At 46.0% G+C, this 71,612-nt stretch overlaps 2 protein-coding genes, 2 long non-coding RNA genes and 1 pseudogene across 5 annotated transcripts; all 5 read left to right on the top strand.

Moving 5' to 3' along the window:
- Positions 1–21,585: 21,585 nt before the first annotated feature.
- On the top strand, positions 21,586–22,802 carry LOC120658879. Its single transcript, XR_005668872.1, has 2 exons — positions 21,586–21,643; positions 22,589–22,802. It is a non-coding gene; the product is annotated as an uncharacterized LOC120658879 (long non-coding RNA).
- A 1,982-nt stretch (positions 22,803–24,784) lies between these two features.
- Positions 24,785–27,131, top strand: LOC120658878 (annotated as a pseudogene).
- Positions 27,132–29,422: 2,291 nt separating this feature from the next.
- LOC120660942 lies at positions 29,423–32,247 on the top strand. The gene is made up of 4 exons (XR_005669766.1): positions 29,423–29,563; positions 30,192–30,597; positions 30,742–30,842; positions 31,122–32,247. It is a non-coding gene; the product is annotated as an uncharacterized LOC120660942 (long non-coding RNA).
- A 1,000-nt stretch (positions 32,248–33,247) lies between these two features.
- On the top strand, positions 33,248–38,480 carry LOC120660940 (phosphoribosylaminoimidazole-succinocarboxamide synthase, chloroplastic-like). 2 transcript variants are annotated; one of them, XM_039939605.1, is made up of 13 exons: positions 33,248–33,636; positions 33,721–33,822; positions 34,129–34,258; positions 34,398–34,490; positions 34,573–34,661; positions 35,172–35,252; positions 35,544–35,633; positions 35,922–36,011; positions 36,141–36,191; positions 36,280–36,326; positions 36,512–36,569; positions 36,647–37,887; positions 38,021–38,480. In XM_039939605.1, the coding sequence occupies exons 1-12, from the start codon at positions 33,322–33,324 to the stop codon at positions 36,701–36,703; spliced, it is 1,203 nt and encodes a 400-aa protein (XP_039795539.1). In that variant the 5' UTR covers positions 33,248–33,321; the 3' UTR covers positions 36,704–37,887; positions 38,021–38,480. The 2 variants fall into 2 exon arrangements, with proteins under 2 accessions (XP_039795539.1, XP_039795538.1); XM_039939604.1 differs by lacking the exon at positions 38,021–38,480 and having other exon boundaries at positions 33,252–33,636; positions 36,641–37,234.
- Positions 38,481–43,423: 4,943 nt separating this feature from the next.
- LOC120660939 (serine/threonine-protein kinase PEPKR2-like) lies at positions 43,424–47,227 on the top strand. Its single transcript, XM_039939603.1, has 3 exons — positions 43,424–44,351; positions 46,228–46,524; positions 46,607–47,227. The coding sequence occupies exons 1-3, from the start codon at positions 43,610–43,612 to the stop codon at positions 46,912–46,914; spliced, it is 1,347 nt and encodes a 448-aa protein (XP_039795537.1). The 5' UTR covers positions 43,424–43,609; the 3' UTR covers positions 46,915–47,227.
- Positions 47,228–71,612: the final 24,385 nt, after the last annotated feature.

The raw sequence follows: 71,612 nt of genomic DNA, 5'->3' as shown, positions 1-71,612 counted from the left end.
GCTCGATCACGGGCCTCGTCATTTCATGCTCCAAAATAGGCCAAAAACCTGCAAAAACGAAGTTCCTCCAAAATATATGTGCAAGTGTGAAAATGACCAATAATTAGGCCGGGGTTAGGACGGTTAGTGATTTTGATATCAAATTCATGCCATTATCAAAGATAAACAAGGGATAAAAGGGGTACTTAAGGAGCGCCAACAGTATAGGTATGCCGTACTATCAAGAGGTATGCAACATCAGTGGGTTTAGACAACACCAAAAGTGCTGAAAATAGTCCCTAGAGAGAATAGCCAAAGAGAGAGAGTTGACTGCAAAAACCAGTGAGAGACCAGTCTAACCGATCCATGGGACCGGTCTGAGCAGGCAGAGCAGGTAGAGCCTCCAACAGATAGTTTTTAAAAGTGACCGGTCTGACCGGTCTGAGGAACCGGTTTGACCAGTCTAACACTGACAGGGCAACGACTAGTTTTTGAGAGAGGGGTATTTATACCCCATGACTTCACCCATTCGTGGGTGCTGATGCTATTTATTTTAGAACACATTTGAGAGCCTTGTGAGCACTTGGAGAGTCCTCCCTAACCTCTCTTTGTGAAAGTTGCTTGATTCAAGTTTAATCCTTGAGTTGGGTTGAGTGGATCCATTCCTAGAGAGTCATTTGAGCAAGAGAGATTGAGCCATAGCTTTGAGCACTTGAGGTTGCATCGGCCAACTCGATTGAAGCATTTGTTACTCTTGGAGCATTGGCTCCTAGACAGCTAGGCGTCGCCAGCTAGCTCCAAAGGTTGTGGTGAGCAGCGGCAAGTTTGTTGCAACAGCGATTGTGTGCCACGAGGGCGCACGGTCATATAGTGTAGAGAGGAGATAGCTTGACCTTGGGGTCGCCATAAACTTCCTCAACGGAGAGTAGGATTCACATGTAGGTGCACAGGGTGAATCCGAACTTTGGTAAAACAAATTGCTGTGTCTCCTTTGCGTCATCTTCATTTCGGTTTGATTCACTTACCTTGCATTTATAGACTTTGAGTTTGAATTGTGCTTCCGCTCGATCTACTTGGTTGTGTTCTACTTGTGTGTAGGAAGCTAATTATATTGATAGAAATGCTCTGCAAAAACTACACTCCAAGTTTCATATAGGTTCAAGCTCGAGAGGGGACTTTTCCCTGCTGCTGGCCTGTCTGCCTGATCAGACCGGTCTGACCGGTCCAGGCAGCTGACAGCAGGGTTAAGTGCCGAATTTTGAAGAAATACCTATTCACCCCCCCTCTAGACTACGACATCGTGTGATCAAGATTCTTTCAATTGGTATCAGAGCTTTGGTCTCTGGATTGAAGCCTAACCGCTTGGAGAATCACAATGTCGACATTTTGCGAGGTACCGTTTGAGCCTCTTGGTTTGAATTGCTTAAACTACATTTCTTGATCCGCTCATATTCGTAATGTCTAGAGATCTCAACAATTTGTCAAATAAAGAAAAAGAATACATATTGTGTAATCGCCGTGTTATTGACCTCTTGTTTGAAAGCATGGACAAAGATTTTGCAGATTCTATACAAGAGGAGAATAAATTTGCAAAGATATGTCTTGATGCATATCGCCTTTGGCAACTCCTCGAGGCAATATGCAAAGAAGATAGTGACGACGAGGATCAAGAAGAAGATGAAGAGTCACTAGAGGAATATGCTACTTCGGAAAATTATACTCATCCTCTTGTGACCTCTTCCGATGATCAAGGAAGAAAAGAGAGAAAGTCTGCTGGTTCCCTATTGGAACCGGTCAGACCGGTCTGACCAGGGGACGACACAAGGAGAGAAAGAAGTGCACCCGACGGCGATCAAGGCAAGCACAAGCTTCATATGAGTCAACATCTTTGAGTGATGTTGATAAAAAGTGCTTGACCGCCGAAATCAAGAAAGAAGATAGCCAAGGAGTTAATCAAGCAATGAAATTCAAGGAAGAGCTTGATAAGCTCAAGATCATCTATGCCACCTTGGTAAGAAAATCAGAGAATTTATCTACTAACTCCTTATCTCGTATTGACTCTTTAGAGAAGGAGAATTAAGTGCTCAAAGCCAAGTTGGAGAAGCTCACTAGTGAGCATGTGGCTTTGCAAGGAACTCATACGGAACTTGAAAAATCCTATGAGAAGTTTGTGGACTCACATGTCTCACTTGAAGTGGCTCATGAGGTTATGGTTACAAAGGTAAAATTATATGAACCTCTAACTCACACTTGCACATGCTCACAAGTTCAAATTGATTTGACTTGCACTAAACCATGTTGTTCTCAAGCAAGCCAATCTAGCATTGAGTAAGTATTTGTAGAATCTTGTGATGACTTTATTGCACAAGAAAATAAAAAACATATGCATGAAGTAAAAATGCTCAAAGAAGAAGTGATCAAGTTGAAGGGCAAGGAGCAAGTAAGACCTTCTCAAAATAACCGCGACTCCGTGGTGAAGAAGCTTGAGAAGGGTTCAAACATCACTAGCTCAACTCATCAACAAGATCAAAAGAGCATCAAGCACAAGATTCCAAGAAAGGAGTCTCTAGGACACATCAAGTGTTATAGATATCTAGAGAAAGGGCTTTATGCAAGAAACTGTCCAATCAAGCCCGATGAGGAAGAGGGACTTTCAAGAAGTCAAAGAAAGCTCCCAGAAAATAGAGTGTACTTTGGATGCAAAAAAAAGAGGCACATGATTCACTGCTGTCCTTAGCAATTCAGGTCTGACCAGACCAGTCAGACCGGTCACTCCCGACCAGTCAAACCGGTCCAGGCCAGTGCTGCAGCTGGACTTATCAAGAAGCCCACAAAGTCCACTCTTCCACTCAAGAAGTCCATTGATGCTCAGAAGCACAAGAAGCAAAACAAGAGCACCTTCGTCAAGATTAAACACCAAATTTGCTACACTTGTCGAGCAAAAGGTTATATGAGCAAGGATTGCTCGAGCGGTAACTTGACTAACTCAAAACTTGTTCAATATGACTTTGCTAAACTTGGGAAAGACAAGATGAGTACTTATGCTACAAAGGTGATCAAATCACCCAATGTTAGCATAAGGGCTATTTGGGTCCCCAAGTCAATTGTGACTAACATTGTAGGGTCCATCAAGAATTGGGCACCAATGAAAGTTTAAATAAGTCACAGGTAAATGGAGATGCATTGGAGGGCTTGGTTTATTAAAGTTTATTGTGCATTAATGCTTTTGGCCAAGTCTATGGATTTACTTTGCATATGTTCATCCAATGTCATCTCGGTAACTCTTTTGCAATTCTACATGCATTAGTCACTTGTGGTGAATACAAGTGTCACTTGTGTTGAGCTTGTGACATCCTAAATAGTGACTAAGACATTTTCCTTTGAGTTACTCCCCATATGCCGTGAGATGTGTTTAATGGCTCTTGTGTAGAGCAATGTCTTATCTTAGTGCAGATAAGAAAATTCTTCTAACCAATCATTCAAAGGGACAAGACATGGACAAAGTGAAGCCTACTGCAGTTCTGACTGTTGTGACCGGTCTGACCGGTCAGCCAGACCGGTCTGACCGGTCTGAACCAGAAAACTGCAGTATTCAGAAGAAACAAGAAAGAACCCGTTTGCAAAAGGTTCTTTCTCAGTGCATATATTTAAGAAGCATCTCATGGGGTTATGTACTACAGGCAGTAAGAAAATCTAGCACAATTTCACTTATATATCCTTTTATGTGCTTTGTGACCAAATTGTCAAAGTAATCTCTCTTAGTCCTTTAACATGGATAAAGTGCATCTAAAAGAAATTCAAAACTCTTATGCACTTATTTAGGGGGAGATCACTTTACAATTTGTGTCTTTGGGGCTAACATTTTCTTCGAGTGAATTGGTAGCCTCTCTTGGTGTTGATTATGCTCTTTATGGATCCAATGTGAGTTAATTTGAGTTTATTCATCTCATGGATCAAATATTAATTGACAAAGCATAATCATGAGTACTTGTGCTACATTGAGCACTATATCTCATTTTTGAGAGCTAGTGTTGTTTTGAAATTGCTTATGCACAAGTTTAAGTGGCTAAATGGCAAAGGTATGTTTCCTACTCACTTATGCTTTACCTTTGAGCAACTAGGCCATATTGTCATGCTAGTGTGTGAATTTGTGTGCATCAAGTTCAAAAAATCTTGTCACCTAGATATTTAGCTAAAACCTTCCTAATTGTGACTAAGTGTCAACCATGCATAAAATTGTGTAAGGTTTGTGCTAAATCCTCTAGTGTGGTGATTGCTTGACTTGTTGCATGCTAAGAGTGTTATAGGATAGATGTTTTTGAAAACTCAACTAGCATGATAGATTGTGTGTCAAAATTGAAATTTTTGGATCTTGGTCTTCGTGACCGTAACAATCTACTTGTGGCTATAGTTCTCTTTGATTTGTTGATGGCTAGTCACAAGTGGTGAGATTTTCTCAAGTCCATAGATCTTTATTCATCTCATCTCTCATCCAAGGACTGGTTATACTGGAAATATCATATCTTCCTTGGAAGGAACAAGGAGCTCGTGTTTGGAATATTGTCCATTATCAAAATGCTCCTTAATTAATTTTATTCTTCCTATCTCTATTCTATTCCATGGTTAGCACATAAGGTCAGAGAATATAAATTTTTGGAAAGTGCTTAACCATTTGATCAAGGAATTATCGTTCTAAAAACTTCTCCATGATGAATTCCTGGATTGTCTGGATTCTAGCTCGGATAGTCTGGACTGAGTCCGGATTGTCCGGAGTTTTCCCCGGACACTCTGGACAACAGTTCTTCTCACACTCTGGGTGCGACCGGTCTGACCGGTCTGTCAGACTGGTCTGACCGGTCCAACCCGGTAACTTCCTTTTTACCCCTCTCCGGTGGTAAACTGTCAAAACACTCTCACTTTTCACGGTTCTGCCATCAACTCCAACCTCTTCCACCAGAGCGCCGCCCCTCACCTTCCTTCTCCTTCCTTGGAGAATTGAAGTTCTAGCTCTTGGATCAACTGCTCCTTCACTTGCATTGGGGTTAGAACGCATGGATTGGCCAGTGGTGTGACCAAGATTTGAAGTGTTTCACGAGTTCCTCTCTCACTCAAGGTTCCAAAGTTCAAATCCTCCGATCTCTTAGCTTCGCGCATATCTTTTCGATTCCTTTGGTCAAGTAGTTCCTGCTAGGCCTAGGAACCACCCTCTAAGAGATCAGCACGTTTCATGAAGTACATTGATCAGAATCACAATCTAGGGTTCGGGCGGCGACCCGATCGGTCTGCCCGGTCCGCCCGAGCGGTCAGACTGGTCGGTCTGGCCAGAACCTAAACCTTCAGCTTAAGCCATCATATGCTCCTTTATAGTGCTAGATGTTCTCAATTTTGTCTATCATATTTATGTAGCAAACTTTCTGCTGTTATCCATTATCAAGAACTTGCTCTTGTCTAGTTCCTGTCAGGGACTGGTCTGACCGGTCCATCTGACTGGTCTGACTGGTCTGTGGCTGACATAACCCAGTTTTTCAGTTTCAAGTGTAGCTCTAATCTATTTCTATCCAGATCTTATTGTTTGCTTCTCATGATCTAATCTCAGCATGAATACTTCCTATCTCAGGTTGGAGATCATGAATCGGTATGGGAATCTTTTTACGAGAAATCGCGAGAAGAGAAGCAAGCGCAATGAGGATCGAAATGTAAGAGTTCTTGGAGGAGCCTCGAGCAGTAGTGGTACTAAGGCAGCAGCTATGGTTTCAGCTTCACCATCTCATGCAGTAGCTCCTAGTCAGCGTGAGTTGAGGCCTAGAAGGGCCAGGACAGATGCACACCTGATGGACGTTGATGAGTCATCTGGGAATGACACAGAGGAGGATGAGCCCTACTTGAGAGATCCTCGTGATACTGCAGAGGATAGTGAGGCAGATGCAGATGCAAATGATATGGATGAGGATGTTGAGGATGATAGTGATGATGACAATGATGACGGATCTTAGGAGAGTGCAACAGGTAGCTAAGACTTGGAGGGTCCTCTAGTGACCCCTGCTATTCAGGTACCTGTCAGGCAGGCCGGTGTAGAGTTGGTCGGTTACTATAACACCGGGATGACTGTTGACGATCCTTAAGTGCTAAAATTAACCGTCAACTCCTGCAGCTTTTTAGGATAATTAATCACCAAACTTAGATATAGGGCTTGTAACTAATCAATTCCACGAGTTTTGGTGAATTTTCATCTGCATGCACCCACATCTGCAAAGCAGGGAAAACACAGGAAAACACACGATGAAATGCACGGAATACTGCTACCCAGAAATGCGACTTACAAGGATGGCCTACAAATCAGACGAAACGGGCACGACAAGCAAGATGCACCCAAGGATCAACACCAGGGCCCACCTACCAGTTATCCAGAAGAAGACAGGCCTGAGGGAGCCCCGTTTGGGCTCGACCGACCCAATGGGTTGCCCGACCCCCTATTGGGCCTAAATGGGCCCAGCTTTCTCCTGTGGTCTCCCACAGCTCCCCTATGTCTACTCCGGACGTGCATAGTACCACCTCGCGAGTCTAACCATGGATCCACCCATGGAGAGGCTACATAAGAAGGAGGTGAAACCCCTCTCAACACACACACACACACCATTTCATATGTGAAGGAGAAGAGTAGAGAGGCTCCACCTCTTTGTATCAATAGCCTAGGAAGTGTGTGAGGAAGGAGTTCGGAGAAGAGCCGGACTTGTCGGCGTCTCTTCGGCTTTGTACCTCTACAGATATGGTACATTTGGAGTACATATCCAGGTTCTTCTATTCGGTGAGTTCTAGTAAAGTTATTCTTCTATTCTCATTCGTTCGCGGGTCAGTCGTCCGTTCTCGTAGCGGATACTCTAGAAGAGGGCCCCTGATAAAGACGGGATAACTCTGCACAACTCTAGAGTAGTAGTCGAAGGCATAGGCGTGGTGTCTGGGCCTTAGATTACCTTTGTATGTCTCGTGCTCAGCTGGTATTGTGGGGTAGACGGCAGGTGGTGACAGCCCTGTCCGTCCGCTTTGGAGACAGTCTGCGTGGTTAGTGCACTCCCCCCCCCCCCCCCCCGCCTGGGTACGACATAGAGCGATACCGGATATTCCTTGGCAGACCAGGGTCAAACCGGTGCCTGAAGTGAGTGAGTGGAAACATTAGTGTATCTTCGCTTGAACCTATCCATAGATCAGAATCACACTACCCTAAGGTCTCTTTATCTCTTATCTTCTTCGGGGTAATCTAGATAGAAGACAGTTACACACCCATTCCTCATGGAAAATACGATACCCTGAATACTCTCGGGTGAAGTGCTACAACGGTATTTTCGTGCGCTTGCGAACTTCTCTGTAAGAGTTAAGAAATACCAACAAACATTTCTGGCGCCGTTGCCGGAGAACAGTTGCCGTAGTTGTCTTCAAACCTAGTTGCTCGTGTGTCTTTTCTTTTACCTTTTCTTTTCTTTTATCCTTTCTTTTATTTTATCCTTATACCATGTCATTCTCTTCTATCCACCAACTCTCTACCTTCGAGGATGAGTTCTCAGAGCCATCAACCTCTCCGAGGCATTTCACGACTTCTAGCTATGAACTCCATCCTCGCATCATTGCTATGGTTTGGGCACAAACCTTCTCTGGTTTAGAAACCGAAGATCCCGACCTTCATTTGCAAGTGTTCAAGGAACTGTGTTCGTGCTTGGTAATACCAGGCATACCACAGGAAACCTTGAGGTGGAAGTTGTTCCCTTTCTCTCTCGTGGGGAAGGCGGAGCAATGGTACACTCACAATGTGAGGGGTATGATCCAAGATTGGGAAGAGCTCCAAGATGACTTTTGTCTCTCGTTCTCTTCTTTATCCCATACAGCCTCTCTCCGAAGTAAAATCCTTGCATTTGAGCAATTAGAGAAGGAGTCCATAGGTGCAGCATGGGCGAGATTCTCACACCTTTTAGCTTCATGCCCAGACTGGTCTATACCGGATGATGTGTCCTTGCACATCTTTTACTCAGGTTTAGACATGGACTCGTCCAACAATCTCGATATCGCCGCTGGAGGATTGTTTGCACATAGAACTCCAACAGAAGGAAGAGAAATCCTAGATCGCATTTTAAGAAACTCTTCTCTTCTTTCCTATCCTTGCGAGCCCCAGCACGAGTCCCAGACGCACCATGAGAGCCCCTCATCAGCCGAATGCACCCCTTCACCGCCTACATCCCTAGATTCGTCTGTTGAGCCCTTTCCCGAACCACGAACATCGAAGGAAGAAGAAATTCAACCTTCGAAATTATCTTCCCAACTCGAGGATTATCTATATGAAATCCTTACAAACACCTCGAGATACCTTTGTGATAGGAGACCTACGGTATCCCTTTCTTCTCCCAGAAAATCCATGAACGAGGAATGGTTGGAGGGAATGAAACGTTCTTCTGAAGCATTTCGAATTAGCTCATCATCCACAACCATTTCTTGTTCAATAAGAGGAACTGTCATAGAAGCCCTTCATGACCCCACTGCCGAGGACTGCATCATGTCCGAATTTCTCGCAGAAACCTTCGTAGGAAGCATGCCTTTAGACCCGACCGATAGACTCACTCAAAGTCCTTCAGGACTATTCTTTGAATGTCGAGGGATCGCACGAGCAGTGCCGATCAAGATAGACAAAATCGAGGTTCGCTTAGACTTCCATGTCTACCTGATCATCGATTTTGATCTTTTTATAGGCCCCTCTTTAGAAAACCTTCTCCAAGAAAAATCATCACAAGGGAGCCTTAGTTATGAATCCGGAGAAACTTCTCCTATCTCTTTCCTGAAAAATCCAATGGTGGAGCATCATGATGATCACAACCCATTAGAAAAGATGATGCCTGCATCACCATTGACCTATCCAAACATTGCTTCTCCTCCTGATCCTCTCAATGAAGCACTTCTCGAGGAAAACACCAAGGAGGAATGGTCAGATAGAATAATAGACTTTTCTGAAGCAGTTTGGATTGAGTCACCCTCCACGATCATTCCATGTTCCATACGGGGAATCACCGTAGAAGCCCAGCTCAGCCCCAACATGGAGGGTAATATCATGCCATGGCACTTGGCACACTCTCTCTTGGGTAGTGTTTCGCTAAAACCATCCGGCAAACTCTTAGAAAGTTGTCCCTTTGGACACATTCTTGAGTGCCAAGGGGTCGCAAGTGCCATGCCAATTACTATAGACAAAATCGAGGTCAAACTTGACTTTCACATCTTTGATGTCCTCAATTTTGATCTTCTCATAGGCTGCCCTCCGGACAACCTTCATCATACACCTCTAGGGAGCCTATTCGGGAAACTTAGGAAAACAATTTATGCCACACCTTGCTTAGAAAATCCTTCAGTGAAGCTTTTTCCCAAGCAAAACCTGCTCAAGATGATAGTGCAAACCTCATCATCCACGATCGAGTTTGAGCCTCGTCCCACTAGGCCCCTTTGTGTTGTTCTCGATCATGAACAAGATACAACCATGATCGTCCACGATGAACCTCTTGAGGCAAAGAACCCTTGGGCAAGGGAATTCAATGGGGCGCTGCCTCTGGAGTGCGAAGAAAAATATTCTATAGACAAGCATGACATCTTCATCCTGGAATCACCTCCACCATGCTCTTTTAGCACCCCTCCAGAGTCAGCCGCTTGCTGCACCACGAATGCTTTCGCGAGCTGCAACCTCCTTAAAACTCTCTCTAGCAAAACATTTAGAAAGATGGTTGTAGACGCCTTTGTTTATCGTAAGCATTGTAAATTTTGTGGTTGCACTATCGCACTAACACTGCAGCTTAAGCACAATCGACAGATGGTGGTGAAGGTGGGGGCTGCACCACCAGTTGATAGCTGCAGGAAGAAGCCCCCATGGTCAAGCTCGTGACCTTAAACGAAGTGCTGCCGGGAGACAGCCCGGATTGTCAAAAAGAAATATATATATATATATATATATATATAATAAGTAAAAAGAAAATTTCCTTCTTTATAATAATAAGCATAAACATGTTTTCAGTTTAGTATGCACCTTCGGGTATTCTTGGCCCTAACCATTGCAGGTTAAGATTAAGAAGAACATGGGACATACGAAGGCCGAAAACATGGGGATTGCACTAACACTTTGGTACATATGTGATGGATCACACTCTGAAGGAGGCACCAATACTGCACACTTGATTTAGTGTCGTATGACACAATCCAAGTGTGGGGGAGATTGGTAATCACCCCGCAATAAGGTCCATCCATACCAAGGTTGGTATTAGCAAAAAAAAAGAGAGATGAAGAAAAGAAGAAAAAAAAGAGTGAGTGAAAAAAAAGAGAAAAAAAGAAAGAGAGAGAGAAAAAAAGAGGGTATATATAGAAAAGGGGAGCGTGAGAAAGGAAGGGAGTGAGAGTGAGCCAGCTCTACACACTATGGCATTACACTTCAGCAAAAAAACACTTCACCACCTGGCTCCACCCAACCTTGCTCTCGCGCGCTTGCAAAGCCTTGCCATAACTCCCATCTGCTGCTAGCTTTGCATAGTGTCGTTAGCAGCCCCAACGCATGTAAAGAAGAGGAATGTTCCTCTTACGATCCGGGGCTTTGCTACTCCACCGCGTTTGACACATGCTCATATGTAAAGAAAGGAGACATACTTTGCACCTCCAATCCCAAGGCATTGTGCCAACGGATCATGCCACCAAGGTCTATGGTTTCTACACACTAGCCGTGTGTACGACCTGGCCTTGATTATTCGCCTAAGTATGCATGGCGCCCTCCTCTGCTTCAGCTCGCATAAAAAGGGGGGAATTGTCAACAACCAGATGCGACCATGCCACCACTGCAGCAACTCCAAGACTTCCATCCATATACGCTGCTGGTAAGTACACTCAGGTATGTGCCAAGGTAATTCAATGTTCACCAATCCTTCACTCATATTTATCTCCTTTTGAACATAGCTTGATTTTACAAAATGCATACAACCTTTGCCTATTTTTTGGTATGCTCTGTTTAGCCTAGTGCTTGGGATCTTTGATCAAATGAGACTTCGTGTCAAATTTGATTAATGAACTGCCAGAGTTCATACTTTCATAGGCATTGGATGTATATATATTCGAACTAACCCCTGCAGGGAAGACTTCAAACGGATGGGGAAGTCCTGAAGCTAAATTCATAATGGAGCTAAATCAAGGCTCGAGATGTACTTCAAAAGAAAAATGCATAACGTACAAAGGAGGCACAAATCACCTTTCGAGGTGCACCGTGAGTATTTTGTCAAAATGCCCCGTTACGTTCATGCAGTTTTATCCTAGCCTTATTTGAGTTTTGCTAAAAAGATAAAAATTTCGTGAACAACAATAAGTACCCTTTGAAAAAAAGCATATCTCTCTCTTGAAAAAAATAATAATAAAATAATGGCAAACAATCTAGGATCCATGGCTTTTGAACCATCAAATCAGATTTTCCTTGAAGCATCGATGTGAGCAACTAATCTCAAGGCAAAGATGAAATTCCTTCAAAATTCTTTAAACATGCCTCGAGTATTTGTTGTCTACTAACCTTTTGCAAGAAATAAAAAGAAAACAACCTTCGAGCAATGTGCAACTACTCAACACTCATGCAACGCTCCTTGGTTCCATGGAGGACAGATGCACGAGGAACTAAGCATAACAAAATGCAAAACTTTGCTTCACAAAAGCTTAGCTATTGCATTATCATTCATGCTTGGTAAGTTCTATCAGGTAAGTAATCTCACAACTCGTGCATCCTCATGCAATGCTTTCACCCTGCTAAGTTACCCATCATGCCTAGTTTGCCATAAAGAAAAAACATAAAACAATAAAATAAAATAAAAAGTAACATTAAAATAAAGAAAATTAGGCTTTTCACATACTTGTTCAATAAAGTTTAGACTCCCCAGTGTTTACAACCGGCAGAGTCCTTATTTGTTTCCACCTTTTGTTCTTTTATTGAATAAAAGCAGGTACAAGAATAAGTGTGGGGAGATTTCTCAAAAGCACAAAGAGCAAAACTCACTTGAGATCTCTCCCCGAACATGCCGCATGACACTGACAGACTAGCTCCAAGCAACATGCCCAAGACAGGACCCAGCAGACCAACTAAAGGGTCGGCCGGGCCCCCGAGGCCCGCAGCCCTTCATCATCCATCACGCTAGTTTGCATCCTAAACTCACACCTTCCTGTTCAAATAAATTCTGATATGAAATTTTCAACTTCAAATCACAATGCAAAGAAGGGCCTTGCACTCCATGCGCTTTCATGAATAAACATGCATACTCTTTATTCCTTGCATTCTCCCTAGTTCTTGTGAACAATCATTATCATAGGGAACCCATGCTATCTAAGTAATTGACAAATGTGATATGATTGGATGAATGGAACCATGCTTTTCCTTGCAAAGTACTTGGGATTTCTTTTTTTAAAAAATGCCATGGCTTGTCTCCTCAAATTGAAAATTCCTACCAAAGCCAAAAGTTAGATTTTCATGCTGAAACACTCATATGCAGTTTGACTTTGCTTTGAGTTTTGTCAAACTCTTTGACCCTTGATTAGAAACTTGTCATACTCTCATAATCAAGATCACGTACACGTCCACTCACATGCTATACTTCTACCACTAGACGATAGCAATTATTTCCATCCACTCACAAAATAAAACTCCAAGTTCTATCATGTCTCTCTCTCCAAGGTTATCATCAAGGATATGGGCTATACAAAAAAAAATAAAAGATGCATACCCAAAGAAGGTATGCCACATGCCCAAAAGGGATGATAATGAAAAAAAAGAGAGAAAAGATGCATACCCAAAGAAGGTATGCCACATGTTCACAAGACATGTCAAAAAAAAGAAGAAGAATATATATATAGCCCATGTCAAAGAAAAAAATACAAAGAGAGAGATAGATCATCCAATGGAGTTCATCCACTATCCAACAAAAATATTTCACACACTTGCACCTCTTGATCAGGTTGTATGACTCATTTCTGCTTGGATCTTGTTTTTGACTTAACAACATAATCAAAGCAAACGTGCCTCTTTACCCCTACCCTGAGCTCCACATAGGCCTGATTAGACGGTAGGAGAAAAGAAGGCAACAACTTTTCCTTGGTGAGGTTCTGAAACAAAAAGAGAGATTTGAGAGAATAATTTGAGGAGCAAGACTATGCTTTTGTTTTCAAAAATAAAACCCAAGTTTCTTAGCAGGAAGAGCTAGGAACCTGAAGTCTGCTTCATTCTGTTCTTCAATTACCCAAGAAAGCATGGTAGCCACTCAAAAGTTCACAGAAACTGGAAGAAACTTGGAATAACTTGTATGCAGGTTATGTTCAAGGAGTGGCATCCACCTTAGTCCTTCAAACTTTACTCGAGGATGAGCAAAGGACTAAGTGTGGGGGTGTTGTTGACGGTCCTTAAGTGCTAAAATTAACCGTCAACTCCTGCAGCTTTTCAGGATATTTAATCACCAAACTTAGATATAGGGCTTGTAACTAATCAATTCCACGAGTTTTGGTGAATTGTCATCTGCAAGCACCCACATCTGCAAAGCAGGGAAAACACAGGAAAACACATGATGAAATGCACGGAATACTGCTACCTAGAAATGCCACTTACAAGGATGGCCTACAAATCAGACGAAATGGGCACGACAAGCAAGATGCACCCAAGGATCAACACCAGGGCCCACCTACCAGTTATCCAGAAGAAGACAGGCCTGAGGGAGCCCCGTTTGGGCTCGGCCGACCCAATGGGTCGCCCGACCCCCTATTAGGCCTAAATGGGCCCAGCTTTCTCCTGCGGTCTCCCACAGCTCCCCTATGTTTACTCAGGACGTGCATAGTACCACCTCGCGAGTCTAACCATGGATCCACCCATGGAGAGGCTACATAAGAAGGAGGAGAGATCCCTCTCAACACACACACACCCCATTTCATATGTGAAGGAGAAGAGTAGAGAGGCTCCACCTCTTTGTATCATTAGCCTAGGAAGTGTGTGAGGAAGGAGTTCGGAGAAGAGTCGGACTTGTCGGCGTCTCTTCAGCTTTATACCTCTATGGATAAGGTACATTTGGAGTACATATCCGGGTTCTTCTATTCGGTGAGTTCTAGTAAAGTTATTCTTCTATTCTCATTCGTTCGTGGGTTCATCGTCCGTTCTCGTAGCGGATACTCTAGAAGAGGGCCCCTGATAAAGATGGGATAACCCTGCGCAACTCTAGAGTAGTATTCGAAGGCATAGGCGTGGTGTCTGGGCCTTAGATTACCTTTGTATGTCTCGTGCTCAGCTGGTATTGTGGGGTAGACGACAGGTGGTGACAGCCCTGTCCGTCCGCTACGGAGACAGTCTGCGTGGTTAGTGCACTCCCCCTCCCCCCCCCCCCCCCCCCGCCTGCCGCCTGGGTACGACATAGAGCGATACCGGATATTCCTTGGCGGACCAGGGTCAAACAGGTGCCTGAAGTGAGTGAGTGGAAACATTAGTGTATCTTCGCTTGAACCTATCCACAGATCAGAATCACACTACCCTAAGGTCTCTTTATCTCTTATCTTCTTCGGGGTAATCTAGATAGAAGACAGTTACACACCCGTTCCTCGTGGAAAATACGATACCCTGAATACTCCCGGGTGAAGTGCTACAATGGTATTTCCGTGCGCTTGCGGACTTCTCTGTAAGAGTTAAGAAATACCAACAATGATAGCGGCAGCACATTTGCTGAGGCGTCAGAGTCCTTTGGATGTTCCAAAGGACATGGTGGACTACAGGTTTCCCACTCGCTTCCAGCAGGATTTCTATCAGTCTGTTATTTTAGCCAAGCCAGGCATTGCTTCAGAGGCTCAGTGGGTTGATTGGACTCATATGGCAAATTTGCAAAATGAGATTTGTAATGAGGTGGCTCAGATGTGTCAGGACAGGCACATCAAGGACATCATGGGGTTCCAGCATGATTGGAACAAGGAGGTGATAGCCCAGTTCTATGCGATAGTATATTTTGGGCATGATGCACAGAATGACAATGAGAGAACTATCTACTGGATGACAGAGGGACACCGCTACCAGTGTTTCTACACTTCCTTCTGTCAGTACTTGAGACTTGATGATCAGGATGTGAATCGTCCTAAGATTCACTATGACCTACCATTGATAGCAGATCTGGTGAAGTTCATGTATCTGAGGGATAGGGTTAGCAGTGCAGGCAAGGTGACGGGGTTGTACACATACTACTCTGTCCTGAACAGGCTGTTCAGGAAGACACTAAAACCCCGGGATGGGAATCCTAGTGATTCAGCGCACGCCAAGAATTTGATGAGCAAGATGCAGCCAGATCCCTAAGGCAGTGACTTTAGTGTCGGTGACTTCATATGGGAGGAGATCAAGCATATTTCTGAGACTCCCTTAAAGACATGTGAGTATGCACCATATATTATGAGAGTGATACAAAAGGTCACTAGGAGGAACTTCGGGATGGATGTAAAGCATGAGCCGCTTAGGATTAAGTATCCTAAGCATGTGAGAGTACCATCCGAGGGCAGATATGATGAGGCTCAGGAGGATGATCAGGATGAGCAGGGTCACCAGCCTGATCAGGATGCAGATGCACATCAGCACGATGAGGATATGCCTCACCAGGAGGCACAAGCTGGAGGCTATGTGCCTCACGAGGGTAGAGATGCATCCCCCCCCCTCGCAGATCTTCTTCTTTATTTAGACGGATGTTCCGGACCTTTGCTTGTATGATCAAGAACCAGAGGGACATTCTGGTTAACCAGGAGAGAGAGAGGAAGAACAACAAGAAGTTGAGAGATAACTAGAAGAGGATGCACACTGCCATGCAGCTTCAGCCACCGCTCTCGCCTATCTCTCCAGAGCTCGAGGCAGCTGTGATTCCTTCAGTTGAGCAGATGATTGAGAGCTTCCAGGGCATGGACTTTGGGCAGTATGACCACCTGGGAGAGAGGATGTTCTTTGAGCAGAAGAGTCAGCCAAGTGGATCTTCTTCAGCTCACCAGTTTCCTCATGGACCTCCACACTTTACACCATAGTACCGTCCAAGTCCCCAGCTTTTTGCTTCAGGCCCACAGATGTTTGCAGGACAGTTTGTGGGTTCTCAGTTTGCTGGACCTTACTCAGGGCCCCCGCCGTTCACTTCTAGCTTTGTGGGGCAGATTCCACCGTTTAGTGTAGGAGCTCAATTTGGGACTCACGTCAGTTCGTCGATAGTTCCAGGATCGTCAGCGACATTTCCTTTAGCTTCTGCACCTCCACTGCACTTTGGTCTTGGAGGGACTTTGTCTTCACCAGATACGGGATATGCAGGGACAGCACCTTCACCTTCTCCAACTCCTGACTCTGTTGAGGCGACAGTGGCTAGCTGGAGTGATTCCATCTTTGCTTGTCCGGGTAGTTCTGGTGGCTTCTCTTCTAATGGACAGTGACTTCAGATGGCAGCACACTCTTCTCCTCTTGTGTGCTTTTTGTTGATGGATGACAAAAGGGGAGAAGAAAGGATTAAAGCTTAGAGATCTAGTATTGTGTGTGTGCTATGTTGAGTGTGGATGTGAGTAGATGTGATGTGAGTGATCGATCTTGTATCATCTAGACCTTATCTTGTATGGATATTATGGTATGGATGGTTATCACATTTGGATGTGCTAAGTCGTGATTTGGGAGAGAAGAAATGAGGATGTGTATGGATATGTTTGCGTTTTCTTGTCTCATCTTGTAAAGACATAACTATCTCTATCGCATTAAAGACTTGTGGATTTGAGATTTTTGTATTGTGTGCTACTGGGTATATTTGTCATGTTTTTAATGCTTAAGAGACATTTGTGGTAGTGTGAAATTTTTGTGCGATGTGATGCTTTTGTTTTCAGCCTTGGGCTGTGTTGGCTGTCACTGGCCGGTCTAACTGGTCAGAGGGACCGGTCTGACCAGTCTAAGCCGTGTTGTGTGATGGCTGGTGTGGACCGGTCTGACCGGTCTGTGGCGGCAGCACTGAGTAGTTCCTTAATTGTTTGGATCAATTGTCATATTGCATCACGGGTTATTTTATGTTGTTCAATTAACACACACTTGTTGCACCCCACGAATGCTAAGATTTAGGGGGAGTTTCATTTGTACTCAATATGTGTAATTTGGCATGTGAGGCCAACTTGTGATGAATTCCATTCATGTGCACATATTGAGGGGGAGCTCTAACTAAATCTGAGAATTCAAAAGTTTTATTGAATATCTTTTTGTAAGCTTTAATCGAGTTGTCATCAATCACCAAAAAGAGGGAGATTGAAAGCATCTAGGCCCCTAGTGGGTTTTGGAGCATTGATTGACAATAGGATTAAAGGACTAACTTGTTTGCATGAGATTATGAGCAGGAATTTAATTGATAAATTGGTACTAAATGAGACAGCTTATGTGTTGCAAGCAAGTGTGTTTATTCCATTGGCATTGTATATACGTGACAAGCAAAAGAAACAAAAGAAAGATAGAGCGAGGTATTCATAGTTGATATAAAGGCTCTAATATTTGTGAAGACTTGTTAGACTTATGATGGCATTCAAAATGACAAGTAAAGGTTTTGTGAATGAGATGTGATATGATTATTGAGAGGACCTTGATGTCGCCTAGAGGGGGGGTGAATAGGCGCAACTACAACTTTTCACTCAAACGCAGCGGATAAAATTGACTGTGTGCCAAACCCGGAACTTCCAGATTTGGGCTAGACAGTAGGTGAACTCAGAACTTCTGGGTTTGTCAATCCGGAACTTCCGAGTTCACTCAGAACAGAGTGAACACAATAAAAGTAGTGCTAAAAAATGAATGTAAATTCAAACCCCAATTGTAGAGTCTGCTCAGAGAAGTTCCTTGGGCAGGTTCACGCAGATCCTGCACATACGAAACAACAATATCTCCAAGACACAAGTGTCTAATGGAGAGCTCCTCAAATCCACAAAACAAATGTAAATGCAACGAACACAAGGATTTCTTTTACCAAAGTTCAGATTCACCCCGAGCACCCACGTGTGAATCCTAGTCTCCATTGAGGAAGCTTATATCGACCCCAAGGTTTAGCTATTTCCTCCTTCCACTATATGACCATGCGCCCTCGTGGCACAAGATCGGTGCTGCAACAAACTTGCCGCTGCTCACCACAATCCTTGGGAGCTAACCGGCGACGCCTAGCCATCTAGGAGGCTTCACCTCCAAGAGTAACAAATGCGAATCACACAAATCACGGCTAATCTCAAGTGCTCAAGGTTTGCTGTGCTCCCTAGTGCTCTCAAGCATTCACTCTCTCAACCCAACTCAAGGATATACACTAATCACACAATCTCACAAAGAGAGGTTGGGGAGAGCTCAACAATGGCTACCAAGCTTCTTGGGACGACCAGCAATGAACAGAATAAAGCCTGAAACAGCAGCCCACCAAGGAGGGGGGCTAAGGGGTATAAATAGTCGGTCCCAACAAAACTAGATGTTATGTGACAGTTAGAACCCGGAACTTCAGGATTCTACAACCCGGAACCTCCGGGTTTTCAAACCAACTAGCTGTTAGTGCCATGTGTGCCAAATCCGTAACTTCCAGATTCCAAATCCAGAACTTCCGGATTTGCCCTGGCAGCAATGTTAAAATGTGTACGTGAGGCTTTTGTGTCTCTCTCAACTCACATGGGTTACTTGAGCACTGAGACTAAGCCAAAGACCATTGTGATGCATCCCTCTTGATAGTACGGCATACCTAAACTCAAGATCAAAGATAAATTACATTTCAACTTCTTGAGTTTCTCTTTTTCATCCTATGCCGTGTGTTGATCAATCACAATCTGAGGTGTGCATCTAACTTGGCTTCTTTACTTTGAGCACATCTTCCTTGAGCTAGTGACCTTGAACCTTTATCCTTGAATGAAATCCACTTCTAGTTCAAGTCACCGCCTTCACAATAAGATTCTAGAAAGATTGATACTTGCCAACATGAACATCACACATGACCAAGATTCTTCAAGTTGAACCCAAAGAACGTTTCGTCACCCTAGCATTAGTTCCTCGGCACAACCACAATTGTCCTTCTCCAAGCTTAGTACATAGAAACACATTCCCGAATTCCAACTTTTCATCCTTGCATCACATATAGCTTCATGTAGGCTTGTATCACATTTAACTTACAATGAAATCCATTTTGATTCACAAGCAATTTTTCTTCTCTAATGAATGACACTTGTCAATATGAAATTCTCCATGTCTCTTAGAATTCTTGGACTTGATCATTATCGGTTTCTTTGCTCATGTCAAGCCTTTGCTTATATAGCCTCTAGAAACACGCCTTTCGATCCCATCCATTTATCCTCAAGAGCCCTCTTGAACTCACATTGATTTTGCCATTACAATGAACATCATTTCTTTCATGCTTGCTTGATCATCAACTATCTCATACATTCCTTATGACAAGTTTCTCTAATTATGAGACTATGCCTAAGCATACACCTTTGTCTCATTCATAATACCTTGGCTTGTCATTTTGAATTCCACTTACATCAACAAGCTTCATTTGGATATACGAATAAATTCTTTATCGTTGATACATATCCCAATTTCCATGGTAGCTGTTGCTTGTTAATATTCTCATACTAGAACATGTCGTTCATCTTGTCATATGAGCATATGTCTTGAATCTTGATTCATTTCATCACATAGATTACAATTATGATAATCAATTCCTGCTCATATACTCAACAAGATAGTTAGTCTTTAATCGTTGTGTCAATCAATCCCCCAAAACACACTAGGGGCCGAGATGCACTTTCACTTATGCATAGTCTCAAATATGAAAGAACTTGTCATTTGTGATAAATGGTTGTTAACAAAAGAAGCAAGCAAGGCAAAAGTGAATGAGACATGAGTTTATGCAAAGATAACATCTCAAAATGGAAAGCTTGCATATGTGATTGTATTGAGAATTCGAATTGATAAAGAAGATTTCATGCATGACACAAATCAACATGAGTTCAAGATGGACGGCTAGGATAAAAGTAGAGGACCGAGAGGCGTGTTTCAAGAGGCTACGCAAGCGACGACTTGGGGGGAGTAAAGAAACCGATATGGGTCAAAGGCCGGAGATCCTAGAGTCATGGAGAGCTCTATGTTGAAGAGTGTCATTATTCAAGTGAAGAAGGTGACTTGTGAATCAAGATGAATTTCATTCCTATGCAAATTGAAGATTCAAAGTCACTAGCTCAAAGCGGGTATGCTCAAAGAATGAAGATGTTGATGCCCTCACGGTATTGATCGAAGAAAGGTCGGCATGATCATAATGCGAAGCTCAAGTGAGAACTGTGGTAATTGTAAATTTCATTTATGCACTTGAGTATAGATATGCCATACTATCAAGAGGGATGCAACATCAATGGGTTTAGACAACACCAAAAGTGCTCAAAATAGTCCCTAGAGAGAATAGCCAAAGAGAGAGAGAGTTGACAGCAAAAACCAGTGAGGGACCGGTCTAACCGGTCCATGGGACTGGTCTGACCGGTCTGAGCAGGCAGAGCCTCCAACGGTTAGTTTTCAAAAGTGACCGGTCTGACCGGTCTGAGGGACCGGTCTGACCGGTCTAACACTGACAGGGGCAACGACTAGTTTTTAAGAGAGGAGTATTTATACCCCATGACTTCACCCATTCGTGGGTGCTGATGCTATTCATTTCAAAACACATTTTAGAGCCTTGTGAGCACTTGGAGAGTCCTCCCCAACCTCTCTTTGTGAGAGTTGCTTGATTCAAGTTGAATTCTTGAGTTGGGTTGAGTGGATCCATTCCTAGAGAGTCATTTGAGTAAGAGAGATTGAGCTCTAGCTTTGAGCACTTGAGGTTGCGTCGGCCAACTCGATTGAAGCATTTGTTACTCTTGGAGCATTGGCTCCTAGATGGCTAGGCGTCGCCGGCTAGCTCCAAAGGTTGTGGTGAGCAGCGGCAAGTTTGTTGTAGCAGCGATTGTGTGCCACGAGGGTGCATGGTCATATAGTGGAGAGAGGAGGTAGCTTGACCTTGGGGTCGCCATAAGCTTCCTCAACGGAGAGTAGGATTCACACGTGGGTGCACGGGGTGAATCCGAACTTCGGTAAAACAAATCACCGTGTATCCTTTGCATCATCTTCATTTCGGTTTGATTCACTTACCTTGCATTTAAAGTCTTTGAGTTCGAATTGTGATTCCGCTCGATCTACTTGGTTGTGTTCTACTTGTGTGTAGGAAGCTAATTTATTGATAGAAATACTCTGCAAAAACTACACTCCAAGTTTCATATAGGTTCAAGCTCGAGAGGGGATTTTTCCCTGCTGCTGGCCTGTCTGCCTGATCAGACCGGTCCAGGCAGCTGACAGCAGGGTTAAGTGCCGAATTTTGAAGAAATGCCTATTCACCCCCCCCCCCCGCCGCCTCTAGGCTACGACATCGTGTGATCAAGATCCTTTCACTGCTGCGGGAGGCAAAGCAATGGGCGGCTAGGGCGGCTAATCAGCGTCTAGCGCGAACTGCCTCAGGTGACGAGCAGTGGCCAGTACTACTGGCCACGAGGGCGATGGAGCGGCCGACATGCGCAGCCAGCACGCACAACTTCTCCATTATGTTATGAGATTATTTCCTTCTTCCTTCGACTGGTACATTAATTAAGCCTATGCTCCTTGTTTCTAGTTCATGCAGTGAGAATTTTCTATTTGACTTTTTGCACGTGAGTTATGCTCTGAATGGATTGATGGGGAGGGGACCGTTTAAGACTTTAGAAAATTAATACATGCTTGACAATCTAGTTGTATATAATTTGCTATGCATTATAGCTAATTATATGATAATTTGATTTGCATACAATTACCAGTCCATGTTTGTACCAAAATTCAGACCATGTCTCTGAACTTCTTGTAGCAATAAACACCCTGAAATTTTTGTAGGATATCTTGCTAGTGATGGGCTTTTTGCTACTTTCCTGGTTCACTTCACACTGATGATAACTAAAATTTTGTTTGTGGTTGCTAGTCCGGGGTGGTTTTTATTGGAACATGAGAATGGTGTTTGGCAGGTTTGTTTGCATCATTGCAGCATAATATATGTTCATGTTCGTATAGCTATAGTTGATGTTGAGATTGTGGCTAGTTTCAGTAGTGCTTGCTGCTCACTTCCCCCCTGCATGTGTCTATTTTGGTGTTAATTCTTGGTGTAACACATGCTAACTAAAGAAACTATAAATCTGATATATGTTTTTTAAATATTGACTTTTAAAATTACAAGAGATATCTGATAGCTCTGAACTTGTGTGAAGTATTCATGATGTGTATAAGAACAGCTAAGGACTAATCATGCCATGTTTTTTATTATCAAATCATGAATTATAGCTACCTGAATTGAAACGCTTAGTGCCTAGTAGTTAGCTGTTTTGAGTATATTCCATATTCGTCTCAACATATAAGTGAATAGTTGATTGTTAGTTCTGACTTATGAAGTAGTAATCCAAATGCTTTTCTATTCAAGTTAAGAATGAGTAAAGTCAATCTTGGTTGAGAAAAGTAATGCACCAGTTGTACTCACCATGTTTGCTATATCATATGCAGGCCTGCAATTAAAAGCTGAGAAGGATGCAAAACTTGAGCTCGTGCTTGAAACATGGGTTTGCTTGAAGCTTCTTTTTTTGCAGTACTGTGAGATTTTGTTCCAGATTAACTGGAATTAGACTGAATTCATGCTGAATTGAGAAACTTTGATGTTGTATGTATGTGATGAGATATTGGAACATAATTTATTTATATATTGGTTGGTTTATATCTTGATTTGGATTGAAATGGTAATTAATTGATCAGAAAAATGGGCCCTGCTTTTTTTCATGAACTTTGGTATTAATCTTGGGCTGAAATCATGTTAGCCAGAATTAATCTAGGCCTGAAATCAGGCCCAACTTGGTGGCCCACTTTAAATTCGGCCCATCAACTCATGGACTGTGCTGCTGATGTCACTCGCCACGTCACCTGCCATGTCGATTGCCACGTCACCTACCATGTCAATGCCATGTCAGTAGCCATGTCATTGACCACGTCATCATTGCTATCACGTCATCCTCCATGTCATCAATGTGTGACATGGCAATTGAATCTGTAACAAAAAATTATACTGTTCGTGATGTTTATTTTCATCATAGAAAACAGACTTGGGTTGGGCTTCAGGGGACCCGGAGACATTCTATGACGGTTTTAAAACGTCATGGATCAAGCAATCCATGACGAAAATTTAAGAAACGTCACGAGGTGTGATCTGTGATGCTCCATACATGACGCTATTTGAGATCGTCATAGATATTGTTTTATGACGGTTTTTTAGTGATCTGTGACGAAATTCAATCGTCATGGATCAACAGATTTTTTATAGTGGAAGGGGTCTGCATGCCCCCCCCCGGCACACACATACACACAAAGCCATCGCCGCCGCTCTACACCAAACCGAAGGGTCAATGAATTGCAGGCGAGCCACCAGGACTCCAAGAGCTGCCACACCATGATTACAACTGTGGTTCACTCTAAAACCAAACACAAGGCAACAACACCTTACTCTCTAACTCTCTCTAGGCCTACTTTGCACTAACACTATCAAAGCTTGTACTAAAACATATGGATATGATCAATTAGCTCTTTGGATGGCCTGGAGAGCTTCTTCAGTGTGTAGGTGTTTCTACTGAGAGCTTCTTCAGTGTGTAGGTGTTTCTACTGAACTTCAGCAACCTCAAATGATCCGAGGGAGATGCTTATATATGCTAGGGATCCACTCATTATCGTTGGCAATAACTCTGTCAAAAAGCTTAAAGCATCATTTAACCGGTCACACTGAGGTTGCATACCCTTCTGTTGACGTCAATGCATCGATAGGTGTCGGTTCAACAGGTGCTAAAGACTTTGCTTCCTGAACCACGTGACATGTTCTCTGAGTGATCAGAGCACTAATGCACCAACGCCTCCCGGTGCTATAGAGTTTCTCAGCTTTGATCGATATTTGGATTCTCCAATACAGCGTTCTGTTCATTTTTCAGGCCGTTGGTTGAACTAGTGCCCTATTTCATATTGAACTTATCCAATTCGGCACTTCTTTAATTTCTTTATTCAGTTATTGCTTTACTAGGACTTTATACTCTATCAAGAGGATCTAATATCATTCACTTGATAACCTTGTTAGTTCCCATGATTATATTGCCCCACAATCAATCACCAAAAATCACAATGGGCTAATTGGAACCATATTTCTCACAATAACGTTGGGAGCTTGTACATACGGTGGGAGTGGGAGTCTCTGTTCTTCTGTGGCGGGCAGAGCCGTTGGCACCGTAGAAGGAAGATGATGTGCTAGCATTAATTGGGCCGCGTTTCGGCGAACGACAGGGGCACGCTGGGTTCGAAGTCCAAATGGCCCAAAACCGCGGCGCAGACGCTGCCGAATTCCGAAAACCACCCGTCCCGTGGAGCTCACACCCCACATGACATGTCGCCAAACGCCAACCCCTCAAGGAAAAAAAAAACATGACATGTCCCCCGCTGAGCTGAACTCTGAAGCTTTTTTGTTTGCGAAAATCTGAAATCAGAAACTAGAGGAGCACCAAACACCAAGGAAACTTTTCTACGAAATCTGGTCAGTTGATTGCACTGGGTGTGCAAGACCAAGGCGCCAAAATGTCCAAGGCTGAAAAGACCAAGGCAGCCTTTCGCGCGTGTCCCCGGTATATGAGCACGCCCGGCGCCCCGTTCCGGTGCTGGCTGGCTGCTGCTGAGCACCTCACGGAGCGACCCGAGGCGACCCCGTGCATACGCCGGCGCGTCTCATGGAGGTGGAAACGCCGGCGCCGCCGCAGCCATGCAAGAACGATGGCGCCACGCGGCCCGGCGGGAGCTGCGGCAGCGCTAGGCTACTGCGCAACCCGGTCCTCGTCGCCAACTTCGTCCTCATGGTCGTCGGCTCGGCGGGCGGTCCGCTCTTCCTCCGCGCCTACTTCCTCCACGGCGGCGCCCGCAAGTGGCTCTCGGCCTTCCTCCAGACGGCCGGCTTCCCGATCCTGCTCGTGCCGCTCTGCGCGTCCTTCTCCCGGCGCCGCCGGCGCCGGCGCAGCGGCGGCGAGGAGGCGTCCACGAAGGCGGCCGGCGGCACGCCGTTCTTCCTCATGACGCCCCGCCTCCTGGCGGCGTCCGCGGGCATCGGCCTCATGACCGGCCTCGACGACCTCCTCTACGCCTACGGCCTCGCCTACCTGCCGGTCTCCACGTCCTCCATCCTCATCTCCACGCAGCTGGCCTTCACGGCCGCCTTCGCGCTGCTGCTCGTGCGCCAGCGGTTCACGTCGTTCTCGGTGAACGCCGTGGCGCTGCTCAGCGTCGGCGCCGCGATGCTCGGGATGAACGCGGGCGGGGACCGGCTCGCGGGGGTGTCGCGGGCGCAGTACGGCGCCGGGTTTGCCATGACGCTCGGCGCCGCCGCGCTGTTCGGCCTCGTGCTCCCCATCATGGAGCTCAGCCAGGCGCGCCACGCGGCGCGGCGGCCGTCACATACACGCTCGTCATCGAGATGCAGCTCGTCATCGGGCTCACCGCCACCATCTTCACCGCCGTCGGCATGCTTGTGAACAATGATTTCCACGTAAGTTTGATTTGCACCTGCCAACTTTCTGTTGCTACGTCTCCGGGCCGGCGCACCCCGTGTCGTCGTAGTACTTCTCGTACCACGAACACTGCAGTGCCAGTCTTTAGCAGATCGCACAGTTGCTAATGTGTCCAAATTTGCATATTCTGACAGTGTCAATTTGATCTTGATGTTGCTATTGCAGCATTTTCCCTACTGACAATATAAGATGTTAGCAAAATAAATAACGGACCTTTTTTTTTGCGCTACCGACATTTGGTTTCGACATGTAGATTCAAACTAGCTAGTGTAAATTCAAACTAGAATCTGCAGTAATTTCAGGAAGTGCGTTATTACCTGGTGGTTGTAACTTTAGAGACAACCAGTAATTTAAGGAACAAAGACTAAATTTCATACTACAGTTCATCACACAGGAATTTCTATATATTAATGCAGGATGGTGAGAAAGTTATATGTACTAACAATAGGGCTTTGGCAGAAGCAACGGTCATCAGCATGCGTTCCTTGTTTTCGATGAAGTAGACGAGTGGGTTACCCTTGTCACCCTTAGTGATCTCATCAGTAAAAGGGACTCCACAAGACTAAACAGATATTGTAAACTACTCAGTCCACTTAGGACTTTAACCTTTATTTATCCATAAAAACCTTATACTTGTTGAGCTCATGTGCAAAGACTGATGAGCGCCTTTTTGAAAAGAAACCTGTGTAGATCAGAACAAGTTTTTGAAAAGATAGCCACTCAAACAGTTGACATAAATCATAATCAATTCCTAACACAATAGACAACCAAAAATACCTCATTGCATATCTACAGATTTTTCCGGGATTGAACAAGCTGTATGCATAGGTAGGCTAGGCTTACACGAACAGTCAATCATATCATACCTGTAAAAGTTTCTTGCCAACAATTTAAAACACAAGTCGACTTGTGGATGTTGAATATGAATGTTGGATCACTACGAGTAGGCTTCTACTTCACACTGATGACTAAGACGCAGAGCAATGGGAAACGCAGGCGATCCCGGAAGAGGCGCGGGAGTTCGGTTTCGGCCGGACAGGCTACTACATGCTGCTCGCCGGGTCGGCCGCCACGTACCAGTGCTTCTTCCTCGGCACCATCGGCGCCATCTTCTTCGGCTCGGCGCTGCTGGCCGGCGTGGTCATGACCGTGCTCATCCCGGTCACTGAGGTGCTCGCCGTCCTGCTGTTCAGCGAGCCCTTCAACGGCACCAAGGGCGTCGCCCTCGCGCTCTCGCTCTGGGGCTTCGTCTCCTACCTCTACGGCGAGGTCCAGACGGCCGAGGCGAACCGCCAGCCCGGCAACAATCCACCAAATGCTGAGAATTTGGACCCATAGTTGACCGCGTTCATAATTGCATACCCAGTACTTTAGAGTATGTTTTTACACAATATTTGATGGAATAAGTAGGTCATACCATGTGATACAACATTATGCTATATGAGCGAGGACTTTACATCATTACATGACAACATTTCGTGTCAAGAAAAAAAATGCATCAACGCAGCAAAGGACGGTGAATGCTGCCTTATTCAAAGAGCTATACAGTACTTTGTATGTAGAGCGACTTAAAGTCGATGTGACCGATGTGAATTCACCTTCAGGGACAACATGAACGCACAACCCTTAAGCTTCTTCCGTGGGATCTAGCTGATCTTGAGCCGGTTCTCGTCGGTCATTTTTTTATGTGCCACTAAAAATTAGTAATTCTTTTTTATACTATTCTTTATAACTTTTTATCCCCTATGTGATATCACCGTCAAATTCTAAAGTTAACGATGTCAAATTATTGTGCTGGGACATTTTTACCCTTATATCTATCGCATGGGTCAAGCAGCACTAGCAAGCCGGAGATCCTGCAGGCAAACAGTCTTAATACCCTCCACAACGTGTATCGGAGATGAGAGAGAGGACTGAAGCATCGCTCCCTACACTGTAGCCGGCGATGCCTATGCCAAAAATTTTGGGAGCAATACATCTACTGGCGCCGGTGCCTGTGGAGTAAAGAAATGGAAAAGGCATGAGCCAGGCCTCTGATTGGTTCTAATGTCAGAGAAGCTAGCATGCAGATCACAGTTGGGGTTTGTTTATTTCATCTGTAGGGCCCGTGAGTGGTGCTTGCACACTATAAGATACTATGCTAATTTCCAACCCAGTCAGCCTGGAAATAATAGTAGGGGGCTTGAAATGATTGCACGTGGGCCGGAAGCCATCATTGTGAAGCCTAACATGTTACTAGGCAGTGTTGTGGGCCAGTTTCATGCATCCCGAAGACCTAGCTGCTCGATTTGCTGTCTTCTTCAACCTCCAGACAGAGCATCTCGCTGCATCTCTCTTCCATGACGCAAAGAAATTAGAGGGGGCTCCCCTTGTCTGGCACCACCCGTGTTCCAACCAATCGATGTGGATCTGAAAAGATTCCAAGCACTGTTATTATATTGGGTGTGTTCGTTTGGCTGTGGCTGATGACTGGTGTTGATTTGTTATGAAAGAACAGTACTACTGACTGGCTAGTAGTTGGTGTTAATTTAGTATGAGAGAACAGTACTGCTGGCTGGTTGGCTGACAAGTCAAGCGAACACAACGATTGTGGAGGGCATAAGGACGAAGATGATCATCTTATTCGGACATGCCAGACCTGCACTTTGCATTTTCTTTCTTGGGTACGCAGTAATTTATAGGCGATTCGTATGATACAACAGCATAGTACGATACATGGGTAAAATGGTCTGCCAACCTCTGTTGCACAACGTGCCCGTGCAACCTTATTCTGCTATAGATGGCGTTGATGATGCGTGTCTGCGCTAGAATCACTAGCAAGCCGTCTACGCGGCGGAGAGGAGCTGCTCGCGGCGGGCCTTGTTGGCCGCGAGGAGCCTGTCCCTGTCGGGCAAGGCCGCCCTGACCGCGTCCACGGCGAGGAACCGGCCGAACCAGGCCTTCATCAGCGGGAGCTCCTCGTCGGTGACGACGCTGGCGCCGGACACCTCCTCGATGACCGGCAGGGGCGGACCTGCGACTAGGGCCACCCGGGCCGTGGCCCTAGTCGTGGCCTCGTGACCCAATAGCATTTCAGTTTCAGGCCCAAAACGATGTGCTAGTAGGGCACAAGTCAAGCAGGCAAGCAGCTGGGCACGGCACCGCAGAGCAGACAGGCAGCCAAGCAGTGCACGACAACTCGGCAAGCACGCGCGGTGGTGCCGGCGCGGCTCCTGCCTGGCTGCCTGTGAGTGCGACTGCGCAAGGCGGCAAAGGGTGCAGTCGTGCAGGCGTCCAGCAGCGCACGGCCGCACTTTGCCGTCTAGGGCTGTGTTTAGTTACGTGAAAAGTTCCCAAAATATTTTACTGACGCACATCACATCGAATCTTATGATATATACATTGAGTATTAAATGTAGTTAAAAAATATAACTAATTGCACAGTTTGATTGTAAATGACAAGACAAATCTTTTGAGACTAATTACTTTATGGTTGGACAATAATTACCAAATAAAATTGAAACGTGCTACAACTTTTTCGCAAACTTTTCGCGAACTAAACACACCTAGGCCGGCTGCCGCCACTGCCCGCCGCCACCTGCGCCGTATCTGGCACTGCCGGCCGTGGACTGTCGCCAGCTCGCTGCTCGCCCGTTGTCGCCTTGTCTGCAGGTGCCATCAGTGATTCCTAATTAATTAAGTTCTCTTTTTCTTAATTGTTTATCTTCACCCGTTCTAATTTCTATTTATTTTTGTTAATTGGAATATTAGATTGAAAGACGAAAAGGACTGGAACTTTGTCATCTTATTTCCATCGTATTTATGTCACACAACTGAATGAAGTCAACGAGCCCCCTGTACTTTTCAGTGCCTGAACAAGCAACATATCCATCTTAGTCTCATCCACTATCGTCTCAAGGTACAGAACAAGAACAATTGGGATGAAAATTAGTGCTACACAAACACAATTGGACTAATTTGATCCCCTTCATGAGAAGAAACAATGAGAACCAGGCCTAGTGTAGCTGTTGTAGAGCTAACCCACACTCCACCAGAACAAGCAACTGTAAGAGTAGGAATTGAAGCTAACAACGAGAATGCTAGTTTTGGGAACGAATTTTGGCAGTAGACTTGTTATTACTTTATAGTTAGTTATCATGTCATACATACTGTATTTTTGGCCGCCGAATTTTAGCCGCTAAATTTTAGCCATAGTCTTGACCAAAAGCTGGGTCCGCCACTGAAAAAACGCAGCCGGAGGGGTGAACGGACCCCATCGTTTTTCACTAAGAGGAAGCAACACGGTTTTTTCCGGCCGCGGAAAAATCCCCGAACCCTGGCCCATGCCCGTGAGGGCCAAGCCTTACGGCGAGCACAGCGAGGGGATTTTTTTTACCCACGGGCAGAAATTCGTCCCAATTAGAATTCGAACTCGCGACCTCGTGGGGACGACCATACCTCGGCTCCTCTAACCAACTAGACTAGACTAGAGGAGCTTTGGTGGGTCCGCCACTGAATACAGTGATCACTACTTTGAGCTCGCGCAGCTCAGTCAGGCGGGCGGCAACATGCTGGTGGCCTCGCCCATGATGGGCTCCTTCGGCTGCTGCGCGCTGGAGTACCACAGGAGCGGGCATGCCACCGTGAAGTCTGACGTGTACAGCTTCTGGGTGGTGCTCGTGTAGTGCAGCTCATCTCCGGGAGGAGGGCCGTCGACACAAGCAAGCCTGTGACCAAGCAGAACGTGGTCACCTAGGTAAGTGAACTACGCACTTCGATCTGACCAAGCAGAACGTGGTCACCTAGGTAAGTGAACTACGCACTTCGATCTTTTGGCATGATATGATGCGGTAGCAGTTACTGAAACTCTGACGATTTTCAGTTTTCTGATATTTTCCAACTTTCTTTTCCGCCGACGAAGAACACTATGATGCCAGGACGCCACCAACCAAGGTACTAAAGTTATCCTCTATCTTTTCTCTTTGTGCTCTCCATCCGGTTCCACGGGAGCTTCTTTGGATTGACCCTGTTTATATGGTGTTAAATTTATAGGTCTTACTTTTATGATAAATACCATTATGATACATTTTGAAACAGGCTGCAGATATCAATTCACCGGGATCTCTCAACTGTGGAGACGTGAAAAAAGTATGTGAAGAAAATATCCCCAGCGGATATCATTCCCAGAATATGAACAGGTGAAATGCTCTTGACTTGATGCTCTTTTGATGTAGCTAATCATGACATGTAAAATGCAATTGTTATATCGGGTACAGTACTATTGTTTACATTTTACCGATTCCTGTCCCAATCAGTACTGCAACGTTATTTGAATTTTAATTGTTGCAATTGATGGATAAAGCTAGAAAATGAAACATCCACTACTCCATTGCTTGCAGTTGCTTCTCCTAGAGCTAAGCTCCCTCGATTTGTTGCTTCCTTGCTTACCTTGACATACATTTTGATTTTGTTTTTAGGTCAAATGGCTCAGCAAACAATTGAGCAAGCTTTGGCCCTTTGTTGAAAGAGGATACTTCCATGTTAAGATACAGGCAGATCTGACCAATTTTCCATTTTAATTGGCCATTTTCCTATCAAGAACTGTCATGATTTGCATCTGATTACAGGCAACAACCATGGTCATCAGGGATTCTGTGGAACCACTACTCGATGAATATCGACCGCCAGGGATATCCTCACTGAAGTTCAGCAGACTCTCCCTTGGGACTGTTCCATCAAAAATAGAAGGTTGCTGAGACAAAAATGGTGTCCAATTCACAGTTATGTGCTCTCGCATCTTCTACAAAAACAAGTGCTGATTTTTTTTCTTAATGAAAGTAACTATACATAAAATATTTTACTATATGGATGATATTTATAATTCTAGCTTAATCAGACAAAGTAAAAACATGGATCATCCAAATATTTTTTGCTAGACTCCAGTACAATTATGTCATAATTCTAGCTTAAGCTGCCCCTGGGCGACCTAGGGATGGAGACCGCGCAGGAGGTAAACCTGCAGCTGCTGTCATCGCTAGACATGACCATTTGTTTATTGTGTTGGTTCAAGTGGGAAACAAAGTCGCTTCAGTGAAAAAAATGGTGAAAGCTGCTTTTAGTGGAAAAATGTTAATAGCCAGTTGATGAATTTATATCCAGTTGGCACCTTTACCTTTTTATTATGTGTTACCCCTTCAATTTGTTACCTGCCTCAGTTGATTATAGTCTGCGTCAAAGTTATGTGTTATATTACTTGGCATGTTGGATTCGGATTATTCATATATCTCTTATTTAGTGAATCCCTTAGATCACTCTACACTCTACTCTTGAGAAGCTACAGGTCATAGCAACAGTCGGCTGCTGCTCCTCTATTCAGGAGCTAGACAGTAAGTCGCTGCAGCCTGCAGGTAATTTACCTTTCAGGGAAACAGCCATTTGCACTGAAAAATTATATATTGGTAACCAAACAGAGATAATTACTTGCAGTTACGTTTGTAGTCACATGTAAGTGAGTATGTAACTAAATTTAGCTCTATTCATGTCTGAATATACCAGTTGGTAACAATGTATAGTCAAATTATTGTGCTAATATATTGTCAACTAGCTCTGTTCATGTCTGAATATACCATGTTGGTAACGATGCATAGTCAAATTATTTTGCTAATGTATTGTCAATTGTTGGAAAGAAACCTTTTTGCCTGAATGCTTTCTTCCTGCTGCACATAAGTTTCCTGATATTCATATATTATTTTTTCTTTTTTATTCTGACTGACAATTATAGCCCATCTTGAAAACAATTATTAACTAGCAGCTGCTGAAAGTAATCTCAGCTGTGTGTTTTTTTAACTTAGGATGTTTATGCTTCCTCCTCACTATTGTTAGTGGTAATGCTACCATCTAGCAATGAAAAATACTTACTAGAAGCTTTGTACATCGATTTGTATACTCAGAACGAGGGATATAAAAAACATTTGATTAAGTAGTTGGAGGTGCTTGTAGGGATGTATATCATGAGGTGAGCTGCTGGTGTTCTTGATCGGTCACTGGTTACTAGATTTGATTTAATTTGGAAATTATATTTTCGAATCATGCATTCTAGATTCTTAGTATTGAGATTTGATTCATCCAATATTTTTTCTAATGTACTATGAATATTTTGCTGCCCGTAGCAACGCACGGGCACGAACCTAGTATATTATAAACGAGTGGATTGGAATAGAGCCTGACCAACAGGCAGCATCCTACAACCATCCATGCCATCTCCAAGAGAATCAATCACGTGGTCGGGACACCGTCGCACATTCTTCTTCTTCGGCAGCGTTTAGTTTTCAAACTTTTTTGCACAGTATTCGTCACATAGAGTTTTCGAACACATGCATGGAGCATTAAATACAGTTAAAAAATAATTAATTACACAGTCTAATTGATTCGTACGAGATGAATCTAATAACATTAATTAATCTATAATTAGACATTAATTATCAATTAACAACGAAATGTGCTACGGTACCTAAATCCAAACTTTTTCACCAACTAAACACTTTTTTTTTTGCCTTTTCAGTCTCGTTTACTCTACATTACAACCCAACAGAAACCCCGCGCCGCTGCAAGTCAGCAACCAGAGCCCACAAAAACAGGTAAAACCCCTCTCGGCCGCTCCTCTCCGCGCCTTTTCCGATGTCCCCCTCCGCGCCGCCCGCCGCCGCCGCCGCCCACGTCGCGAGCCCGGCTAAAGCGCTCCTCGGGGTTCCTTCATCCTCGCGCCCTTCTCGCTTCCCCTACGTCTCCATGTCCGCCTCGTCTTCTCCCCGCGCCCCACCCCTCGTCGCGGCCGCCGGCGGGAGCGGCGCGGCGGCGCCCTCCCTCCTCGCCGCCGACCCAGGCCACCGCGAGGCCGTCCTGCTCGCCGCGCGAGCGGCCATGGGGAACTGCCTCGGGGAGATCCGCCTCGACCTCGCCGTCCCGGGGCTCCGCCTCGCCGCCAAGGGCAAGGTGAGCGAACAGCTGGCCTGCCATCATGGGGTGACCCTCTTCTCGACTGGTTCTAGCGAGTGACCGTTGGTGCTTGGTTCCAAGGTGAGGGACGTGTACGAGAGCGGGGAGCACCTGGTACTGGTGACCACTGACCGGCAGAGCGCGTTCGACCGTGTCCTTGCTTCCATCCCGTTTAAAGGCCAGGTACCCTCCTGGCCTCCTCATCTCTGCGTTATTCAGAGCTACTTGTGTTAATAAGCATCTGTCCTATTTGCATGAAATTTTCATACTGTTGAGGGGTTGCCAACTCACTACTCTGATGTCACAAGTGATTTGGCCTGAAAATAATACTATTGTGTTCATAGTCATAGCCTTGTCTAGCACTTCATTTCTATGCTGTATGTAGTGTGTCCATACATAATGAACCTTGAAACAGAGTACACTTAGGATAAGAAATAATTGTTTCCATGAGTTTCTGGTTTTAATGGGCTGTCATATGGATGATTTCAGGTCCTTAATGAGACAAGTCTTTGGTGGTTCAATCAAACCTGTCACATTACTCCAAACGCAGTAGTTTCTTCTCCTGATAAGAATGTTACAATTGCCAAAAGGTGCACAGTTTTTCCAGTTGAATTTGTTGGTGAGACCTAAGGCTTCTTGCATGTCTTTTTTTTTCTTCCTAATAACAGTTTGCAGCCGCATAAGCAGAATTTTGTTGTCTATGCTAATCTGTTAGTTTATCATTCTTACTGATCCTATCTTCTCATGTTAATTTTCAGTGAGAGGATTTGTTACAGGAAGCACTGATACATCTTTATGGACAGTTTATAATAATGGTGTCAGGAACTATTGTGGAAATGCTCTTCCTGATGGTATGCCATATGCTGATCAACAGTCATCCAATTTGAAGTTGTTTTGTTCTATGTAGACTGATTTTTGGCCTCTCTGATCCAGGCATGGTAAAGAACCAGAAGCTATCTGCGAATATACTGACACCAACCACTAAAGCCGCAGATCACGATGTCCCTGTCACTCCAGATGAGGTATGCGCTGAATAACTTCTATCTTGCTTTTAGTATATTTCATCTTGTAATCTAATAGTTATAACCCCTTGTAAGTTATTACTAACACTAATCACATAGTAAAATGATAAAGAAACGTTCTTAGATTAGTCAAAAGTTGGAATTCCATAATCAATAGATGGCTCCGTGATCTGGGATTTGATGAAGTTACTATCTGGGGCACTTATTCTGGAGAATTGAGACGTCCCACTAATTTGTTTGCCTCTTGCTTGTCAGTAGTGATATGTCATTTTGTTTGGTATTCTTATTATGATATTTTGGTGGCACTGAGGAATCTGGTAATCTTTGATTGATTTATGATGTTATTATCATCTGTTTAGGTTATATTTAATTCGAATATGAATATTTGAGATTTGGTAGCATTTCTCTCTTTTTTTTGCATCTGAATGCTGTTGCATGCGTGCACCACCCCCTTGTTATGATTCTATTTGTTATTCACAGAGGTCCTTACACTGCCATTATATTCTGCAGATAATCAAACCAGGGCTGATGTCAAAGGAAGATTTTGATGAGGCAGGAAGCAAAGCCTTAAGCTTGTTTGCATATGGACAGGTAGTGTATTATCATGTTTTCTGTTTCTACTAAGGCATTTTCAGGTCTGTATCTATGGGCATTTCAATTTAATTTTACTGGAGAACACTACAAACAATGGACTCGTAATATTACGAACTTACTTTGATGTGTTTCTAGTTTTAATCTCTGCAGTTACCACTAAGGTATTTACGATTGGAACTAGAGTTATTTTGAGATAATAAATCCACTTGGCAATCTTCTGTGTTAAAGCTACATTACAATTGTGTAACTTATTGATATCCTTTTGTTCTTTCTGTTTTCCATTTGCAGCAAGTGGCCTTAGAGAATGGATTAATTTTAGTTGACACAAAGTATGAGTTTGGAAAGACAGCTGATGGGACAATCGTGCTGATTGATGAGGTTGCATTTCTGACATGATTTTATAATTGTTTCTTGTCTTATGCTCATCATACCAAGAAACTAGCAAATTATGTATGATTTTACCTTTTTGCAACAGTGACTAGCACATCTCGTGGATTTGGATAGAACCAACTCTGTTGAATTTTTATTTTTATTTTTAACTTTTGCTTAGAAATATCTAAAAGTTTCATAATTATGTTGAGTAAAACTGTATCATAACTTCTGAGATATTGAAATGCTGAATGGTTATGATTATAAAACTCATGGTCTCCACTTTTTGACAAGCAGGTTCATACTCCTGACTCCAGCAGATATTGGATTGCTAATTCATATGAAGATAGATTTAAATCTGGTCTTGAACCTGAAAATGTTGACAAGGTAAACTACCCGAGTCATACACATTGTATGGGCAGATTATCTTCAATCCTTGATGCTGTTTATGCCTTACAAAAAGTTTGATTCACTTATAGTGATGGGATTTCTGAATATATTAATTAATTATTGCAGGAGTTTTTGAGACTTTGGTTCAAGAACAACTGCAATCCATATGAAGACGCGGTATGTTTTCTTTAAAACCACTTATGGAATTTCTTTCATAACGAGCCAACTTAATTCTGTTGACTGCAATGGTGCTCTAAACATTTAGGTTTTGCCAGAAGCTCCGGAAGAGCTGGTCTGTGAGCTTGCCTGGCGGTATGCCTATTTCCATAAACCCCTGTTCTTATGTCCCACTTCAATTTTCACCTTTCTTTAAAAAATAAATATTCTTATAGCCTGTCCAACCAACAACCTGATGTACATTCTGTGTCAACATGAAACTGATGCAAGGATGATTTCTGATCTGGTTGAATAATAGTTTGCTTGAATATGCCCTGTAGGTACATTTTCCTGTTTGAAACAATCACAAATGCAAAATTTGAGATCCCAGATACACAGGTATGCAGAAGATTTTGTTTATGCTTCTAATTTAGCAGATAAACAAATCCTTAGAAGCAATGTTGTGTAAGATGCAGGAACCCATTCATGAGAGGATATCGAGGAATGTCGCTTGGGCCTTACGGGACCTGTAATTGCTGATGGGTGATCCCGGAGCAGAGATTGCTGATGGTAATAAACTAATAAGAGGTGCATTTCTGGTACTGATATTCCCGCGGTAATAGTAGCATGGGCACCAAACGCTATGGTATTTCCATTTGTTGAAATGGAAATGGGGTGAAGCCTCATCTCGGGAAAAAAATAGTACCATGTGCACATGCCATGCATCCTTAGTGAAGTGAAGGTTGACATGACGGCCTGATGAAGCGAAACTTTCCACATCTCCACACCTTCCGTGATGTAATATGGTAATAAATTCTGTCAGGATCCAGTTGTGTTGCCATGCTCTGCTGTTTGCTCTGCTTGGAGCATGAGAGAAATGCAACAAGCATACTTGTATGAGACGGAGATGCAGTATGCATACCGTTCTTCCTCCAATTTCCTTGTGGAAGTCGGTGTATCGTTGTCAAATGGCTGAATTGACCAAGTCTTATTCATGCTTTAGAACATACGAGTACTTTTTTTTAACAAAAAAATGGGCAAATAACCATCCAAACAGTTCAGTATGTTTTAGCGTAACTGGACCTCCCCAATGAGGATTCTTTTTCTGAAAAGCATCTCTGTGGATTACTGTACCTATTATTTGTATACTACACGACGCTCTGAGTGGTAAGCTTCTCTGACCATATCTTCGCACTCTCGTCTTGTCCATGCCTGTTGATTTCTACTTTACTTATATATAAATAAATATTTCCATAGACTCCTTTGGAAAGCAAACCATGACCCGGAATCGAGCCGTTGACTTCTGAAGGCTTCCTGATCTATAAGGGGAACAGGCATATCTCTTCATCTCTTGCAGTTGAAGCAGCAGCAGCAGCAGTGGAACAGTGGAGCTCCAGCCATGGCAGAGAAGGGCGTGAAGGTGCTGGGCATGTGGGCGAGCCCGGTGGTGATCCGGGTGGAGTGGGCGCTCCGGCTGAAGGGCGTGGAGTACGAGTACGTCGACGAGGACCTCGCCAACAAGAGCGCCGACCTGCTCCGCTACAACCCGGTGACCAAGAAGGTGCCCGTGCTCGTCCACGACGGCAAGCCTATCGCCGAGTCCACCATCATCGTCGAGTACATCGACGAGGCCTGGAAGGGCGGCCACCCCATCATGCCGGCCGACCCCTACGAGCGTGCCCAGGCGAGGTTCTGGGCCAGGTACGCTGAAGACAAGGTACGCACGCGATCGACCTGCAGCCACAATGCCACATGATCTATCTACCTGCTCTGTTAGATGGAGGAGCAGCTGGGTCTAATACTCTAATGGGAGCTGGGGACTGGATGTTGCATGTGTATACTCCATCCAGTGCAACCCCGCGCTGTACCTGATCTTCACCACGACCGGCGAGGCGCAGCGCGAGGCGGTGCGCGTGGCCCAGCAGTGCCTCAAGCCCCTGGAGGCGGCGCTGGAGGGGAGGAGGTTCTTTGGCGGCGACGCCGTGGGCTACCTCGACATCGTCATCGGGTGGCTCGCGCACTGGCTGCCGGTCATCAGTGGCGGACCCAGCTTTTGTCAAGACTAGGGCCAAAATTTAGCGGCTAAAATTTGACGGCCAAAAATACAGTATGTATGACATGATAACGAACTATAAAGTAATAACAAGTCTACCACTAAAATTCGTTCCCAAAACTAGCATTCTCGTTGCTAGCTTCAATTCCTACTCTTACAGTTGCTTGTTCTGGTGGAGTGTGGGTTAGCTCTACAACAGCTACACTAGGCCTGGTTCTCATTGTTTCTTCTCATGCAAGGGGATCAAATTAGTCCAATTGTGTTTGTGTAGCACTAATTTTCATCCCAATTGTTCTTGTTCTGTACCTTGAGACGATAGTGGATGAGACAAAGATGGATCTGTTGCTTGTTCAGGCACTGAAAGTACAGGGGGCTTGTTGACTTCATTCAGTTGTGTGACATAAATACGAGGGAAATAAGATGACAAAGTTCCAGTCCTCTTCGTCTTTCAATCTAATATTCCAATTAATGAAAATAAATAGAAATTAGAACGGGTGAAGATAAACAATTAAGAAAAAGAGAACTTAATTAGGAATCACTGATGGCACCTGCGGACGAGGCGACAACGGGCTAGCAGCGAGCCGGCGACAGTCCACGGCTGGCAGTGCCAGATACGGTGCAGGTGGCGGCGGGCGGTGGCGGCAGCCGGCCTAGGTGTGTTTAGTTCGCGAAAAGTGTGCGAAAAAGTTGTTGTAGCACGTTTTGGTTTTATTTGGCAACTATTGTCCAACCATATAATAATTAGTCTAAAAATATTCGTTTCGTCATTTACAACCAAACTGTGCAATTAATTATATTTTTAAATTATATTTAATACTCCATGTATGTATTATAAAATTTGATGTGATGTGCGTCAGTAAAAAATTTTGGAAACTTTTCGCGGAACTAAACACAGCCCTAGGCGGCAACGTGCGGCCGTGCGCTGCTGGACGCCTGCACGACTGCACCCTTTGCCGCCTTGCGCAGTCGCACTCACAGGCAGGAGCCGCGCCGGCACCACCGCGCGTGCTTGCCGAGTTGTCGTGCACTTGGCTGCCTGTCTGCTCTGCGGTGCCGTGCCCAGCTGCTTGCCTGCTTGACTTGTGCCCTACTAGCACATCGTTTTGGGCCTGAAACTGAAATGCTATTGGGTTTCTTACTGGGCCACGACTAGGGCCACGGCCCGGGTGGCCCTAGTCGCAGGTCCGCCCGACTGTATTCTTGTTGAGAAATAATGGAAAAATCTATGGGACGACCGTCGTTCTGGGTGTGGAGCGCGCGACCCCACGCGGCCTGCCAAGAGAAATTGGGCTGTCGCAGCCCACTTATTTTTTTATTATTTGAACTCAAAAAAATGTGATAACTTTTGTTAGGTTTGTCCGATTTCAAATTCGCTTGCACCACTGTATTCTTCTCAATAAGATCTACAAAACTAGATCCATGATGCATATATTTTAAAATATCTTTTACAAACTGGCAACTTATATTAAATGTGTAGTAGTTACTTATGTGTTAGGTGTGTAGCAACTTATGTGTGAACCAGATAATAAATTATGTAGATAAATTGCTATAAAATTTAATTTTATCATCCACGTTGTTTAGCTCTATGAAGTATCTATATAAGTTATCATATAATCTCTATACAAGTTGTTAATAGATATACTATATGATATTGTTTATAGATAATTTATTACCCAATCGTTACAAGTTGATACATAATTTGTCTAAATAAAGTTGTCACTAAAAAAATATAACATAAGTTGCTATATAGTATTAGTTTGAAACGTGGCATCTATGTATGTTGTTAAGTTGAATCAATAAAAATCATCTATGAATTTGTACACTGAGTTTTTTAGATAAGTTGTTGCATAGTTGCATATAAGTTACTACTTTCAATCAATATAACTTGACTGACACATAAAACAACTTCAAAACATATCAAACATGGATCTTGTTTTGTAGATTTAATTCTATGAAATGCAATGGTGCAAACGGATTTTAAAACGGACACTCAATGAGAGAGTAATTATCATTTAAAAAAATATAATCTTTCTAGTGCTCATATCACCATGAAAGAGACATCCTCTCATTACATGCCTCCAAACTAACAACTGGCAGTGCAAGACTGATAGTAGCATAGAGTCGCGCAGTACTCGTTTAGCGCGACCAGTCGGGCGTTAACTTGGTCCAGAAATAATGTCTCTATTGCCAGATCCTCCCCAATCGAATTCCAATGCTGTGGAGAAACTAACAGCCTACAGAATTAGCCTTTCCCCACCAAACAAACCGCAATCAAGTTGGGGCGCGCGCCGGTGCATACGTACCTTCGTGATGGCAATGGTGTTGGAGGGGAGGGTGGATTGAACCCAAACCCCAGATCGATGTACCTGCAGAGCTTGTCGATGTCATCGCCCACTGCCCCGACCAACCCCGCGGCCGAGGACGCCGCAAGGTGCTGTAGCCCCACGGACTGCAGCCACCGCGCCATGACCGCGTCCCTGGAGTCCCCCGCGGCGGCGGACGTCGCGATGGGACTGCTTCTGGGGCGCCAAGTTGGCATCCGGCGTCGGAACCGCTAGGTGTGGGGGCGGCGGGATTTTGCGCCCGAGGCGGCCGGCACGCAGTGCTCATCAGGCCAGCGCCTGCCTGGGGCGGGGATCGAGGGGGATCCATGGAGGGTGGAGGCGAACGCGTCCTCGGCAGCGGCTTATGGGGTGGAGACGATGCCGGAGAGGGGGGGGGGGGCGTGGAGGCTGGAGGCGGCCGCGTCGTCGGGAGCGGCGAGCGCGACGGGGAGGCCAGAGCGGCGGCGGAGATTCGGGGCAGGCGTGAGGCGCTAGGGCGCGGCCGGGATTTGGGGCGGGGGGTGGGGGGGGGGGGGGGGGGGGGAGCTACGCGAGGGAAGCGCGTGTCGGGCGACGTACCAAGGGGAGCGGGCGATGTACGAAGGGAAGGGAGGGATGACGAAGGAAAAAAAAAGTGACTCTTAGCCTCTCTTTTTTAGTAGTAGAGATAGATAGAGATTAGTTAGTGAGTAGTAAGAATTTGCTAATTAAATAAATGTTACTCAGCTACTTCTTCCGTCCAAAATTGTAGATCATTTTGATAAATCTTAACACGTAGTTTTTACTATATATCTAGATTTGTTAAAATAATCTATAATTTCAAATGGATGAAGTAGTTAAAAATTATATGTGTTAGTTAATCCCGTTTGGATCCATTCGAACTAAATTAGCACTTACCAATTAGCTGGTGGATTCATCCTTAATATTGTTGTGTCAATGATATTTTCAATAATATTTGATGGTATTGGCAAAGAGATGACTCTAGATGATTTATAATATTTTGTATCGTATTTCTTATGGTTGGTAATTACAATAAACCCTAGATCATGTGAGCCAACCTGTCACGTTAAGTTAACATTATCATTATCATTGAAACCTCGTTATGATATGTCTCATTCTTCAAGAGATTGAGGTACTGTCAGAGATAGATCCACAAATGTCTGCCAGCAAGGAAGAAATCGGGCTTCTAGTAGAATTTCTCTCTTATTCTACCAGAACTCTATTTTGTAATCCTTCTATAACTTCTACCTTGTAACCGACTAGAATCTCACCCCTCTGGAGTATATAAAGGAGGACAGGGTACCTAGATCGATATAGAACCAACCCAAAGTTCAACAGAGCACAGCATCCAGCGCAGAGCGCAATATACCAAACTACCATACATGACGTAGCATTACGCTATTCTGGCGGTCCAAACCTGTCTAAATTTGTGTCTTGTGTCCTCGCATTTACCTTCAAGTTTCAAATCCGGCGACTTGTCCCCAAATAATCTCCTACCTTAATGTATCCTTAGATAGACTTGTGGTAAAAACACTGACAGATACCTAGTCTGGCTAAGGTGTGATAAGTTAGCATTAAGGATCTTATCGTCAAAACAACTCAAGTGACAACTCTGTCCAACACCGTAACTAAACCGGCTATTCATGCCACACTACAAAACCACCAGACCATCATCTAATGCAGCCACTGCAAAATTCCACAACTCAACAACAACACCATCTTGCACTATGTCAATAACACACCGCATTTAGCAATCGCCACCTCGACACTAAGTCATCGTCGACCTCAGGTCACACGCTCGTAGCCATAAAAACTCCGGGAGTAGATTTGCGTTATCATAAATCGAGAGAAGATGACGCGTCTTGATGTTAATTCTATATTAGCATCAACATCATTATAGCAGAAAACGGAATGGAAAATCTTAATTTTGCTCATGTAGTTTCTCACCAAAGCAGTCAAATCAATCTAAGAACGATGATAATAATGTTTGCTCTCATAAAGCTCATTATTGAAAGACATGATTAGCTTGAGGCGCTCTCGGTGAGTCTTTTGGGCATTGTTTCAAGTTCGCATAAGAATCTCAAAGCCAGACGACTCAATTTTCATTAGTTAATGGAAAAGATAGAAAACGACTGAACTTCAGTTGATGAAATTTCTGTGTTCTATTTCTATAAACGAGCTCAAACTTCAGATCCCGCGGGCTCGAGCTTGATGGAACGACAGACAGCAGCGCACCGTGTACACGCCGCGGCCCCTCTGCTGTCCTCAGTCCTCACCTGCTGCTGGGCTGCTGCAGACGTCTCTGACAAGCGGAAATAAATACGAGGCCAGACCAACGCCGTGCCAGGACGCCCACGTCCCGCCCGTGAAACGTATAGGAGTACGTCGGTGCGTGAGCTCCACGCCTCCGGTTCAGTCCGAGAAATTTACTCGGACTCCACGGAGCACGAGTCCGCGAGCAGCCCAGCACGCACAATTCCATGGCGGCCTGGCGAGTGGCGGCTCGGAGTCTCGGACCCAGCGTCCCGTCGCCGTTGCCCCCAACCGCACCACAACCGCAGCCGGCAGCCGCCCGGCGCCAGAGCCCACCGGCCAAGGGGCAGGAACTGTCGGCATCGCGTTGGGTCCGCGGCGCCCCGCAGCGCCGCGCAGCGCAGAGGCAGATCGCGCGCCCGACACCACCATCACGCTGCCTGGGTCCGCCCGTACGCTGCCAGCGCAGTAGAGTAGCGCACGCGGCGCTCCAGCCCGGAAACCCGTGCCTTCTCCCGTGCTCCCCACCCCACCCGAGCCGGCCTGGCGACGCCACACGAGTACACGGCGCGAGTCCATCCAAGAGGACCAGCCAACCCCCACCACCGTCCTCCTCATCTCCCCCATTCTTTCCCTCCCTTTTCCTTCCTCCCCTCCTCGAGTCCCTCGCTCCCCATCCCCCGGTCTCGCACCACCCACCTTCCCCCCGATCCAGCACCGCACGCCTCCGCACTCCCCCATGACACGCAAGAGGCGCAAGCACGCCGCCGCCGCCGCCGCCTAGGGTTTTCCGATCCCCCTCCATCGGCATGGATTCGCTGCCGCGGAAGCGCAAGGGCGCGCGCGCCGCGTGCTCGCTGGCCGGATCCCCCCACGACGCGCCCGCCGCCGCCCGCAAGCGCACCTGCCGCGAGCCCAAGCCGCGCCCCGAGAAGAAGAAGCCCCCGCCCTCCGGGGACGCCTCCGCCTCGGCCCGGGGCGGCGTGGTCATGACGGCGCCGCCCGCCAGCGGCCGGGCGCCGCCCGACAGCCCCGGCCGCGGGCTCAAGCGGAAGCTCGGCTGCATCGAGTCTGCCACGCGGATGGGCCGGAAGAAGCGCCTCGACAGCGAGTACGAGCTCGGCGCCGAGATCGGGCACGGCAAGTTCGGCTCCGTCCGGATCTGCCGCGCCAAGGCCGGCGGCGAGGAGTTCGCCTGCAAGGCCCTGCCCAAGAGCGGCGAGGAGACGGTACACCGCGAGGTCGAGATCATGCAGCACCTCTCGGGCCACCCGGGCGTCGTCACGCTCAGGGCCGTCTTCGAGGACGCCGATAAGTTCTACCTCGTCATGGAGCTCTGCGGCGGGGGCAGGCTGCTCGACGAGATCGCCAGGGAGGGCAAGTTCTCCGAGCAGCGTGCTGCCGTCCTGATCAAAGATCTCATGGCCGTGCTCAAGTACTGCCACGACATGGGTGTCGTGCACAGGGACATTAAGCCGGAGAATATTTTGCTCACCAAGGCAGGGAAGATGAAGCTCGCCGATTTCGGACTTGCTGCACGGGTCACCAATGGTAATTTTTTATGCAATGTTGCTAGCTTTCAGTTTGAAGCTCGGGAAGATGGTATTGGGTACATTGTTTTTTACAGTGAATTCCAACAATGTAGTGTCAAGCAAGAATTTAAAAGTAGTAGAACATCGGCCAGAAGTCTAAATTGGATCATAGTAGGTTCAGTCATATTTAAGTGCCAGTGGTAAACTAAAATGATGTCTGCCATATCTATACTATGTCTACATTTCAGCAATGTTTCCATGTATTACTTGGGGTATAGTTGGGTGCCAAGGTCTTAGGTTTCTAGAATTCCACTTGATATACAGACTCATCACTCATCTATGTTTTACCATGGCTGCTAGCATTTTTGCAGGTTTCCCATATATGTGGCCCTGAGTACCAGCTAGTGTGATGTAAACCGAGTTGGGAGTCAACTAATTTATACGTTTATGACCTAGGAACCTAAGTGAGCCATGTAGCTCTGATCTTCCTGACTTGGTCATGTAACAAGCAAATGAGGCCAACTCAACCTTACTCATCTCTGGAGTCTTCCTTATGTTGGCGACTGTCGATGTCTGGTCTCAGTGGTCTGTTTTGTTTCCCACCTGAGTTCTAATTGACAATTTATATGATGTTTTGTGTGGTGTCCATTACTCCATAAGAAGAAATGCTCTCAATACTAGCGCAAGCTGTGTTTTTGGAGTCATGCTTTCATAACCAAGTGTTCATTCACGTGTCATCTCCTCTTTGCTAGGTATGATAAGATAATCGAGACTGGTGCTAGGAAATTCTTGATATTCGGTTCCTGCTTGCTTGCATGGAATAGCAAAGTTCAAAAAAATTGAGTTGATGCTTAAGACAATGATTTATAACACCCTAATGTGCAAGAGCTGAATGGACTTTGATATCTTGGGTCTCATTGTCTAGTTATATAACTAGCTAATTAGAGTAACTGAAGTATTTTAGCTCCACCATTGGTCCAGTACATTGTAGTTTGGCAGGTATGGCTGCTGGCTATCTGTGCAGTCTACATACTGATGTGTTGTGCTGTGTTTTTGGAGTCATGAAATGGTAGCAGGCGGACATCTTCTTGTCATTTGTCTTGTTACGCATGCCAAGAGAATTGAAGCCTGGTGCTGGTTGATACTGATTAATGAATTTCCATTTGGGGCTGCTAGTCCTTCTGAGCACAGAAATTTTGATCTGATGTCCTGAACTTGCACTGATCATTGTGTAATGTTTATGACTTATGCCACTCCAGTCAAAGTGTGGTCTGCCAGAGACTAGCATGGTTTTCCTAGCATACCATATTCTGTCATTTTCCATCTTCCTAATGCGATTTCGTCACTTTTATGTATTAGAACTTAGAAAGCTGTGCAACTTTTGAATGGAATTATAGAATCTATGATTTAGAGTTGTATGGCAAGAGGGGCACTGGCTCCTGAAGGTAGCTGCATATATGAGCTTGTATAAGGTACCGATGAGTTTTAGCTAACCTACATTTTTTTTACCTGTGGATCAAAATGTTTTGTGTGTACACTTGTTGTGAGAATGGATTTACCATGTTGTATTGTTGTTTCGTATACCTAGATTGAAAATACTCCTAGCCTACATCTAATGCGATGTAAAAAAAACTCTAATTAGATTTCCTGGATAACCTTAGGTTTGTTCTGTTTTGTCTATGAGGGGCTATTCATTATTTCCAACACTCCGCCAGCAGTAACCTATCCTGAGACGTTTGAGGCTTTGAGCATTTAACATTTTTCTATTTTTCTTCCTGTTGTACTGTTGTATTTCCATTTTCATGCTTCATCTCCTGATTGGCATGATTCCATCTATTTTTCTTTGTGGTTGTAGCTGTGGAAACTAACTAACATTGTTTGGATGCATCGAGCAGGTCAGAAATTGTCTGGCATAGCTGGGAGCCCAGCATATGTGGCACCTGAAGTTCTTTCTGGAAGTTATTCTGAGAAAGTTGATATATGGGGTGCTGGTGTGCTACTACATGTACTACTACTTGGTTCACTTCCATTTCAAGGAGACTCTCTGGATGCCGTCTTTGAGTCTATAAAGACGGTTGAACTTGATTTCAGCAGTGGTCCATGGGAATCGATATCAGGTCTTGGGAAGGATCTTATTAGGCAAATGTTGAATAGAGATGTCTCTTCTAGAATGACTGCTGATGAAATTCTTAGTAAGTTCAAGATCCAAAGAGTTTAACGCCTAGCATTGCTTTCTGTTTTGCTAACGTATTTACTTACCAATGCCTATTTCAGGTCACCCATGGGTATTGTTTTACACGGAATGCCCCTTGAAGGTGGTAACTGCTAATTTATGCGTCACTGACAAGATTTTAACACCCAGGATTCCGTGGGACAGACTTAGGTCAGAATGTGAGTCATTGTCAGACTCAAGTGAAAGGTCAGATGATCAGGATGAATGTGGCATAGTTGACGCACTGACAGCAGCAATAACCCATGTTAGAATATCAGAGCCGAAGAGAAGTCGGCTCTGTAGCCCTGCCATTACCATTCAGCAAGAATGCTCTTCAAACTTGAAGAGTAATCTGTGCACGGCTTTCTGACCTGACCCAGTATATAGCTCCAGATCGGAATGGTGTCCATTTTTCTGGCTGAGAAGGTTGGTCTGATTTACAATGGCTCCACTGGCTGGTGTAGAGCTGAGGATAATAAACTGGGTTTTTTTCAGCAAGGCAACGAGCGGTTGTTATGTAGGTTTTCTCCAGAAATTGCTGATGAACCCGACGGTAGTAATTGCTGTAAATTTTGTAAATAGCATGATCCCTCCCCCTATCTGTGCCTGGGTTGCTAATTTATGTTGTCGTTACTGTACCATCTTTCAAGCAATGTTCATAATTCATAAGCTGTTGTTTTCCATGATTTTTGGCATGTGCCATCAGGAACAACTCAGTGACCTGACCCTGATGCGACTCGGTTGGGTGATATGCAAAATTTCTGATAACATGATTTTCACATCCGCCATCGTGGGCTCCGTGTCATCGAGCTTGTTTCGTTGCAAAATGATACCAAGCCCAGCGGAGTTGAGATAACCAGCTGCGCTCGCTGGTTATAATTCATAAGCTGTTGTCTTCCCCCAGTGACGGCGTCGATTGGAAATCCGCCATCCGTTCCACACGAGTCCATCCTTCATCATCTGGTGATCGAGTAGTACACTGAAGCGACTGAAGATTCGTTCCATCCAGGCCTGTTTCGTTTCGGATATCTAGAGATTGTCCGGAACTTGGGATCCAAAGATTCTGTTGGAGTCGAGTTAGGATTTACAAATTTATTACATTACACTTCTTACGCTATTTGGTTTCTCCCTCCAGCGTTGGCCGGCCAGCCCTGCTGCTAGCCTACTACAGATACTATGCAACTACAGGGTCCGTGGTTCGGCGAACCATTCTTTTTTTTTTGAACGAACGGCACTCGACGAGGGTGTTTTTATTGATATAGCAGAAAAATACAAGACTACGGCCCTGAGAGGCCATAGGCAGAAAAAAAAGAAAAGAAAATAACAAACTCGTTCGGTTGGATTGGGACGTCAACACGGGTTACCGCTCAACTATACTCACTGGCCGGTTGGATTGAGACATCAACACGGCCAAACTTTAATCACAACGATGACAGAGGAGAAAAGGCACAACCGCAGCTTACACCTACCATCGCACTTTTGCGGCTATCGAAACAACTGAAGTGTTCCAGCATTGATAGAGGAGCAGAAGGGGCAGACACCATCACACCATGAGGCCACAGCCGTGTAGGACCCAACGCTGCAGTGCTGCTGCACCCAAACCGACCGCCCGACGGCATGAAAAACACCAAGTCCGGAGCAACCCAACGCGCGGGGGCCTCGCCACTTCTGCCATTGGACGCCACTCTCATGTACGCGGGGACCTCCAATCCGCCACTCAGCACTCCTCTCTCGTGTGCGGGGACCTCTAACCCGCCACACGGCACCACGCTCCGTACTCGTTTCAGGGATTGCCGTCGAGGCAGCAAGAAGAGGTGCCCCCCGGAACTGAACCAAGCCGCCAGACCACCTCCGTGGTTCGAAATCATCACGTTGCTTTCCCCCTCGCACGAAGACGCCGCCCTCGAGCCAAAAGACCGAAGATGTCGCCTGCGCCGTCTTCCGACGTTGTACCGCACCGGAAGGGTTCAGCCGTGCTGAACACCCCACCGCAATCCGCTGCAGGCCAAGTCGTCACTGATTGTCGTTGCCGCTAGCGCCGTCCTTCAAACACTGTCCCGCACCGCACTGGAGACTGCCACGCAGCTCCAGGCGCCGCGGAACGCTACAAGCAGGCGAACAACAGCTGAGTGATGACCCCCGGCCACCAACAGAAGAGCAGGTGTCTTGGCGTGAGGTAGGCAACCCTCTTCTCCGCACGCCCTCTGACAAATTTGTCACCATCGGCCGAAGAAAATCGCGAGCAGCAGGCCGGCCAAGTCGCCGAACGGTGTCTCTAGAAACGACGCCTCCAAGGAGGTCACGATGCCCACAGGCGCAGCCGTCGCTTGTCCAGGAGCTGGACTGGGTTTTCACCCAGAGATCTCGTGCAGGAGGGTTGCAACTCCAAAATGACGCCCTCAACAGAGAGAGCGACGCCCGGAGGCACCGCCGCCATTTCACTAGAATGAATCTAGCGAGGGCTTTCGCCCGGAGTGCCGACACCCACTGCACGTGTTCGTCGCCTCAAGCCGGCACCATCACTGCGGCCGCCCCAACCGAGGGACGCCACTGTCACAGCTCCACAAAGCCCGCTGCCGAAGCTCCAACTCCCTCCGCCGTCCTTGCGACCCAGCAACGCACCGGCGCCACACCGCACCACCGCACCTCCTCCCGGCACGCCGCACCACCGCACCTCCTCCCGGCCGGGCAGAAACCGCCAGCACGGGCGCCACGGCCTCGGCCCGCGCTGCATCTGCCTCACGCCGCCATTCCGCCTCGCGCCGCCGTCGGCCGCACATGTGGCCTCCGGCGCCCACCGGCGCCACCTCGCGCCACGGTGGCCACCCGCAGCAGCCGCTTCACGTCCACCTCGACGCCCACACGCAGCGGTGAGGTGAGCTCGAACCGCCTCCGCGACCACCTCCCCCGCCTCCGCACCGAGAGCGTGTGGGTGTGGCTCAGCACCCGCTCCAACTCCGGCACCCGCTCCAACTCCAGCGCCCCCTCCCCGCTAACCTCCTTCTCCCCCGAGGCCCCGACCACAGCCACGCCGAGCAGGAGCGCCGGAAGGCGCGCTCGCACTCCGCATCGTCATACCACCTCCTCAGCTCCTCCTTGGGCCGGACCCCAACGAAGCCACGGATCCGGACCCACAGTCACCAGATCCGGCCACCGAGGCCCCGGATCCAGCCACACCGGCGCCGTCACCGGCCTCCCGGCGGCGGCCCCCTCCGACTTGCAGCGGCCGCGCCCGCCCAGCGAAGGAAGAGGAGAAGAAGAAGCTGCCCCGCCGCCGCCGTCCTCGCGGGCCGCGCAGGCTTCCGGCGGCCAGCTCCGGCGGCGGTGCGGCGATGGGAAGAGGGGAAGGGGCGGCGGCGGCGGCTGGTGGTGGGGGGCGGCCACCCGAGTCGCTCTATGCGGGGACGACGCGGGGGCTGGTTGTTTCTCTGCTCGGCGAACCATTCTTGTGGAGCCGGAAGTCACGAGGGTGGTACTGGGCTTGGGCTGTTCCGATGCCTCAATTGGGTACGGTGTCTTCCACTTTCTGCAGTCACACTCTTTCTGGATGGCTTGGTGTCGTCCAAGCGAACAGGTGGCTGACTAGACATGGTGTGTAGTGGGTAGTTTTTTCTTTTAGTAAATTGCACCCATCGTACAACAACTTGTCATGTCAGTGTAAATTAGTCCAACAATTTATAAAATACTCAATTTAGTGCAATAACATGATAGGTTGGTGCAGATCGGTCCAACAACTTGTAAAATGCCCAACTTAATACAATAACTTGGCAAATAGGTACATTCACAGTTCAAACATTACACGGCAATATAACTAATGCAAAGTCTCAATAAGTAGTATATTCATGTTAGGACAGGATTATGAAGTATTATTTGACCATTGATTTTTGTGCTTCGCCTGCGTGGCAATGTATTTGGCCAGGATAAAAACCCTCACTGTTTAGAAATTAATATTATGTCTTTACATTAATTATTTTGTATAGTGATTTACTTTTAATTAAAATTATTTAATTTGATATTTAATATTGAAAAATTCACCCTCGGTGTTTCTGATATGTTTGATTATATGCACTGTTAAATTTAAAAAAAGCCAATACGTTGATACAAACTATTGATACCTTTTAGGAGCTTGGTACATATATTTGTAAAGCCTCATATATTCATTAGAAAGGAAAAATGAGCTAAATAAATAGAAACAAACATGAGCAATGTTGAATACATGTGCAAAAGCGCAGAAGAAACCTAAGATTTCAGGGTCTCTCTTATCGACTTCAGTGTTTGAGTGATGCTAATGGCGTAATTCTAAGATTTGTTTTGTTTGAGTGATGCTAATGGCGTAATTCTAAGATTTGTTTTGTTTGAGTGATGCTAATGGTGTAATTCTAAGATGTGTTTGCATTTGAAGTAATAAAAAATTGTACATAGTTGAAAAGCAACAACTGAATCACCATCAATAATTTCTATTTATAAAATTTAAGAATTATTGACGTTCATCTACTTTGCTTAATATGTTGCTATTGTGATGGTGGTTAAACAATATATTATTTTTAATAAAATTATAATTAATTTATTCTGAGAATAAAATTATTGGTGTCCATTGCGACACAAAAATCTATGGTTAAATAATACGTTCCGACGTAAATATACTCTTTATTGTGACTTGACGTTAGCAAATATATTATCGTGTAATGTTTGGACTGTGAATGCACCAATTTACCAAGTTATTGCACTAAATTAAGTATTTTGTAAGTTGTTGGATTAATCTGCACGCAGCTATCAAGTTATTATACTAAACTGAGCACTTTACAAGTTGTTGGACAAATTTGCACCCACCTGCCAAGTTGTTGTATGATAAGTGCAATTTACTCTTTTTTTTGTCAATGACTTTTCGTTTGCTAAACGCTCACAATCACAACAAGCTCAAACATTCACAAGGTGAATATGCGCATGCAGATTTATCTTACAAGCACACCTAAACAGTGACGGATCTTGAGGGCGCTCAAGCTACCCTACCTCCCCAGGATCAATTGATATCTCCTAAGCTATCATTTTCATTTTTGGAAAAGATCGAAATGGAGAAGAAGAGAATGCGAGGAAGAAGAAGAGAAGGGAGATGAACCCCTCTTCTTATGTTAGCTGGATTCGTCCCTGCACTCGAAAGACTAATTTGACAGACTAAACTGACAAATCATAAGATTGGCGGGTACCAAGATCCGCCACAAAGCACTCAAATTGCTTCTGAAGTGATCTTCCCGGCATTAGTGTCGCTGTAGATTTTGTGCATAGCATGGTCAGGGATTATTTCGAGATTTGGAATGCAAAAAGGTAAAAAAAAAAGTTTGCCGAGTGCTAGAAACCTGGCACTCGGCAAAGACTAACGGCCGTCAACCCGCTTGCAGTGTGCGGACCTTTAGGCACTCGCCAAAGAGTGTGTATGCCGTGTGCCTCGCCTTTAACGAGAGCCGGCACTCGGCAAAGAAATTTCATGCCGTGTGGCATGACTTTGCCGAGTGCCTAAGAGCCGGCACCGAGTGTTCGATATTTGACACTCGGCAAACCCCTAGGCACACGGCTTATACACGGTTTTCGGCAGTGCCTGTTACATGCCAGTACATAGTTTGACGCATGGTCGCATGGATGGATTGTGAGAAAGTTGCAGCTAACAAACCACGAAACGGAATGGAGAATTCCGTAGACATTTGGAGAACTGTTTTTTAGATTCTGTTCATCATCGAATTTTCAGATTTTCCAAAATCTCAATGGACATCCTGTTGGTTTTTCTGACGTTGTGGAAACTTCTTCGATTCCGATTGCATCTTAGCCGTCTGTTTCCCTTGAAAAAATCTTAGCCGTCTGTTAGAATTCCGCCGTAACCAGCCGCCGTTATATGTGCCTCGTGCTCGTGCCAGAGATCCTGGACTCAGAAGTCAGAACCCACCAGCGTTGCCACCTGGCGCCCAAACAAACGGCCCGTAACGAACTCTGTCCTCTCCCCTCTCCTCTACGCACCGCCACCGAGCCAAGAAATCAAGAACCCACAATGCCACTGCTCACCTCTGCAGTAGCGATGGCGGTTTCTCTCGATGGCCACCGGGTGCGGGAGCGGACCCGTGCGCACGGCACGTACCTCCACGCCGACGAGCAGCGTGCCTCCCTGCATCTGCACCTCCCGTCGGCGAATGCGGCGCGTGAGTTGGCCACCATGCTCGTACACGACGGCGCCGACGGCTGAAACCGCGAGGTTTCGGCCTCGCCACCGCCGCTGCTTTACCTTCGCGCTTTCCATCCCGGCCCCGACAAGGCGGAGGCTGGGGCCGTCACGCGGAAGATTGTGAGGGCGGGGGATGGGATGTTTTAGAATACTTGTGGAATATTTTAGAATATTTTAGAAATCATAAAAGAGAAGATATTTGCTATGGAAGAATCTGGAATTGTTTCTTCATGCCAACATAAAGAAGAGTCTAGAACCTAGATATTTATGTATGGTAAGAAATATCTAGATATTAGGATAAGTATGAGAATGTTCTAGAGTTGAATATTTTGGTTAGAATAATGTGGAATGTTGCCACGTGGCAACATCCTAGAGGTCGTGTACTTGTATAAATAGAGGTGTCACCACTCCCCCAAGCGCTATGACTTGGAGTGTCATTTGAGTCCTGGGTAGCATAGCAAGATTGCCATGGTGTGAGTGTGTAAGTGTATCATGGTGAGTCATAGGATAGCCACATAAAGAGTGTAAGTGTTATCTTGTGTTGTATAATTTTGAGTTATGAATAAAGGTTTGAGTTCCCTTGTAAGTGTTAGTCTCCCAGTTTCTAAGTACTTAGTTTGTAAGTTGTGATCTATCGTAGATTGGCTCTGCCACCCGGGATCACAAAGGGTCTGGGCTTCATCGTAGGAAGGCTCTGCCTCCTGGAAGCCAGCTTCATCTGTTGGTAGGCTCTGCCACCCAGAAGCGAGAAGACGGTTCTGCCGTCGAACGGATCTTATACACTAAGTAGCTAGAAATTGAAAAGGCTAATCGACTCTAGAGTGAGTTGGTGTGTCTTAGGTGTAGGTTCTCTGTATAGTGGGTATTAGGGCCACCTCGTTTTCCAACAGGGAACACAGCGGTCTTGGCCCCATCTCTGATCAACGCGACAGCGGAAGGCGCACCAGCGCCGCCATCGACGAGCGCGATGGTTTGGCGTCGGCGCTGGTGGAGGCCTTCACCCCTGGGAACATGCGGTGCCATCCCACCTAGGTCCGCCGCAGGTGAGCTACGAATTGAATGCTGAATTTCCGAGTTCTTGGCGTACGTTCTTGGTTCTTGGAGCGCCACTAGTGCGTGTTCTTTTTGCGTTCAAGCCGTTGATTCGTGGAATTGACTGGATTTCGTTGGTTGTTTCTCGAGAGATTCTCTTGGCTTCTACCCGTTCTTTAAGGGTGGGTTTGCCCTTGTTTTCTAGTTCCATTTTATTTTCTCTGGCGCGGCAGTGGGTTCGCCGGCCGGCCGGCGACGAGGGTGATCGCGGCATGCGGAGAAAGAGTTGTCGGCGGGCGGGCGTCGTGTTGTGTGGGATATGGGGGAAGATTTTAGTGGCGGAGGGCGAGGCTGGGTGCTGGTGGCCTGAGGGATCTGAGGAAAAGGTAGAAGACGATCTCTGTGTCGTTGGTCGATGATTCGCCGAAAGTCATACATGATAATCCTCTAACCGCGGAATGCTTATGCGCCATTCTAGTTGCTATTTGCTAACTAGCTAGCTCATCCTCCGATCCATGTGCTTTTTTTCTTTAATTTGTCTATGTATGGCTACTCACTGTAGGTGGAACCACGGGCCAATTGCAGCGGCAGCATCTTGCCCATGAACATACTGGGGAGGGCCTGGCGCCGCCACAAAAGACGGCGTCACCCTATAGAAGCTACGGACTGTCCAAGAGGCAGGGTAGCCAGAGTGCTGTTGCGTTACAACGTGATGGATCCCGGGTACGTCCATGTCCGTTGATTATGCGCCTTGAACAAGATGGATGGTTGTAGCTGATGATGTATGTATGTAATGTAATTAGTTCGGTTAAGTGGTGAGTGTTTGTCTATACGTGCAGGTGATTCGCTTTGTATGTTCCATCATTCGTCAGCGGTACTGGCTGCTACCGAGGGAGTACAGCTAGGAGGGAGTTCTGGGCTACCCCATATTGTAAACTGTGCCCTGTGAGTTGTTCCTGCCCCAATTTTTAGTGTACCGTATAGTTAGAGATTGTATGAATTGAATGTGTTAATGATGAGAAGGTGCATGCTGTGTATGTTTAATTTGCCTTCGCCATGCATGCGTTCTGCAGGTACCTGCGCGCTAGTGGCAGCCACGGTATGCATATCGTCTATAATTTGAGTGCATACATGGGCCGGGTACCTTCTCCTGCAAAGCCGCGGCTCCTCGGAAGCTCCTCAACGCATGCCGCCGGGAAGGCATCTGCATCCACGCGAAAGGAGCCAGGGTGACGGAGGTGCTGTGCAGAATCGAGCAACTTGGGGGAGTCCCGATGACGACCGCTCCACCACCGAGCATCTCTGTCCTGCCGCTCAAGAATTGGGAAATGCATTGGTGGGACAAAGGCCTTATGCCGGACAGGGCAGCGCGCATTGGTGGGAAAAAGGCCTCACGCCGGAAAGGGCAGCGCGCCTCCTCTACGAACACGGCCCCTGCATCGGCATACTCTGGGTGACCGCGGAGTACCACCGCTTCAACGCCGATGTCGGCGACGCGGCCGTCTGCATGAGTTGGGTTGGGCTGGGGATAACTTGATTTGGAAAGGGGTGGGGTGGAGTAATGCTGACGTCGGCGACGCGGCCGTCTGCATGGGTTGGGTTGGGCTGGGGATAACTTGGTTTGGAATGGAGTGGGGTGGAGTAAGAAAAAAACTTATTTTCTTTGGATCGGGGTGGGAATGGGTTGGATTCTTACCCATTAGCAGGGCTACGCGGGACAAGGGCGTGCTTCATGACGTGGTATGCTTCAAATACAAGTTCGTTGGAGGAGAGCTGCAGATCAAGGTGCTAGACAACCATTACACCGGCGGGCCAAGAGGTGGGTGGCGTTTCATGACACCTTCGACGCCCTCATTACGGTGGCTGTGGACCCTGTAAGCCCAGCACGCCTCCTTCTTCGAGGCCGTGATATCTTTTATCCCTATAGCATTACTTAGTAGTACTACTAGTGCTCCATATCACCTACATATTTAGGAGGTGTTTGGGAGAGCTTCACTCCATCAAATTTGACTCCACTCCACTTTTTTTTTTGGTCCAAACACATTACTTAGCTCCACTCCACTCCACCAAATATCAGCTCCACTTCACCAAAAACTTGAAGCTCCTCAAGAGGTGCTCCACCAAAATGTGGAGCTAGTGGAGTTGCAAAATATTACCCACCTGCCACTGATTACACACTTCCATACCCTTTCAAATAGAAAAAGTCAACATCCCAACCCAGAGCAGTCTGCTCCCCATCGCCTGTCTGGATCTTGCCGCCGCAGCCGCCCATGGGGCTCGCCGCCATAGCTGCCTGGACCTCGCCGCCGCTGGCCTCGCCCGGGCTCGCCGCTGTCGCCGCCCCGGAGTCCAGCCGCGCCCTGGACGTCCGACCGGGAGCTCGCCGCCGCCACGGAGTGCGGCCTCGGAGGTCCGGCCGCGCCCTAGACATCCGGCCGCGCCCCGGAGTTCGGCTGCGGAGGTCCTGCCGCACCCTCCCTTGAGCCTCCCACCGCCGCCCTCGGATCTCGCCACCGCTGAGCGTTCCCCGCCCCCGCCCTCGGACCTCGCCGCCGCCAAGCAATCCCCGCCGTCCAGAGCTCGCCACCGTGCAGGTGCTCGCCGTCACCTCCTCAGCATGTAGGTGCTCGCGCCGCCCAGACCCCTCTCGCCGCCGCCCTAGGGGCCCTTCCCACCGCCGCCGCCGCAAGGGCTCGAGCTCGAGGTCGAGGTCGCGCCGCCCTAGGGTCTCCTCCCGACCACCATGGCCGCGCCGCTCGCTAAGGCCCCGCCGCGCAGCGCCGCCCGCCATGGCCCCGCCGCCGGGGGTGGCCTCTGCGGGCGAGGAGGCCCGCCGGCGGTGGCCTTCGCCGCGCCCGGCTATCTTCATGCCCTGCCGGCCCTGGGGGCACACACGGGAGGTGGGACGGGGAACAGGAAAGGTGGAGGGGGAGAGGTAGAAGACAACTTGCAAATGGGCCCGCATGGAAGTGAGAGAAGTTTAGATGGGTTGAATTGGACCGCTGCTCGCTTGTTGGGCCGGTGGGGTAGAGGGAGCTAGACCTCTATAATTTATGGAGTGGAGTTCTCCCAAACAGAATGGACTACAAATGATAGAGTGGAGTAGAGTTGGTGGAGTGGAATGACTGTTTTGGGAGTGGAGTGCTCCCAAACAGGCCCTTACTCTCGTTCCCTGACCTTGCTTACTTGTAGTCTCTGACTCTGGATACGTCGTGTGAACAAAGCACCATCAAAGTATAGTTTTGGTGATTGTTTTTTCGGAGGGGACAAATGGCGTAACAGTACGGTCTAGTACCATCGGCAGTGAGCGCAATGCGGGATGGCATATGAGGAAGGCAATTTTTTTCTCTCTCTAAGCATTACTTCGAAACAAAATTTGGCGCCATTGGCTCAAAAGGATCTTTTCGACGGATACTGACTAAGGTCTTGTTTGGAGAAGCTAAAGTTAATTCAGTATTAAACTTTAGCATATATTATCACTCATACACATGCTAAAGTTTTAAAATCTTGAATAAAGTGTAGCTGACTACATTAGCACTCTCATTAAAGTTTAGTACTTTTATCCATTAGCACTTAGATCCAAACGGAATCTAATTATTTTTGGAGACGCCGCGTCGTAGAGAGAAAGTGAGCCCATCCATTTCGAGAACACCGCGGCATGCTGCGTCCAATGTATAGCTACTTCACGAGCGTTCCTTTGTCGATCTGGGGAGAGAACGAAAACGTATGGCCAGCGGAGGACTGGTATGTGTTTTGTTTTGGGCTCTTCCGGTCTTCCCCCCAGATTCTTGATTGTTTGCCATGAGATCAATTGCTGGTGCTGCTAACTACTACTAGTCCATAGTTCCATACGATTTATAGGAGTATACTTTCTCTACTTCACCGGTGAGCACAAATCTGCATGTTGCATATTGCTGAAGCTAGAAAAAATATGATAGCGTATAGGAGTAAAATTTTACGCAAATGCGACAGCTTAATTGATTAATAAACTTATCTGTTCTTTGGAAGGCAAGAGAAATCCATTGCTCTTGTATATTATCTTTTTTTTTGAGAAAGGGTTGGATTTCATTCATAGTCCTGTTACATCCATCCCCTTAAACAGGGCACCCGCAATAAAAGAGAAAAATACATAGAAGTCCACAACAGGAGCACCCACCGATCTTCGCCGCTGCTGACCAGTCTTCCCGCAAGCCGAGCCATCTCCACCTCGCGCAATGAAGACAAACTCTGGATGAAACTCAAGGCCGGAACCTGAATCGACGAAAAGGTTTTTGAAGCCCATCATTAGCACACCAAAAGCATGCCGTGAATCCGCTGAACGCCCCGGGCAATCCTCGCATTCACCAGGCTCGGTCGCCAATCGCCTCACCGGGCAAGCCAAGTCGCCAAGCAGCAATCCCGCTAGGGGAATGGAGGAACACCGACCCATGCAAATAGGAAGGTGGAGTAGAAACCTCACAAGGCAGTTCCAAACAGAAGCGCCTTGGAGGGTCAGAACCATCCTCCAGACTCCAGGAACCATGTCAAGGGCTATGATGCCGGCGCCGCTGATGACGATAAGGACACAGACGGCGCAGAGAAGCTCCCAGAGGATTCGAACACCAATGCAGAAGAGAACTTCGAAGAAAACATCGCCGGTGCTGAACCCTCTGCATATGACACCGTCACCGTGCACCACACGAACATCGACAGCAGACCGACCCCAACCACCTCCGACATAGGAGTCCAAGAGGAACCAAAAGAGTCCCGACGAGCTCCGCGCCAGGAAAACATCCAACCCTAGCATCACAGGGTATACATAGCTCACAAGCCGAACGACGACGATGAACTCGCCGGCGTCGCCCCGGAGGACCAACAACTTCACCGCCGTGCAACCAACCGAACGGACTCCGTCGGCAGCGATGAAGACAACCAAATCCCCATACGGATGCACCATCGAGGATCAATTATTTAGCACCTAGAAGCTAATCCTAAGCCTAAACTATACAATCCCCGGCCGATTCGGCTTCCCCTCCCTCTCCAGCGCCAACGAGGCCACCGGAGAGGAGGGGGAAGCGGTAGAATCGAGCCCGGACCGATGAAATCGCCCTCCGCCTCCGCTGTGTACTGTAGCAAGGGGAAGAGGAAGAGAAGGGTCGAGACTCTTGTATATTATCACTATCATTAAAGAACTTAGCAGTATGTTTCTCTTTTAGCGCTAGGTATCGCTCTCACCCTACATTAACCCTACCTTAAGGGCGTGTTTGGTTCTCGTGTCGTGTGGACGGGAGCCAGGCTCGTATCTCAGAGCTAGGCGATCTAGGGCCAGGTCCAGCACATGCTGAAAGATGCTGTTTGGTTTACCGATTCATTTTAGCTTGGCCACATGGAGCTTCTGTGTAGTGTAGTTCACCGCGTCCACGTATCTCTATCTCACGCGCCATGCCCTGTTCCACGCTCACTCGCACCATGGCCAATTTCTATGTTCCTCTGGAGCCTATGCAAGCGCAGAGTCTGGACGGACAGGTACACGAACCAAACAAAGCTCTGTTCTCGCATGCAGAGAGCCTGGCCGAGGATCCAAACAAAACTCTGTTCTCGCATGCAGAGAGCCCGGCCGAGGACACGTGCAGGCAACATAACGCCTCCTAAATTTTGTCGGAGGAGCTCGGAGCTCGAATCGGAACTTGACAAATGACCAGGTCACCCAGACCCGGGTCAGCGACAATGGTGGTGGTAGCAAGCAGCGACTAGCGAGGTCGCCACACCACATCCTCCTCCTGTGACGCGCCCGCTCTTCGGCTCATTCGATATAGGCCAAATTTGTCCAGGGAAATTTGTCCAGAAACACCGTTAGAATGTAGACTTTGCTACAAATCACTAAAAAATCGCATCTGTACTGAGAGACATCATTCAACCGGATGCATTGGCCGGGAGGCACCACTATCAATATCTTAATTGATTTAATTGCATAGCAACATGAAATGACTGTTGTGCCCCCGCTGCCTTATGCTCTCCCACACATCTCTTCCTCCTCCGGCAGAACATATATTCTAGCTGCTACTCTGATTCCCGTGGCTGGTGTGCCTCGACCGCGAGGTCCCCGTGGCCGCCCTCCTCACGCGCCTTGACCAATCGTGATGGGGGCCCGGCTGCGCCTTGAGCTACGCACATCGGCCATGGTCGCGCGCTCTACGGGAGCCCGGCGGAGGCAGTGCACACCTTGCCCACGGACGGCGCCACGCCGCTCCACCTCGCCACGGGGTGTCCGCAGACACGCTCGCCTTCTCGGGACTCCACGCCGGCGACCTCCTCCTGCACGCCAACGCCACCGCCGAGAGGGACGGGGAGCTCTGTGTGCTGCTCAAGTCTCCCACGGTGACGCGGTGTTGCCGTCGTCCTCGCCCAAGAAGTCCGCCTCGCCGCTGCCGGCCCCGGAGCCGAGGAAGTAGTACTCACGCTCCCGAACCTCAAGACTGATGACAGCTTCAAGGTGAACCCCTGTTGTTCGCGAGCAGCGCTTGGTATGGCTCTGGGGTGGGGTTAGAATTGACATTTATTGCTGCTCGGCAATTAAATGTCATGTGTTTCAGCAAATGCGTTCAGTTGAACGATCTCTTTCAGTGTTGATGCGATTTTTTAGTGGCCTTTCACAAAGTGCACATTCTAACAGTGTCCCAGGGCAAATTTTGCCTTCATAGGATCGAGATATAGCGCGACCGGTCGCGCGGACGTAGAGCGTGCGACCCCACCATCTTTCCATTTTGCTTCCTGTTCTGCATACAGTTGGCCTGTGCAGGTCATTTTTTTGCGTGAACCTTGTTTATAAATTTTTTTATCTCTTTCGTACTATCTCCATTTCGAAAACCGTTTGTACCATTGTATTCTACTCAACGAGACGAACAAAACTAGATCCCACTTGCATATATTTTGAAGATATTTTACGTTGAAAGCAAGTTGCTATTTGTTATACACATAAGTTGCCAGAAAAGGGGAAAGTTTCATATACATGAGTTGCTACACATACATAAGATAAAAGTTACTAAAAAATATTTTAGTTGTTATAAGAATAAAGTTGCTACAAAAAGTATGATCTGTTTTAAACATAAATTGTCACAAACAAAATCTATTATATACATAATTGCACAAAAAAACAAGATGTCATATACATAAGTAGTAAAAATGAGTAAGTTTTCATAGGCATAAGTTTATATACAAGTTGTCACATATGTAAAAAAACTTATCTATTATACACATACGTTACTCCACATATAAGATATAAGTTACTACGAACAAAATTTATTATACACTCATACACATAGGTTGACACAAAATAAAAGTTGTTATACACGGAAGTGGTCACCACAGTGAACCGATATACACGTAAGTTGCTACAGAAAGAGAGTAAGTCATCATATAAATTGCTACTAATTCAAAACATCATTAAAACATATGCTAGTGGGGTCTAATTTTGTTCGTCTTGTCGCGTAGAATGCAATGGTGTAATCGGTTCTTGAAATGGAGATAATACGAAAGAGATAAAACATTTTTTTGACAAGAAATATTAAAAAGAAAAGGCATGCAAGGGAAGGAAGGAGGCACGTGAGGGAGGTGGGAGGTATGAGCGTGGGCCGCGTGCACAGTAGCCCATGACCAGATTAGTTTGCTGGGCCAGCCCGACGTTGCGCGATAGGTCACCAGCGCAACTGGTCGTCTCTTAGACTTTACCTTCAATATAGGAAGTACGCTTGCTATGAGCTTTCCCAAGTGTAATTGGGCCTGTTGGGCTGTTGGGCCTCCAATGGCTCGAGCGAGGTGGAAACAAAATCGATTTAGATGAATTTATTTCATCGGTTACAAAATCGTAGAGTGTACGCACGACATGCACATGTTTTTAAAAAATCAAATGAAAAAATTATGTTAAATATGTATTCGTAGCCACATCTATTATGGATACAATATTCAATACATTGTTCAATATAAATTTACCCGAAAATAAAAATTTTGAGATATATAGATCATATGTACGTGACCATAATCTCATGCAACCATTAACCGCACCACCACGAGGATAAAGGTAAGAATAAAATATTCCAAATATGCATGCGCACATCTTTTTAATAAATCTGGTAAATAAGGATCTTAATGCTAAACTACGTGTGCCGAAAAGCACATAAGCTAGACAGCAACTGAATTCTTCGTCCGCTATAGGAAATTGCAAATTTTGACCATAGATATCCAGCTTCACCAAATCACAAGAGCCTCACTTAGTGCTAAACTACCTTATTTTCATAGCATGCCATGTTCAGTTTTCTTGCAAGGCCTGCCCTTGGCACCTATTATATTGTGCTAAGCAATTATTTTCAAGCTGATTGACTATTATTAATCAAGTCTGTCTTAAAGCTCCAGCAAAAATACAAATTCGTAACTTAATCCACATGGTTGGTTCCTCATATTTTATTACACCACTGTGAATTGAGAGACCTTCCGCGTGAGTAACCTATCTTTGAAAGTAGCAACCAGCATTTTAATTCCAAACAAAACAAGAATATTTTAGCAAATATGCAATATGATTTAACAAATTAGGTACACCAAATATGTAACCCTTTTTACTCCAATTAGGTATCTAGACATTTTCTTTTTCTAAATTGAATCAAGTTTCACGCAAAACAAGGGACAAATCGGGGTCAGATAAGAATGCAAAATGATTTGTTAGGGCGGGTCATGAGTGGCTCATCCGAATGCATTTGTAGGGGTGAGCAAATTACCCTCTCCTAAAACTATGTTTTTACCAACCCTTAAAATTACTTTTTTAGTAGCGCGAACATATGGTGGGCGGTGGGCGGTGGCGGGGCCAGAACAAAGATTTAGTAGGCAACATCTGGATGGGTGCAATGGTGCCTCTCCCTTCTCTAGTGGTGGGTTCGGTATTGCCTGGTAGGCCTGTTCAATTCTTTTAGTCACAAAAAATCGGAACAAAGATTTGGTGCGATTCCTCTCTCTCCTCGAAGGTGCGCTTACTTCAGTTGTTGCCTTGATTCCTCCCGTTGCCATCTAGGACGAGGGTGCGGCCACTAGAGAAGGTCTTTGGTGACGCTGATGATCCTCAAAGGCACCACTCCTCTCTGGCTTGTGCCATATAGGAGTCCCAACTGCATCTATATATCTCCTCCGGCGTCGGTTGGAGATCCGACATCCGTTCCACGCAACTTCATCTTTTCTTCTCGATTTTTTGAGTGGTTTTTCTTCTTGATTTTTATTTATGGTACGCCGTTCTATCCAGGCCTGTCGGAGTCGAGTTAGGATTCGTTTGGTGCCTGGGTCGGTTTCGCCCTCCATCTTTTGCCGGGGCCTGCTTGCCAATATAAATAGGCAGCTACAGAGGGTTCGGGGAACCAATCGTGTCTAACCTGAAAATTACCATCGAGTGTGGGCGAGACCCAGGGTTGCGGCATTAGATTAGATCGCGGGCCATGGCGATGGCATCCCGGAAGCGGGTGGCGACGGCGGTGGAGCCGGATGATGATATCGGATGCGCGTTTCTGCACGAACTGTCCGGCGAGGAGCAGCTGCGATTGCGCAACCGCCACCTCGAGCGCAAGCGCAAGGAGAAGAAGCTGCGGGATAAAGGCATTCGTGCAGCGCCTTCCATACGCACCATGTTTCCTACTCGTAAGCAAGCCAATCGAGTTTCGTTAAACAATCGAACCAGTCAATCGGATTCAGATATAAAAAAGGGAAATTGGTGCAGGGATCGCGACACCTTTGTCATGAAAAACGTCCACCACGCACTACCCGACTTCCTCTCTTTTCCGAGTACCTGTTACACTCGGCAAAGACCGGATTACACTTGGCTAAGGCTTTGTCGAGTGTAAACCTCTGACGGTAAAGGGGGTTTTGCTCAGTGCCACTTCCCGGACACTCGGCAAAGATATTGCCGAGAGCCATACGAACTCGGCAAATTGGCCATGTAGGGCGGCGGGTGATGGCGTGTTTGCCGAGTGCCTAACGGCCGGCACTCGGCCAAGTTCAAAACTTCGCCGAGTGTCAGGATCTAGGCACTCGGCAAAGTCTTGAACTTTACCGAGTGCTGGCCGTCTGACACTCGGTAAAGTTTTGAACTTTGCCGAGTGATAGGGGTTTAGCACTCGACAAAGTTGCTTTTCTGGTACACTTCGTATGGCCACTTTGCCGAGTGTTTTTTCTTATGCACTCGGCAAAGTGACCAAAATTTTTTTTTGTTCCTTTTTTCTCTGTTTTTCAATACAAGTATAACAAAAATATATCTGAATACAAAGACATTACAGGCAATTATTATAACAAATATATAATTGATAAATACGACAATAACACCGATACAAATTGTTGGAACTATGGGCTTGGCCCATTTATTCTAATCAATGCAATAAAAAAATTTAAAATCCACCATTAAATGCTAGGGAATCAATTACTTAATTCCGTACCGGGATTTGAGGAGGATCTCAACCGACTTAAAGGGTGGACCTCGTGTACACCACTTGTGAAGCCGGTAAGATAAGGTCGGTGAACCACACGCGGCGCGCTCGCTCGCCTCGCCGAGTTGGGCCGTGGGCGTGGACGTGGCGAGGCGCGGCCGGACGGGCGGTGCGTATGCGTGTGCGTGGCGCGGCCGGACGTGACGTGCAGGTGCGGTGCGACGTGATGTGCTGAGATGAGAGAACGTTTTGCTGTTGAAAGCCTTAAAATAGAGACAATAAAATATTGGCATTAACAGGTGAATGATGACACAGAATAAAACCTTTGCGGTTAATGAGATTCCTGTGACGACTCAATTGCATCAGTAATTGCTGCTCATCAAAGCCCATTATGACATCCAGGTTCGTTGAATCTGAGGCACGTTGAATCTGAGGCACCTCCACGCCTATATAAACCAGGCCCTCCTCCACTCATCCTCACACCACAAGCACTCTTGCTTCAGGTACTCCTGCTTAGGAGACCTCTCACTTCTCCCTCTGCTGCTTTCTGCCATTCCCATCGCTAGTGTTGCGCGCACAGCTCTAGCGAGAGCAGGCCTCCGGAACCTCTGCTCGCTGAAGGTCCTGCACGGGGCGCGGGCAATCAGGTTTTTGGGGAGCGTCTTGACGCGACTGCTCGTTCCCTGAACGACTACTTCGTCTACATCTCGGCGTGAACGACTACTTCGTCTACTTTCTGGTGACCGTTCGTGGGACTGCACTGCGAACCTCTTCCTGCATCGACATCGTTCGGCTACATCAGGCAAGGCCAGTCGAATAAATGTCTATTCCAGCTGGTAACGGCGCAACCGGTGCCTCCGGCACTGGTCCCGCCTTGGGGTACATTCTAAACCTATTTTGGTTTAATATTTTATTTATGCTTATTAGTGAGAATAACATAAACACAAGTATATATTTTGTTCACACATTATCACTCTTTTATGCCATGAAATTGCTAGTAATATTTGGAATTAAAATATACCGAAAATTGCCTAGTTTTCTAACAATTCAAAAACCTAAACTTGTTAATAGGCTTTCGATATCTAGCTTTGCTGCAACAATCAAATCACGACCTTTTGATGGTTCCAATTACAAACATTGGCAAGAGCGGCTTATACTATGGTTGACAGTGCTGAGAGTGATGCATGTAAAAGAGGGTAAGTCTAAACAGTTCACTCCAGAGGAAGAGAGTGCGTTCGATGAGGTTGATACCCTCTTTCGAGGCTGTGTCATTAGTATTCTCGCTGAAAACCTGGTGGATTCTTATGTCCTAGTGCCAACTGGCAAATAATTGTGGGATGCTCTTGAGGCTCAATATGGAGTGTCTGATGCCAGCAGTGAGTTGTATGTGATGGAGCAGTTTCTTGACTACAAGATGGTCGAAGACCGTTCTGTAGTGGAACAGGCTCATGAAATACATACTCTGGCAAAAGATCTTAAAAATTGCAGCAAAGAGTCCCCATGTGTGTTACCCGATAAATTTATGGCCGAAGGTATTATCTCTAAGCTGCCACCTTCTTGGAGGGACTTTGCTACTTCTCTAAAACACAAGAGACAGGAGTTCACCATAGATGGACTCATTGGGACTCTTGATGTTGAGGAGAAGGCGAGAGCAGAGAACATACATGGGAAAGGAGTTGTTGGTGCTTCTAGCACCAATCTTGTTCAGAAGAACAACTCCCACAAGAATGAGAAAAAGCCACAGCAGAGCCAACCAAAGACTAAGCAGACAACCACCTTTAAGAAGAAGAAGAAGAAGGGAGCTTGCTATGTGTGCGCTGATACGGAACACTTTGCTGCAAAGTGTCCGAACCGCAAAGGCAACGACTCCGCCAACATGGTCATTAGCGAGCCTGGAGGAACATCGGGGTACGGTAATTTATTACCTACAGTTCTTTCAGTTTTTTGTTCACCCAAGTGGTGGGTTGACACTGGTTCTAATATTCATGTTTGTGCTGATGCTTCTTTGTTTTCTTCTTACCAAGACGGCGGGACTTCCTCCTTGCTGATGGGGAACGGATCGCATGCGCGTGTTCTTTGTGTTGGTATGGTAAATCTGAAGTTTACTTCGGGGAAGACCGTGCAGCTGAAGAACGTGCAGCATGTCCCCACCATCAAGAAGAATCTAGTCAGCGGCTCTCTACTGTGTAGAGGTGATTTTAAATTAGTTTTTGAGTCCAATAAATGTATCTTGTCTAAGTTTAGTATTTTTGTTGGAAAAGATTATGAAAGCGGAGGCTTGTTCCGTCTTTCTTTGACATATGTTTGTAATAAAGTTGCTTACAATATTATTAACATCGATGAAACAAATATTTGGCATTCGAGACTTTGTCACGTTAATTTTGGTTGTACGATGCGCTTAGCTAATTTGAGTTTAATTCCAAAGTTTACTTTTGTTAAAAATTCTAAGTGCCATGTATGTGTTGAATCAAAACAAACTCGCAAGCCTCATAAGGCCGCTGAGGCGAGGAGCTTGGCACCCTTAGAATTAATTTATTCCGATTTGTGCGAAATGAATGGAGTGTTGACAAAAGGTGGTAAAAGATATTTCATGACTTTGATCGATGACTGCACTAGATTTTGTTACATCTATTTGTTGAAGTCAAAAGATGAAGCTTTACACTACTTTAAAATCTATAAAGCTGAAGTAGAAAACCAACTTGAGAGAAAGATCAAAAGAGTTAGGTCAGATCGTGGTGGCGAGTACTTCTCAAATTTATTCACTTTATTCTGCGAGGAACATGGTATTATTCATGAGAGGACGCCTCCCTATTCACCTCAGTCAAATGGGGTTGCCGAAAGAAAGAACCACACTCTAACGGATTTGGTTAACGCCATGTTAGATACAGCGGGACTTTCCAAGGAATGGTGGGATGAGGCTATATTGACTGCATGTCATGTTCTAAACCGTGTCCCTACAAAGAATAAAGAGATAACACCATTCGAGGAATGGGAGAAGAAAAGGTCAACACTTTCATACTTACGTACATGGGGTTGTTTGGAAAAAAATGAGTGTGCCAATAACCAAGAAATGTAAGTTTGGACCTAAAACTGTGGATTGTGTCTTTCTAGGTTATGCTATTCACAGCGTTGGGTATAGATTTTTAATAGTGAAATCTGGAGTACCTGACATGCATGTTGGTATTATAATGGAGTCCAGAGATGCTATATTTTTTGAAAACATTTTTCCCATGAGAGATGGAACAAGTTCATCCAGGCAAGAGTTCATCGAGGATGACAGCTCTGCTGAGCCGATAGAACACAATGAGCCTACACTTGTGGAAAGTCCTGAGGAGGATAACAATGATGCTCCTAGAAAGAGCAAGAGACAAAGGACTGTAAAGTCTTTTGGTGATGATTTTGTTGTATACCTCATGGATGATACACCCAGAACCATTGAAGAGGCATATTCATCTCCTAATGCTGACTATTGGAAGGAAGCAGTGAGGAGTGAGATGGATTCTATTATGTCTAATGGAACCTGGGAGGTCGTTGAACGTCCTTATGGATGTAAACCTGTTGGATGCAAGTGAGTGTTTAAGAAAAAACTTAGACCAGATGGTACTATTGAAAAATACAAGGCCAGACTTGTGGCCAAGGGTTATACCCAAAAAGAAGGAGAAGATTTCTTTGACACTTATTCACCAGTTGCCCGATTGACCACAATTCGAGTGTTACTTTCCCTGGCAGCCTCTTATGGTCTTCTCGTTCATCAGATGAACGTTAAGACAGCTTTCCTCAATGGAGAGTTAGAAGAGGAGATCTATATGGATTAGCCGGATGGGTTTGTATCAAAGGGTTAAGAAGGAATGATTTGTGAATTGTTGAGATCTTTATATGGTCTCAAGCAAGTGCCTAAGCAGTGGCATGAAAAGTTCGAAAGAACTTTGACGTCTGCTGGCTTTGTTGTGAACGAAGCTGACAAATGTGTGTACTATCGCTATGGTGGGGCTGAAGGAGTGATTTTGTGCTTGTATGTGGATGACATACTGATTTTTGGCACTAGCCTTAATGTGATTAAGGAAGTCAAAGAGTTTTTATCTCAAAGTTTTGAGATGAACGATATGGGAGAAGCTGATGTTATCTTTAATATAAAGCTGGTAAAAGAGAGCAATGGTGGGGTGATTCTTATACAGTCTCATTATGTGGAGAATGTGTTAAGTCGCTTTGGTTATAGCGACTATAAACTTGTCTCAACACCATATGGTGCCAGTTTAATTCTTAGGAAGAACAAAAGGATAATGCGAGATCAGCTGAGATATTCTCAGATCATTGGTTCATTGATGTATTTAGCTAGTGCTACAAGACCTGACATCTCGTTTGTTGTAAGCAAACTGAGCCGGTTTGTTTCAAACCCGAGAGATGATCATTGGAAGGCTCTTGAAATATTAATGCGCTATCTAAAGGGGACAATGAACTATGAAATTCACTACACCGAGTACCCAAGGGTACTAGAAGGGTATAGTGATTCAAACTGGATTTCTGATGCTGATGAGATGAAGGCCACAAGTGGATATGTGTTTACACTTGGTGGTGGAGCTGTTTCTTGGAAGTCTTGCAAGCAGACCATCTTAACGAGGTCAACTATGGAAGCAGAACTCACAGCATTAGATACCGCCACTGTTGAGGCTGAGTGGCTTTGTGAGCTTCTTATGGACTTGCCGATAGTTGGAAAATCGATACGACAATTCTAATGAACTGTGACAATCAAACGGTGATTGTAAAGGTGAACAGTTTAAAGGATAACACGAAGTCATCTAGACATGTGAAAAGGCGGTTTAAATCTGTCAGAAAATTGAGAAACTCTGGAGTTACAGCCTTGGACTACGTTCAGACGGCTAAAAATCTGGCAGTTCAGTTTACAAAGGGTCTTTCACGGAATGTGATAGACAATGCATCTATGGAATTGGGCTTGAGACCCACGTGAGTCATTCTATAGTGGAAACCTGTCCTATGTGATCGGAGATCCCGTGAAGTAGGATGGTGAAACAAACTAAAGTCTGACTGAGAAAAGAGAATCTTTGTGAAAAAGGCTCATTCCGTGTATAAGGTGCATTTCTCTTCTAATCTTTATGGCATGTTGGTCTATACCTTAATGTGTTCCAGGTGGTTTCTTTAAAACAAATGAGTTGTTTTCTTGAAATAAAGATATTGTCCTACAAAACATCTGAAAGGAACACACCTATATGAGTTTGACCACTGGTCATGGTCTATGAGAATTGGGTATTCTCTAGAAACTCATGAAGGGCCTGAAGTATGACTTATAAGCTCCAAACTGCGAGGATGCTTATGTAGCCTAGTACCAGTGTAGGGCTCTGGTCAAACTTGTTTGCACAAGACTGGCAATTCAAGGCATAGTCCATTGTACAGTTGTGAATAAGTGTAGCCTTTGTCCTAGATGGAAGTTCAACTTAACAGTCTCTGTCAAATACTGGTATATCAATGAGGGAATGAGAGCATTTCTAGTGTGGCTTGAATTTCTTGGTGAGGATTATTGGAATTATGGGCTTGGCCCATTTATTCTAATCAATGCAATAAAAGAATTTAAAGCCCACCATTAAATGCTAGGGAATCAATTCCTTAATTTCGTACCGGGATTTGAGGAGGATCTCAACTGACTTAAAGGATGGACCTCGTGTACACCACTTATGAAACCGTTAAGATGAGGTCGGTGAACCACACGCGCGCGCGCACTCGCTCGCCTCGCCGAGCCGGGCCGAGGCCAAGGCCGAGGCCGAGGCCGAGGGTGTGGGCATGGCGTGGCGAGGCGCGGCGCGGCCGGTCGGATGGGCGGTGCGTGTACGTGGCGCGGTCGGACGTGACGTGACGTGCAGGTGCGGTGCAACATTATGTGCTGAGATGAGAGAATGTTTTGCTGTTGAAAGCATTAAAACAGAGACAATAGAATATTGGCATTAACAGGTGAATGATGACACAGAATAAAACCTTTGCGGTTAATGAGATTTTTGTGACTCAATTGCACCAGTAATTGCTGCTCATCAAAGCCCATTATGACGTCTAGATTCATTGAATTTGAGGCACCTCCATGCCTATATAAACTAGGCCCTCCTCCACTCATCCTCACACCACAGGCACTCTTGCTTCAGGTACTCCTGCTTAGGAGACCTCTCCCTTCTCCCTTTGTTGCTTTCTGCCATTCCCATCGCTAGCGTTGCGTGCACAGCTCTAGCGAGAGCAGGCCTCCGGAACCTCTGCTCGCTGAAGGTCCTGCACGGGGTGCGAACAATCAAGTTTTCGGGGAGCATCTTGACGTGACTGCTCGCTCCCTGAATGACTACTTCGTCTACATCCCGGCGTGAACGACTACTTCGTCTACTTCCTGGTGACCGTTCGTGGGACTGCACTGCGAACCTCTTCCTGCATCGACATCGTTTGGCTACATCAGGCAAGGCCTGTCGAATAGAATGTCTATTTCAGCTGGTAACGACGCAACTGGTGCCTCCGGCACTGGTCCCGCTTTGGGGTACATTCTAAACCTATTCTGGTTTAACATTTTGTTCATGCTTATTAGTGAGAATAACATGAACGCTAGCTCATATTTTGTTCACACATTATCACTCTTTTATGCCATGAAATTGCTAGTAATATTTGGAATTAAAATATACCGAAAATTGCCTAGTTTTCTAACACAAATAACACAAGTCATCACATATATCACAAGTCCGATACATAACACAAATCCATCACATAGAACAAGTCCGATATATAGAATAAGTCTGATACACAGAATGAGTCCAATACATAGAATATATCCACGATTAATGTCACAAGCCCACTAGTACTACAAGACACTCACTGCTCAGATCCGTGGGGCCAAGTTTGCCACTGGGCCGCCGGAGAGTTCTGGTCCGGAGGAGGGTCGCTCGATGCGTTCCACGACTGATTCTGCAAATATGAACACATAAATTGAAGAAGCATAATAAAAATATAATAATATCTACTAACAAAGCATACTCACGGGAGTGCTAGAATGTCCTGAAGGAAATTAAGGTTGAGATGGTAAGGCGAAGGGAGGAGGAGGCGTCACATAGTTCATCGACGCGCCAAGTCCTTGCATCCAGGTGACCATGCTGTGCAACATAACCGACTGCTCCTCCCTCAGCTTCCGCTCCTGCTCCAGCTTGGCCTCCATCTCCAGTCGGCACCTCCTCTCCTCCTCAAACTTTGCCTCCATCTCGGCCTACAAGATTTTAACCTCCATGTTACAATACAAAGCAAAGTTTCATTTTAATCATAGAACGACAACTAAATCTAAACTAACCTGTCTCTGGTGCACGCTGGCCACTTAAGTCTCAGGCCGTGGGCATATGGGCGGGGTCGAGTCGGTGGTACTTG

The sequence above is a fragment of the Panicum virgatum genome, chromosome 2N (genome assembly GCF_016808335.1).
Source record: "Panicum virgatum strain AP13 chromosome 2N, P.virgatum_v5, whole genome shotgun sequence".
Lineage (NCBI taxonomy): Eukaryota > Viridiplantae > Streptophyta > Magnoliopsida > Poales > Poaceae > Panicum > Panicum virgatum.
This window is presented reverse-complemented; position numbering and strand designations above follow the sequence as displayed.

Excerpts from the sequence above, each read along its gene's own strand:
- LOC120660940 (XM_039939604.1), top strand. The coding sequence starts at position 33,322 with ATGTCCCCCTCCGCGCCGCCCGCCGCCGCCGCCGCCCACGTCGCGAGC. Across the intron at positions 33,823-34,128 it reads CCATCCCGTTTAAAGGCCAG|GTCCTTAATGAGACAAGTCT; the intron begins GTACCCTCCTGG and ends GGATGATTTCAG. Across the intron at positions 36,012-36,140 it reads AACCTGAAAATGTTGACAAG|GAGTTTTTGAGACTTTGGTT; the intron begins GTAAACTACCCG and ends TAATTATTGCAG.
- LOC120660939 (XM_039939603.1), top strand. The coding sequence starts at position 43,610 with ATGGATTCGCTGCCGCGGAAGCGCAAGGGCGCGCGCGCCGCGTGCTCG. Across the intron at positions 44,352-46,227 it reads TGCTGCACGGGTCACCAATG|GTCAGAAATTGTCTGGCATA; the intron begins GTAATTTTTTAT and ends TGCATCGAGCAG. Across the intron at positions 46,525-46,606 it reads GACTGCTGATGAAATTCTTA|GTCACCCATGGGTATTGTTT; the intron begins GTAAGTTCAAGA and ends TGCCTATTTCAG.